The following is a 72089-nucleotide window of genomic DNA, read 5'->3' on the forward strand; positions in this document are numbered from 1 at the left end:
TACCGATGATTTTTCTTAGTATGGTTACGTGCACCTAATGAGACATAAGTCTGAATCCTCTGAAAAGTTCAAGGAGTTTAGATAAGAAGTCGAGAAATAGTTAGGGACAGAAATTAAAGCCCTTCGATCAGATCGAGGTGGTGAGTATCTCTCTAACGAATTCAGGGACAACTTAAAGGACAATGAGATAGTATCATAATTAGCCCCTCCCGCTACACCACGATTAAATGATGTGTCAGAGAGGAGGAACCGGACCCTATTGGATATGGTCTGATCACTTCTCATCCACTCAGAATTACCTACATCCTTTTGGGGATACGCATTGGAGACTACAACTTACGTACTGGACCGGGTTCCAACCAAATCCGTTCCGAAAACTCCCTATGAGCTTTGGACTGGTAAGAAACCAAGTGTGAGACACTTGATGATTTGGGATTGTTCTACACACGTTAAAAGAACAAGTGCAGACAAAATGGAATCTAAGACCAACATTTGTCTGTTTGTAGATTACCCAAAAGGCACTATAGGATACCTATTCTATGATCCGAAAGAACAAAAGGTGTTTTGCAGTCGAAATTCTTGTTTCTTTGAAGAATATTACATCCTAGAGAATCTTCAACAAGAAGTTGTTCTTGACGAGAAAAACTCAGGAGTAGTGGGAGATGTCCCACAAGCTCCAGATGCTCAACCTAGAAGGTCTACTCGGGTATCCAAGCCCTCATTTCGTTATGGCTATAACCAAGAAAGTTATTTGGTGGAAGCCATGACAAGTGAGGAGGATCCCATGACTTATGCAGAAGTTATGCTGAACATATATTCCCTAAAGTGGGTAGATGCAACAAAAGCTGGCATGGACTCAATGGAGACCAAGAAGGTTTGGACTCTTGTAAACCCACCCTCTGGGGTGAAAGCAATTGGTTGCAAGTGGATTTACAAGAGGAAGAAGGGCCCAGATGGTAACATTGAGACCTATAAAGCTTGTCTTGTGGCAAAAGGGTACACTCAAAAAGACTGAATCGATTATGAGGAGACCTTTTCACCAGTGGCTATGCTAAAGTCTATTAGGATCTTGCTAGCTGTAGCAGCATACCATAACTATAAGATTTGGAAAATGGATGTCAAAACCACGTTCCTGAATGAAGATCTTACTAAAGATATCTATATGTAACTACCACAAGGATTCGTTGCTACAAGTCAAGAACATATGGTATGCAAACTTAACCGATCCATATATTACAAGATTGTCCCAGTCTACTTACATTGACAAGATTGTCAAGAGATACAGTATGGAGAACTCCAAGAAAAGAAAATGTTTCTTTCAGGCATGGAGTCACTATCTGCAAGGGTATGTCTCCCAAGACTCCCAAGGAGATTGAGGGCATGAAGGAGATTTCCTGTGCCTCAACCATAGGGAGCATTATGTATGCCACACTTTGCACTCGTCCTGACATTGCTCAGGTAGTGAGTGTGGTAAGAAGACATCAGTCTAACCCAGGACAGGAACACTAGACAATTGTGAAGAACATACTGAAATACGTTCGAAGGAAAAAAGAGTTTTGTCTGGTATTCGATGGTAGTTCACGACAGATCCAAGGGTATACTGATGCTGATTTCCAGTAGGATCCAGATGATAGAAAGTCTACATCTGGGTACATCTTTATGATGGAAGCCTATGCAGTTAGTTGGAAAAGCAGCAAACAAGGTTCCACCACAGATTCCATAACCGAAGTCGAATACATTACCGCAAGTGAAGCTGCTAAAGAATCTTCACAGTTGTTGGATAGATCTAGGGAGATTTATCCTGCCAAGGCTGACACTGATATGCTGCCAAATTGGTTGTGGTGGCTTGTCTCAATTGCTAGGGTGAGACATGAGGTACCTGTAGTGTGTGTTTTCTTGAAACCCTGAATCGGACCAAATTCTAGTATTGCCCTGGACCTTGGAGATAGATGAAGAAAACTAGAATGTTACACCTGACCACTAAACTCGATTATGGTACTACACTAGGTGTCAGATTGAGCTGTCTTTGATACTGTTATGGTCCCGCACGTAGGATCCCGTCACGGGTCGGTCCACGGTGCGAAAGCCCTGCTTCCCCTTGCGCTTTCCCTTGCTTGCAGACCCGATTACGGAAACTGAATGGGTGATTTGTCCAAGAGACCACCCGAACTCTCCCTTGGGGTGATTTGTCCAAGAGACCACCCAAACTCTCCTCACTCTTTTCTTGGCTGGAAAACTGAATGTTTTATTTCAATTCGTAGCTCCTTAAATAGGAGATTACAGAAGGAAATTCCTAATTAAACTTAAACTCCAACTTGAACTCAAACTCCTAATTACCTACTCCTAATGGTAACTCACTCTTACTTAAGATAAGATAAAGATAAGATTAGATAAAGATAAGGGATAAGGGATAAGATAAGGATAAGGTAAGCTGGCGGCGAGTTGGCTTGATGTGTCCAGATAAGGATGGGCCCACCCCTATGAGCTGTCGTATGGGCCCCGCTCTACTGCTGCTGCTGGCTGCTGCGCGATGCATGCGCGCAGAGCGTATGCGCGCCTCAGGGTGCCGCTGCCGTGCGGTGCCGGGCGTGTGCATGGTGCGTGCTGCCATGCTGCTGCTGGCTGCTGCGCGATGCGTGCGCGCAGAGCGTACGCGCGCCTCAGGGTGCCGCTGCCGTGCGGTGCCGGGTGTGTGCATGGTGCGTGCTGCCATGCGGTGCGTGTGGTGCGCGCTGCTGCCTGGCGGTGCGTGCTGCGCACTATCGACGGTGCATGCTGCTGTGCAGTGCTGCCAGGCGGTGCCCACTGCTGTGCGGCCTGCTGTGTGTGCTGCTGCCTATGACGGCGCCGCGGTGCCTTGCCGGATGGTGTGACCATAACAGATACGCCAATCAGTGAGATCCTTAGAGGGGGTCAAAACCTGAGTGGGTGATCATAGTGACAAAATCAACCCCTTTGTCGAACAAAGTGAATGATCAGGGAATGCACTCTCTCTACTGGAAACCTAAACTACCGACAATTGATTTCAAAATGTTTGCAAAAGGTTTTAATTCCCGGGATCCATGTGAGTAGAGAGTGCAGCACTGTACTTTGCAGCCGAGGGAGAAGTCCTCTCTTGTCGGGCAGTGTTTGATCAATATGGGAGGAGAGGTTAAGTGTAAAACAATTGATGATAATACCTGATGGGCTAATCTTAAATCTGCCCACAGTTCTTGGGTTTTCATAAGGTGGCTGGATCCAAGAACCATTTAGTGTAAATGTTGGGCCCATTAAGAGCCCATGATGATGGACTCAGGGGTTCACTGTCTCCTACAATGAATTTGGCCAAACCTTGTAACAAAGGATGGACCGAACCCATGTGCCTGATGTGTAGATCGATGTATGGGTCCCACGCCAACTGGGTAGCAGGTTAAGGAGTTAAGGAGTTAGTAAGCACAAAAGCTTAATGGGCCTGAGGCCCAATTTGAATTGGGCTTAAGATAGTTAATTAAAAGGAGGCAAGATCTGATTTATAATCTGATTAGTATTAGCTGAAAGGATAAGATAAGTCTTATCCATTTAAGTGTCCAAATCCAAATATCAAATTTGGATCAAGAAACTCTCTCCTAATTAGATTAAGAGGCTGATAGACTACGTATAGGGGGCGAATTCCTTAGTTTTATACACAACAATCTGCAGAGATCTCTCATGTTCTTGCCATCCCTACCCAATTCAATCTCCACTTGTGGATCAGATCAAGAAAGGTTCTTGATATTATGTCTTGGCTGAATAAACAATCTGAGGTCATGCTCACTAGCCCTTGTTTCATTCTTGATGAATAATTTCGGTTCTTATTGAAGAGTCATCCTGATGATCCTGCTTCACCACACACTGTGTCATCTTCAGTGGAGGCGGGTTTTGGTCTTCTCCTTGGGCATGAACACCTTCATTGGGAGTTACTATTACTTTGTATTAGGTATATCCCTCTCCTCCCTTTTGGTTTAAGATCTGGTCTGGTTTTGTATTCAAGAATGAATCATGAAAATGCAATTTTCTAAATTAGGGAATGCAATTCCCGAATGGGAGAAAAGAAATTTTTGAAAAATTGCCCAACCTTCCCATAGGGTTCGGCTACGTGTTTGGGACGTGCGGACATCACTCGGATTTATAAACACTGTGGACATCAAAATGTGTGCTTAACCAATTTCAAGCTTGAGAGTAATGCGACCGCTCTCTCGGGAGCTATCGGATCAAGTTGATTTAAGCCATCCATGATCGACTACAGCGGCTATAAATAGGGACCTTGGTGTCCCATTTCTTTTGTTCCATTTTGAATTTTTGCATTCTAGAGGTTGCATTCTATCTTCCAGGTCGGTCGTCTTTCTCCCATCTTCGAGGATGTTATCCTTTATTAGGTAAGTTGTCTTTCCTTGCTTCAGTTCATTCCTTTCTTCCAGCATGTCTAGTAGTGATAGTCCTTTCAATGAGAGTGGTGAGTTCGATCGAACCAAGGAGGGCACCTTGACTCAAGACATAGAGTCTAACTCGGCGAAGATGGTCCCTTCGGCTCAAAGCTCAGATTCTAGTCTTGCCAGGTGGACCCCTTGGTTCAGGAGCAGAAAGCTTCTAGCAAAAAAGTGTTGTCTTCACCTCACGCCCGTAAGCCCAAAGGTCCAAACAACTTTAGACCTTCTATTTTGTCTTTAGCCCTTTCAAGGGGTTCCCCTAGGAGCATAACCACGATGAGATTATGGTCTTCGAGTAGCAATTGATCGCCGAGCTCCATTTCCCTCTTTATCCCTTCATTATTGAAGTCCTTAAGTTTTTTGGCATCACCATTGATCAGCTTCATCCGAACTTGGTTCATACCATAGTCGGTACCATCTCTCTTTTCCATGATTTCGACTTACCTTTAGACTTAGCCACCTTTTGCTCGCTCTACTTCATCAAGAAAAATATTGTTGGCCCAAAGGGTGTAGACAAATATAGCTATTACATATCTTACCGACCTGGGTACAAGCTTCTCAATGAGTATCCTTCCAAAGTCCTGACCTGGAAGAAAATATACTTCATAGTTGTAATTGATGGGGGGTGGCCTTTCCCGACGCACTGGAGGAAGGGCATTAATGATCCTAGGGACCATTGGATAGGAAAATAAAGAAGAAGATGTGCTTCATGCTGGAGCTTAGTCTACTATTAAAGGATTATTTGGCCGAGAAGCTTGTTAAGGTTAAGCTGAGTCCCTCGGGTAGATTGTCTCTTCGGGCACAAGTGCATTGCCTTTTTGTACTTTTACATTACTTCGGTTGACTTTTAGCTCGTCTTCCATAGGTATCATGTTTGAGTTCCCGATGATCGAGTTGTTCAGTGATATGAAGAAGAGAAAGAAGAGGAAGGCATCATGAGGTGACTCTTCCCTGAATTCGGAGACCGGGCCTGTTGCGCCTACCAAGGAGCCTGTTGCACCCTCTAGGGATGAGGAGGTCCTCATCATCAATTTGGTCAAGGAGGACCAAGAGAGGAAGTCTCCACCTCACCAGCCTGAGGTGACCCATACTTCCGAGCTTTAGTTCCAATCTTCCTACGGCTGGCTCTTCAAGTTCTAGCTGTAAGGAGTTCCGAAGTGTCTTGGATCTTCTAGACACTCTTAACAAGAGCAAGGAGGTGATCTTCGCCAAGGAGGTCTCCAAGTATGCCAAGCTGCAGCCTCCCAAGCTGGTCGCAAAAGCCTTGGGTCATATCATGGTGGTATGCCTCTGATCTTGATACTATGCTTTAAATTGAGTTTTCCTTTGTACTTAGTGAGTGTTTGCCTATCTTGTATACAAATTCCATGATTCATCGGCAAAACAATCTAAGCAGCAAGCCGTGAAGTTGTAGGCTACTGATGCCGATCTAAGCTGGTGAAGGCCGTCGATGCAATCTGAAAATTGGAAGGAGAGGTAGTTATGGAGCGTGAACGTGTTAAAGAGTTGACAAAGGATGCCAAAGAGGTAATGAATGCTTTTGCTCAATAGGAGACGATGCTTACTTTGGGGATTAAGGATGCCAAGGTCATTGCTATCAAAGCTTACAAGGACTCACCAAAATTTTATCATCTTAAATAGGACCTTGCTTCAGAAGCTTTCTGGAGGGACTTTAAGCTCGATCGCTGGTTGGCTAGGTGTAGATTCCCCGAGCTCAACCTCGGAGCCATCACCATCGTTGGTCACTACGAAGCAGGTGCTCGAAGCAGACAAGGATCCTGACTCAGAGGAAGAAAGTAATGACAATGTTGACAAGGGGACCATAAAGGACAGCCCAAATGCCACTACCGAGCAAGTCATGGAGACTAAGGAAGCTGCCCCTACTGAGGATGCTACTGTTGAAGAAGCCATGGAGACTGAGCTGGCCAAAGATGCTTTTGAGAATGTTGAAGGTGGGGGCGCCCCATGAAGACTAATTTTCTGCCTCTTTTCTTGGACCCCTTATACAAACAAACATTTGTTGAGCCTCCAAGCTCGGTCGAGTAGATTTTTCTCTCTTTTTCCTGCCTAATGTACAAATTAGAATTCTTCTCTTCTCCACATCGCTTACAATCAACTTTTGTTAAAATATTTTCAAAGTGTAGGTTCTCCGAGGTGCCTAGCTACTAAAACAACTAGGCATTGTAAGGGGTAACCCAAAGTAGCTGTGAGCCGAGGTGAATAGGCATGGTAGGATATATGACCCGAACTACCTATACACTAGTGAGTCATAGGTAAGGTTTGTCCCTGCTGCACATATCCTTAGAAAGCAACTAGGTCTTATTCAACTTTAGCACCAAGGTCATTATCGGCTTGGCACTATGGCCCTTAGGCTTTTAGAGTGACTCATGGTCCACTCTCCACTACATAATTTAGCCAACGTGCGGCCTGATTACTTTGCCTGAGCAGGTGGTCATTTGTACTTCAGAAAATTGGTAGATGCTTGGTTCCCAAGCTCACAAGTAATACCTCCTTAGGTTGTCGATGTTCCAGGCATAGAGCGCTTGCCTCTCTTCCAATGTCTTGAGTTCGTACGTCCCGTCACCAAACACCTATCTTACTCTATTGGGACCCTCCTTGTTCGGCCCAAGCTTTCCGAAGTACAAGGTTGCCAACTTGGAACTGGCATCACTTGACTCAGGCGTTGTAGTACCAAGCTACTCGTTGCTAGTAAGCCATAGTCCGAATGTAGGCCAGGTCGCGTACTTCTTCGATCAGGTCAAGATTGGTCCACAACTCATCATCATTGGCCTCCTCATCCTATTTCTCAAGTCGTAAGGTTGGTACTTCAATCTTAGCTAGATGACGACCTCTGTACTATAGGTCAAATTGAATGGGGTCTCATCTATCACGGTCTTGATGGTAATCCGGTAGGCCCATAGGACACTAGGCATCACGGCAACCCTCAAACCCTTTGCTTGTGCTAGCCGAGCTTTTAGTCTACGGAGAATCACCCTATTTATCACCTTAGCCTGTCTATTTGCTAGTGGATGCACCACCGATGTGAAGTTTTGGTGGATCCCCATCTCGACACACCAATTTTGGAACTTAATGTCCTCGAACTGTTTCCCATTGTTGAAGATCAGCACCTTTGGTATTCCAAATATGTACACTATATTTCTCCAGAAAAAAGCTTTGTACATTCTGGGTTGTGATAGTCACCAATGGCTTTGCCTCCACCCACTTCATAAAGTAATCTACTAGAACAATCAAGAACCTTCTTTGCTCGATTGTAGGTGGGAATGGATCCAGGATGTCTATCCCCCATTGGGTGAAAGACAACTATCTGGTCAGATACTTCAGGTCGACTTTGGGTTGGTGAAGTATTTTAGTGTGCCTTTGGAAATTATCACACTTTCGGACGAGCTCCAGTGCATCTGATTTCATAGTAGGCTAGTAGTATCCTTGGCTTAGTGCTTTTCAGGCAAGAACCCTACCCCCCAAGTGTCTTCCACAAAGACCTTCATGGATCTCATGTAGCACTTGGCTCGCCTCTGAAGGTTGCAAGTAGCGCAAGTAACACAAGTAGGGGATTATGAAGGATCTCCTATATAGTTGCCTATCAATGAGGACATACTGGGCTAACTGACGCTCTATCTGTCGAGCCCAATTATGCTCTGATGGTAGGGTCTAGTGTAGTAGATAGTCAACAAGAGGATTGATCTGGTTTGGTTTTTCTATCAATATGGGAAGGACCTCTTCTACCGCCTTCACGATGCTAGGTCGCGGCATGTCTTCAATGTACATCGTCCTCATGGTGATGTTTCTAATGCTGACCAGCTTTGACAATGCATCAGCCTTAGCATTCTCCGATCTTGGTACTTTCTGGATGAACCAAGAGTGGAAGCCAGGCAGGAGTTTCCTCACTTTGGCTAGGTAGGCCATCATGGCAAGAACTTTTTTGGGTTGATCATTCTGATCCTGCCCTCCTATAGGGGTTCCTTTGATCCAGGTGTTGTTGTTATTGCTTGAGAATGCCATTACTTGAGGCTCAGATAATGAATGAGAACTTAGTTTTTGTGTAGCGTGTTCCCATAGATAACACCAATTAATGGTGCACAATCTAGTGCTCCTTGCTAGCAAACAACTCGGACGCTAGATTGAGTAGGTCATTTAGTCGAGTTGCAAGAAAGTGAGGTTCAAAGTGTATGGGTTACTTTTCTCGGGTGGGCACTCCGATGCTTAAGTCAGCGAAGAGTTTTGAGAGAGTCAAAAGTGAGAGAGCTAGAGAGCTAGTGAACTATGAGAGATAAATCACGTGTATCCTTCTTAGAAAATGGGGCCGCCTTTATATAGGCATCAGTTGGCATGAGCATCACGCATTGTGTCCAAAATCCCTAGGAGGACGTGACTTACCGATCCAAAGTCCACAGAGGTTGTTTTGCACACGGACTAGGCTTTCATGCCTTATTCATTTGCCTCCAAAACGATCGGTGTGGGAGCTAACTTCCAAAGCTAAGGGCATACACTATCTAAAGCAAAAGACGATTTCATTGTGTTCATTGGAAGTAAAGCGAACAATAATTAAGTGGCTATGGACACTTTGTGTCATATATGGGTCCATTTAGGTCCCCATGTCAGCACCCAATTTTTGCACAATCTACCGCATGAACCTCCAAGATACCCCAAACACCAAATCAGACCCTTTCGATCCCTCTAAAACACCCAAAAACCCTAAAAACCCAACTTTCACCCTGAAATCCCTCAGGTCCGCCATTAAACCTACCCAATACCTATTCAATGGCCCCAATTGACCTCCACTTTCACCTCAATCATTGGATTGGACACAACCATCAGACCCAATACCTCCCAAAACAACCACCTGTGAAATCTCAACCCAAAATACTTTCGTCGCACCAAGATTCCATTTCAAGGTCCTAGATTGAGCGGATTACAAATCTACCCGATCTGGGCCCAATTGGCTCAATCTAACCTTACCAATCACCTCAGACTACCCAAAAATATGGATTCAATAACACCCTTCCAATTTTCTAGAAAATACCGATTCCCAATTCTCTAACCTGTTGTATTTCTTTGTTTTAGAAGCAAAATCAAATAAAAATTTTAATTACAAAGAAGGGATTTCAGTATTCACATTGACAGGAGAGAGGGGTGCCTAATCCCTTCCCTCTCTCCTTCTCAACTTACCCAAATGGGCCTTGCCTTAGCAAAGTGGTATGGAGTCACTATTTATTCTGAGATTTTTTTTTTACTAAAAGCAAATCGGGGAGCCCCATCACTCCCTGTTAGCTATTTTCTTATGGGTGGTGACTCCATAGCATCAGCCATGGAGTGAAGAGCTAGTGAAGGTATTTTCCCAATGTTCACACCCCAGCACACACAAAGTCCCAAAAAATGGAGGGAAAGAGACATTAGGCCAACTACATGCCACCCCACTAGGGGTGCAACTTAAGTAGGACCAACCCAAGCCTGGACTGATCCAATCCACAATTTTACATAGTTTGGGATTGGATTTTTTTGTCCTTAGGCTAGGCCTGACCCCAAAGTTCAACCTTTTTTATTTTTTGGGTAGCCCAAACCTAGCTTGAGCTTGATCCTATCTTATTCTAACCAAAGCATGACCACCTATGTACATACATATATGCATATACAAACACATATATGCATTTGATTTTTGATAAGTCATACACATATGCATACGTTCACATTAAATTTTAGTATGGGATGATTGACCAACCCGAGCCCAGCCTAGGCTCGAACCCAACCCAAGGACATAAAATTTTAGTTTGAGTCAGGCCCAGGTTGAACAGTTTGGGATTGACCTCAAGCTCGGGCCTTAGGCCCAATTCTTAGGATTAGGCCTGGGTTAAGCATAAAACCAGCCCAACTTGCCTGACTTGCACCCCTACACCCCACCTCAGCATGAATTTAGGGGATTTCACCTAGTAAGGCTCAATTGGTTCCATGAGGGAGCATTGGCCACTGAAGCAATGGGTGTGCCAAATGCATATTCAGTAATCAGCTGAATGGTTAGTTTCTAGGAGACATTTGATAATAGTTGACCTGGGGGAACTAAAAAACTTATTAATGTGTCCTTTACTGAATATGTTTTGAAGGAGGTGCTTATGAGTTTCTTAGGGGGCATTCTTTTTTCGGATTTTGAGAGGGGGGAAAGTTGGTCAATGGGATTTTGGTTCCCATTGATCAAGAATCCCATGTTCTTTTCTCAAATTTATGTGGGGACCAGGGAAAGTTTATTTTCTTAGGTATCACTTCTTAGGTGGGTAAATTAACTTTCCCACCTATGGGGAAAGTTGTCAATACTTGAATTGGACAAAAATGCCCTTTTAATAATGGATTTTTATGGCTAAAATGGTCATTGCCTTATTTACATGAGAAATAAAAGAACATGGGTAAGTACACTTACCCGAGTAAGTGTTTCCTAGGAAAAATTTACCCAGATAACTGCATTTACTCGGATAAATAACTTACCGACAAGCGAACGGAACCTTAATGGCTGAACTTGAAATTGGACAAATAACCACACCCTTGAATATTTTCTTGTTTAATCATTTACTTATACCTTAAATAAGTTCAATAGATAATTCTATTCAATAAACTTGTTCATGATTTTCCAAACAAAATGAAAGGAATCAAATCCGAGTGTCTTTGAAACAATCACATTCTTATTATTCACCATGATAATCGCGGTTCCTCTTCCCAACAAAGTTTTAGACATAAACGTTAAACATTAGCACATGATCAATTGAAAGATTATTCATTGATATAAACAACTACTTTGATAATAAACCTTTCTGCTTTAACAAGTTTTTCTAGTGGAAGTGTAGTAACGAGTTTTACCCCATTTAACAAGTTAGTTCAACAGTTGTCTTTATTGAAAGGAATTAACTATTCGAAAAAAAGTTTATCTTATACTCATGAGCTCACTGAACCCAATAGTAAAATGGCCTTATCAGCTGACTTGATAAGAGTTCGAATCCAATTTCACGTGCCCCTTATGCGTGGGGAAAAAAAGAAAAAGCAACCATTTGGGGTAAAATAATTTTTTTTATATACAAAATAACAACAATAAAGAATAATAAATATAAAAAAAATATTCAATTGTATGTATAATTGATTGCGTGCGTATAGGGACTACCCACCATTACTGTATGGGGTTCTTAATTACATGGATGGGTTGTCAAGGCTCACGAGAACCTATGTCCACTTATTCTGGTGGGGTGGACTCCGAGTATGGTAGAAGCCGAGGATAGGTGGCCGAAGTGCTGCAAGGCAAAAACTTGTCAGAGGCCCCGGGTGAGAATCCGAGGTAGAGTCTTACGGTCAAGTTAGTACCGGGTACGAAGGAAGAGTACCAGGAAAGGATCTTGGTAGGTAGTTCCAGAATAAAGTCACCGCAACAGCTATTGCAATAGCCCTTTTATGACAATAGCTGTTGGTCTTGAGTTTTTTTGTCACCCCTTACCTGGAGGGGGGTACCCCTATTTATACTTGAGCTGCCAGGAGGTAGTTGGAGATGAACGCTTGAGATGGGAGTCGTACGAGGGCCCACAGTGGCTTAGGTAGGGTCATGTGAACCCACCGCAGTTGGCTCCGTACAATGAGGGTAGGATAACCCCTGCAGTAGCGGATCACGTTCTTTGATTTGGCGGTCGTGGGCTGGACCTCCTAACCTCAAATGGGCTGGGTTTGGTCACCCAACATCACTTGCCCCCCACTCCCGAAGCCGAAGAGGAAAATTCAGCTTTGGCTAAGGGAAGTAATAATGGTGAACGCCAGTGGGCCTGGCAGCCGAGGTGTACCCTATGGTGGTGTCCTCTTTCATGTCTATACCTGGTTTGTCCTTATGAGTTGAGCCGAGGTTACGAGTGGTTTACAACACTACTGCTTCGGATAAGTGATTCGGGAGGCATGCTCAGTGTAGATGTTCTAGCACCGACATTTGGGCTGAGAACATAATGAGCCAAAGGCTGTTTAGGCCGAAAACCTATGGAGCCGAAGGCTGTTTAGGCCAAAGACTTGTGAATCCGAAGGCTATTTTAGGCCGAAGACCTATGAAGTACAAGGACCCGTGCATGGGGCGGCTTTCCGGTCTAACCGGTGCACGCCTTCGTGCGGTCGGGTTGCGTAGGCCGGTGGTCCACAATGGGTGGACACGTCAGTTCACCCGGAGCATCGTTTTGCCTTCCAAGGGTGAGCGTCATTTCGCCTTCCGAGGGTGAGCATCGTTTCACCTTCCGAGAGTGAGGTTAGGGATGTCGCGTAGCTGGATTGCAGGTGCGGAGGCATTCCACGTCCGTTGGATCAGGGACAATCCGAGCCATTGCTAGAGCATCGTTTCACCTTTTGAGGTTGAGCGTCACGCATCACGCCATAATTGGGTAGTGGAGGTGATGGCTTCTTAGCCGTTGGATCTTGAGAAATTTGGGCCGTTCGTTCCTCTTCAAATAGGGCCCTTAGGAGTAGCATTCCAGTCGTTTACCTCTAACTGCCTTTGCCTTTGAGTGAACTCAACTTCCTGACTCTCCAACCTTCAACACTCTACACTCACTCTTTCTTCCTCCACATTTCTTAAGTAACTTTAAACAATGTCTTTCTCAGATTCTGGACCTGAGTGCTATGAACTTCCACATGAGTCGGAAGGGAGCTCTTGTTGTACCCCTTCTCCCCTTTCCCCCTTGAGTTCTTCTACTCTTGCCCCCCTCTGGCAGGAGGTCATGGTGCTCCGGGGAAGGGTAGACCCTGAGGGTGCCGAAAGCAGCCATTGAGGCGAGGACCCTCCCTGTGAGAGTGCCGCTTCTGTAACACCGAGGGAGGCCGAAGGGGCCTGCCCAACTGAGGGGGAGGGAACCCTTGACCATTTTCCCGGGACGAGGGCTGCCCAAGTAATAGCTGAGACTGATGTCCTCCACTTGGGTTTTGAGAACTCTCTGGATGGGGACCAGGTCAGAGCTTTAGCAAGGTAGTACTTCATTCCCTCATCCTATGGTACGAGGGTGCCCGAAGTAGGCGAACGGACGTGGACTCCAAAGGAGGGGGAGATCTGTGTCTACCAACACTCCTCTAGTTCAATCTCCATTTTCCCCTTCATCTGTTGATTCCCAAACAATTGAGGGCGTATGGGATTACTCTCAGACAACTGGTGCCCAACGCCGTTAGGACCATAGTGGCCATGCTGGTGGTGGCTCAATTCCAGGGGGTGGAGCTGACGCTAAGGCTCTTCCGAGCGTTGTTTGAGCCAAGGAGGCATTCCTCCAAGGACAACATGTACTACCTCCAACCCCGTAAGACCAAGCCGATAGACAACCCTTTTTCCGTGCATAACTAGAAGGAAAAATTCTTCTTTCTATCATGCCCCGAGGGTTGGTCCTTCAAGTCAAGGTGGGGAGAAGCTAGCCAGGCTGTGGAGAAGAGTGTCCCCGCGCTCACGAGTGAGGAGAATGATAACCTTGCGCAGTTGCTCGACCTGGGGATAGTCCGAGCCCAACCCTTGGTGGAGGAGGAGGTCCCACTAGATTTTGTAGGGCTTAGCCCTACTCCCCTCGGTAGGAAAGACCCTGCAGTGTTTTAACACGTCCTTTTTCCCCCTTCCTTTTTCTTCTCTCTTCTCCTCTTCTCTCTCTCTCTCTTTTTTTTTTGCTGCCTTACTAATGGCTTTACTTTTTTGTAGAGGTGCCTATGGATGCCCGCAAGGCTGTTTTGGAACGTGCTCATGCCATGCAGAAGGGATGGGACAAGACGCCTCAGAGGCCTTCTGATGGGCAGAAGGAGAAGGCCGAGATGGTCTCTACCCCTGCAAAGGGGGGGTCTTCCCACCAGGTCCCTGCCAAGGAGATGAAGGCACAGGTCCCTGCCAAATGGACCTCTTCGACAGCTCCCCCGAAGGGAGCCACTCTAAACATCCCCGCAAAGGGAAAGGAGCCTGTCGAGGAGGGCTAGTCGGGGTGCGACGAGAAGGCATTGCAGCAACTAGCCGAGGTGTCGAGAGGACCTGCCGACGAGGTCGAGGCAGGTAGGAAGAGATCGGCCGAGGGGGCCGTGGGGGGTCAACCGTAGTAGAAGGTGGCCCACACCAGGAGCTATGCTAGTGATGCCTCGAGGGGGTCCCACATGGAGCGGATGGGGTCGTTCTCTGCTACCACGTCATTGGAGGAGCTCGCCCAACGGTCTGACCAGATCTTCTACCCCCAGTGGGAGGTCCAGTGCTGGTAAGCGGGTCCCTGAGATGGGACCGAATGCTTTGAGGATTTGGAGAGGTCGCTGTTGAGGCCAAGGTGTATAGGTCGAGGCGGGGTGGACTCTGAGTACGATAGAAGCTGAGGGTAGGTGGCTGAAGTGCTGCAAGGCAGAAACTCAACAAAGGCCCCGGGTGAGAACCCGATGCAGATTCTCCGATGGTCAAATTAGTACTGGGTACAAAGGAAGAGTACCGGGAAAGGATCCTGGTAGGTAGTTCTAGAATAAAGTCACCGCAGCAGCTATTGCAATAGCCCCTTTATGACAATAACTATTGGTCTTGAGTTTTTTTGTCACCCCTTACCTGGAGAGGGGTACCCCTATTTATACTTGAGTTGTAGGTGGTGATGAACGCCTGAGATGAAAGTCGTACAAGGGTTTACAACAGCTTAGGTAGGGTCATGTATACCCATTACAGTTGGCTCCGTACGATGAGAGCAAGATAACCCTTGCTGTAGCGGATCTCATTCCCTAATCTGGTGCTCATGGGGTAGGCCTCCTAACGTTAAATTGGCTGTGTTGAATCACCCCGCATCACTAATTCACTATTTATCAATGTTAATTATGGACTCTCCTTGCAATGTGTCAAAGTGACCTTCTGACCAATAGAGAACAAGGTTTTAATAAATCATATCTTATCCATAATTTAAAATAGAAAACAAGGCTTACGTCCCTCAGTCGAGGTACTTTAATTATTATAAAAGAAAATCCATAAGCCGAGGTCAATAGATAGGAAAAGACCCTCGAAAAATGCAAAATTTTAATATTTTGCATTAAAGTTACATTTTGTCTATATCTCAAAGTGGTATTGGACAAGCAATACACAGGATAAATGACAAGCAAAACAAGCTATTTATATGCAGTACAACCATGTGGACTTCTACAAGTGGCGTGGCGATGCTGTGAAGAAGCTGCAACGGGTTGGATTGGGATTTTATTAAATGGGAACAAATCCTAATGGGTCGTAGTTGAAAAGTAATCTCAGCCTTAATGACATTTAGGTTCCCATCGTTTTTTAGTAAGTTATTTATCTGGGTAAATGCATTTATTCGGGTAAGCGTATTTATCAATCTTCTTTTATTTTTTATATAAATAAAGCAATGTTCATTTTAGTCAGAAATTTCAATTATTAAAAGGGGTATTTTTGTTTCATTCAAGTGTTGGTAACTTTCCCCTAGGTGAAAAAGTTATTTATCCACCTAAGAAATGGGTATATTTTTCCTGGTCCCCACATAAATCTGAAAAAAAGAATGCCCCCTTAAGCATTATAGTGTGTAATCAGCTGTAGGTATTTTGATAGGGTATTGGAGATCCATTATTCAGGCAGTATAGTCTAAAGTAATGTTTTAAAAATTGATCTAGAATTAGAACCACTTTGATCATTAATTTTTGGATCAGTGGTTCAACTGTTTGATTTGAATGAATGATGTTCGTTGCGATTTAAATAAATAATTAAAACAAAAATGGTCTAAACCATTGTTTGGACCAGACAGGTCAATGGTAAATCGCTTGAATCAGTTGGTCATTGACAAATCAACAGCTTTTGGCAAAAGATCAGATAGGAGTAAAACGGAACCAGTTGCCTGGATGGTCTTCCATCACACAGGTCAATGACCGTTTGAAAATCGTGTCTTCAAGTATTCAGGTTCAGTTTTCTATCTTATTTAAATGATTAAATTAGATTTAATTTGTAAATAAATAACTTACTTTATTTGAGAAAATACGTCCTGTATCCGCACCCATATAATGTTTTAATTTGCTAGATTTTTCATTTCCAAAAAATAAAAAAATAAAATGAGATTTGATTTGTTAATAACGTTATGTTCCTTTGTGATGTAAATTCATTTAAACCAGCACAAATATATCAAGACTGAGAATGTGAGAAAAGTGAAGCTAGAAGCTGGAATTTAAGTAAAACTTGAAGTATTACAAAGGAAATGGAAAGATATGATACAGCCCCAACGTGTAAATTTTATAGCAAATACGAGTGGTTTTTCGAGTGTGTTTCCCATCTATTGACCTCGATTTATGGATCTAAACCCCCATTATTTTCTATTGATCATAAGATCACGTGACCCATTTGCAGGGAGAGTCCTTAATTAATTAACATTGACAATTAAAGAGTGAGATTTTGATCGATCGAAAAATTTTGGGTTGCTCAAACCATCAAGTGGATAAGGAAATAGATTAAGTAATTAAGTAATTAAATCTGTGTTACTACTTATTTCAACTGGTTTTTCTTTATTTATAACGCAAATGGAAAGAATTAGATGCACGCGAGCCCTTTATGAATATTTAATTATTAATTTTAATTTTCATAGTTAGTTGTTTAATATTTATTAAATGTTAATTTATTTAATTAGTTTTGCATTTTGATTTAATTATTTAATTAATAATTTTCTCTAATTTTAAGTATTTAATCCATTTTTATCAGACAAATGCATTCATAGGGGTAAAATTGTAAAGTAGCAATCTGTCAATACTTGAAGTACATGTTTTAGAATAAGGAAGTAAAAAGGCAAACTTTTAAACATACTATTCCTAAACTTTTTTGGCTATTCAAAATTTAGGGTTGTATGTAACGGAACGACACTTAAGTCGCATAACCACTAGAAAAATGAGAAATAGCGACAGTTTAAAGAGTAACACATGAAAAGAAAAACCACTTGTAATAAAAAAAATGAAAGTCAATCATCTTACTGGATGGAAGTTTAAAGAGTTGACTGAGTAGATCTCACTGTTAACAAGACTGAATAATGAACAACAGACAAAATATAAACACTGTTAACAAGCATTAGAAAGAGGTGTGTGTATAAGATATAAATGCTGAAAAGCTAAAAGGTACAAATTAATTAGAGAGATAAATACTTCTCGGGAAAGGGAGCCTGCTATACTTTGGAAAGGCATCAGAAGCAATGGTTTATTTCTCGTCCATAGGATGCTCCTCACTTGTAGCCATGAACACGGCAGAATTTTTGCTAGATCTTGCCAATGGAAACATAATTGATGTTTCTGTACCATCAGAACTAGAGAGATAAAGTGCAGATGCGAAATTTGGAAACTGAAACAAGGAATGGGAAGCCATCTCCAGTAGTTGTGCATGAGGTAAAAAGTTGTCTTTGAATCTCTCTCCAAAGGACATGATCTCTCTAAAAATAACAGAATTTAATTCACTTGGAATATTAGAAGCTGAAATCTTACTTTAAGTCTATACGAACATTTGGAAAATCAAGTTCTCATCAATTTTGATGCTAAATTGTCATTAAGTCGGACATAATAAGTCATTCTTGCAGTAACTAGAAAAAACTAGGATCTTTCTGACTGTCATTTATGCTGGATGAAAAGAGTACCTTGTGGAAGCCTATGAGACACGAGTTGCAGAGGAGAAAAAGAAGCTTATGGTGTCATTCTCCATTGATGAAGAACTTAAATAAAAGGTATCTTCTCCAAGACGAGAATGGGGGGGGCAAGCTGGTGGCAACAGTACTCCATCCTATTCTGGAGAGGCCTGAAAGAAAGGCACCATGATTATTTGAGTTGGTTGAGAATTACTCAAGTTCTTGCTACTGCAACTATCTTGGGTTTTCTGTGGTGGCGATCAGATTCTAACACCATGAAAGGGATGCAAGATCAGGTAATGACAGTATAAGTTCTCAAACTTGAAACTTGTTGAAGTTATCACCAATTGACAACTTGCCTTAGGCAAAATGATGGAGTCTCAGCTGGCGACTTGGTGACCTAACGACTTGACGACCTACCTCTGTCGTCGACCTGGTGACGTGGCAACCTACCTTTGGCGCCGACCTGACGACCTGGCAAGTATATAAATATACTTTACTTTAAGTCTATACCAACATTTAGAAAATCAAGTTCTCATCAATTTTTATGCTAAATTGTCATTAAGTCGGACATAATAAGTCATTCTTGCAGTAACTAGAAAAAACTAGGTTCTTTCTGACTGTCGTTTATGCTGGATGAAAACAGTACCTTGTGGAAGCCTACGAGACACGAGTTGCAGAGGAGAAAAAGAAGCTTATGGTGTCATTCTCCATTGATGAAGAACTTAAATCAAAGGTATCTTCTCCAAGACGAGAATGGGGGGGAGGGGGGAAAGCTGGTGGCAACAGTACTCCATCCTATTCTGGAGAGGCCTGAAAAAAAGGCACCATGATTATTTGAGTTGGTTGAGAATTACTCAAGTTCTTGCTACTGCAACTATCTTGGGTTTGCTGTGGTGGCGATCAGATTCTAACACCATGAAAGGGATGCAAGATCAGGTAATGACAGTATAAGTTCTCAAACTTGAAACTTGTTGAAGTTATCATCAATTGACAACTTTTCTTAGGCAAAATGATGGAGTCTCAGCTGGCGACATGGTGACTTAGCGACTTGATGACCTACCTCTGTTGCCGACCTGGCGACCTGGTGACCTGGCAACCTACCTTTGGCGCCGACCTGACGACCTAGCAACCTGTCTCCGCCACCAACAAGGCGACCTGACGACGTGCTTCTACCGTTGACCTGGTGGAAACCTAACTGGCGACCTCATCCATAACTCAGGGCGACTAGCAACACTTAAGTGGGCTTTTAATAGTTTTAACCTTTTAAAACTGGGCCTTTACAGGTTGGGCCGAATTAACCATTTAATTAAACATCAATCCTCAGGCCCATTAGTGGGAAAAATTAGGGCTGACTTTCAGCCTTGATTAAACCCTAGATTCGGTCCAAATAGTTTGAACCAATCTTGGTTCGAATGGGTCTAGGGTTTGATCTTTAATTAAATCTTTAATTCAAAAAAATAATCTGAAATTAAATACTGATAAAAGAAAATCAAGAATTAGTCAACTAGGGCTGTTCGCAAAATCCACCCTGCAAAACAGAGGTTAGATAACAGTTTGCAGTTTCACAAACTACAAATAGCAGATTGCAGTTCTCCCATCTGCGAAATCTCCTTTTCTACGAAATCTTCTTTTCCGCGCCGCCATCTTCGATCCAAAATAAAATAAATAGAAATCCTATTTCTATTAATAATTACATCAGATCGAATACCTATACATTGAGTCTAGAAAATAAAAAAAAAAATTATTTACAGACCAAATGTAATAATATAATTCAAAAACTGCAAAATCGCAGGTTCCCTGCGCAAACCAAGAATTCGATCTCCTCTTGTACGAACAGCCCATCAATCAAAAAATCATAAAAAACAATTCTAAATAATAATCAGATTTATGTAAAATTAATTTCTAATTATTCGCCCATTAATTTTGGGAACAAATTTCCCAAAACCCATATCTGCGCAAATCGGGTAGAACACCTTCTGCCCATTTGCGCAAGTTCAGATCTAAAAAAAATTGGTTCAAGATTTGAACCATGGCTCTGATACCACTGAAGGGATAAGAGATCCATCATATGGACGCCCAAAGATTGCGAAATAAGGGGGCGAATTTCAAAAATTTTTCCCTTCCTTCAACTAGGAATCGCATTCCCTATTTAGAAAATCATATTTTCAAATATCATTCTTGAACCATAAACTGAACCAGATCTGAACCAAAAGGAGTAGGAGAGGATTATACTTGATATGGAGAAACGGTATCCCCCAACGAAGGTGTTCACGCCCAAGGAAGGATCCAAAAACTGCTCCCACTGAAGATGGCGTAGTGCAGGATGGAGCAGAATCAGTAGTGTTCTTCTCCAAGAACTCTGTCATTCGCAAGAAACAACAGGATGGCACGTGAGCACAGCTTCCTATCAATTCTTCCTCCAAGAACTGATGTCAAGATCAAATCTTGACTTCTCCCACAAGTGGAGATCGAACTGGCAAAACAGGGCGGCAAGAACAGGGAAGCGGCAAGAAAGAATTTTGCAGGGATGCTTAATTCTTCCTTCTTGATTTCAGCACTGAAGAGGATATGAATATCTCATTCATCTAAGGGCTGTCGCCCCCTCCTTCTTTTGTTAACCTAAAGGATCAGCTCCTAATCACATTAGAAACTGCTTATCCAAATCATATTTGGATCAGCCCTCTCCTTAGGTGATAAGGATAAACCCTTATCCTATCTCCAGATTTAGATTACCTTTCTCCTAATCTCATTAGGAGGTTTCTAGATCTGAATCACATTCAGATCTGGACTCTCTGAGTGGATAGGGTCAAGACCCTATCCTATCTGCTAATCCATCTCAGAATTCGCCCCATTATTAACTAAATAAATAGCCCAGTTCGAAATGGGCTTTAGGCCCATTAAGCTTATGTACTCACTTAACCTTCCTAACTGCTGCCCAGTTGGACTTCCTTGTATGGCATGGGACCCAAGCATTGATCTACACATCAGCCACATGGGTTCGGCCCAGCCTTTATTACAAGGCCTGGCCGAATACACTGTTAAGGACAGTGCACCCCCTAAAACCCATCAAATGGGCTCTATGGGCCCAACACTTACCCTAAGTGGTCCTTGGGCCAAGCCACCTTGTAACACCCAGGGACTGTGGGCAGATGCAAGATTAGCCCATCAGGTATTATCCTCAATGGTCTTACACTTAACCTCTCAGCCCATAATGATCATACACTGCCCGACAAGAGAGGACCTCTCCCTTGGCTGCAAGGAACAGTGTTGCACTCTCTACTTATATGGATCCCAGGAATTAAAACCTTCTTGCAAACATTTTAGAAACCATAATATATATACTTTTATATCTCATATAAAATATACTTTGCAAAACAAATCTCAACGGTTGAAATCGGCTGCCGACAGTCTTGGTTTCCATCAATGAGAGTGCATCCCCGATCATTACCTTTGTCCGACAAAGGGGCTGATCCTGTCACTATAATCACCCACTCAGATGAATTTTCGGACTGTCCCAACATACCCAGGTTTTGACCCCCGCTAAGGATCTCATTGATTGGTACATCAAAGACAGCCCAATCCGATACCTAATGCAGTATCATAATCGAGTCAAGGGGTCAGGTGTAACTTTCCAGTTTTGCCCATCAATCTCCAAGGTGCAGGGCAATATTGGAAATCTGGTCCAGTTCATAGATTCAATTAATCCTACATTGTATGTGCCTAGGGTCTCACCCTGGTAGCTGAGACAGGCCACCCCAACCGACTTGGTGGCACCACAGTGTCAGCCTTGTCAGGATAGGTCTCCCCAGACCGATTCACTGGCTGTAAACATTCTAAACTAACACGAGTCTCATTAAGTGTCCAGTTTAAGGGTATTACATAGAAACATACCAAGGGAACATGAATCAAATATGCACTTTTGTTCATTTACAATAAACTCATAAAGTACATCATTCTGATTGAAGCTAAGGGCATACAAAACTGTCTAACAGCCCCCACTTACACTTAGGTCCAATCAGGTACTAGCTGAAGTCCCATGCTTTCCACGTGTTTCTCAAACACTTTCTGTGATAGTGGCTTTGTCAATGAGTCTGCTACATTTTCCGCTGACGCTACCTTCTGAATCAGAATGTCCCCTCTACCAACAATCTCCCGCAGTACGTGGTACTTCCTCTCGATGTGCTTCGACTTCGAGTGGGCTCGTGGCTCTTTAGCCTGAGCAATGGCTCCATTGTTGTCACACAACAATGGGATGGGTGATGTGCTGGATGGAACTACTCCCAACTCGTGAATGAACTTCTTCATCCTCACGGCTTCTTTGGCAGCCTCACTTGCGGCAATGTACTCGGGCTCGGTCGTGGAGTCTGTAGTGGACCCCTGTTTGCTGCTTTTCCAGCAAACAGCACACGATCCTATTGTGAAAACATATCCAGATGTAGATTTTCTATCATCTGGGTCCGACTGGAAATCGGCATCTGTATACCCTTGGATCTATAGTGAGCTACTGTCGAATACTAGACAAAACTCTTTTGTCCTTCGAAGGTACTTAAGTATGTTTTTCACAGCAGTCCAATGCTCCTGCCCTGGGTTGGCCTGAAATCTGCTTACTACACTCACTGCTTGAGCTATGTCAGGACGAGTGCACAGCATAGCATACATGATGCTCCCTACGGCAGAGGCATAGAGAACGTCTTTCATGCCATCAATCTCCTCAGAAGTCTTGGGAGACAACTTCTTGGAGAGAGTGACTCCGTGCCTGAAAGGAACATTTCCTTTCTTGGAGTTTTCCATGCTGTATCTTTTGACTATTTTGTCAATTTAAGCAGATTGGGATAATCCTATTATTCGCTTCGATCTATCCCTATAGAGTCAAAGACCTAGTATATAGGAGGCTTCTCCAAGATCTTTCATGGAGAATTGCTGTGATAGCCATACTTTGACCGTAGTTAACATTCCTACATCATTCACAATGAGTAGAATGTCATCTACATACAGAACCAAGAAGGTAACCTTATCTCCACTGTACTTCCTGTAGACACATGGTTCATCCGGATTCTACTCGAAGTCAAACGATTTGACAGCAGAGTCAAAACGGATGTTCCAACTTCTAGAAGCTTGCTTAAGTCCATAAAAGGATCTGTTAAGTTAAATACCATGTTTTCCTGACCTGCAGCAATGAAGCCTTGCGGCTGCTGGATATAGATATCTTTAGTAAGATCTCCATTCAGGAATGCAGTTTTGAAAATCATTTGCCAAATCTCATAATCATGGTATGCTGCTACAGCTAGCAGGATCTTAATGGATTTAAGCATGGCCACAGGTGAAAAGGTTTCCTCATAATCGATGCCCTCTTTCTGAGTGTACCCTTTCGCCACCAGACGAGCTTTGAAGGTCTCAACCTCACCATCGGAGCCCTTCTTCCTCTTGTAAATCCATTTGCAACCGATTGCTTTTACCCCGGAGGGCAGATATACTAGAGTCCATCTTTGCTCTCATGGCCTTCACCCACTTCTAGGATTCTATGTCCAACATAGCTTCCGCGTAAGTCACGGGATCCTCCTCACTAGTCAAGGTTTCCACCAGGTAACTATCTTGGTCATAACCATAATGGACTGGTGGCCTGGATACCCGAGTGGATCTTCTAGGTTGGTCACTACCTGGAACTTGTGGGACATCTCCCACTGCTCCTGAGCTCTCCTCATCAAGAACAACTACCTGACGATGGGTGTCTAGGATATAATCGGTTTCCAAGAATTGTGCATTTCGACTATAGAACACTTTCGGCTCACTTGGGTGATAGAATAGGTAACCTACAAAGCCTTTTGGGTAACCTACAAATAGGTAACGACTGGTTTTGGATTCCAACTTGTCTGCACTCGTTCTTTTGACGTGTGCTGGACAACCCCAAATCTTCAAGTGTCTGACACTTGGTTTCTTTCCGGTCCAAAGTTCATATGGAGTACTCGGAACCGATTTGGTTGGAACCCGATTCAGCACGTAGATCGTAGTCTCTAATGTGTAACCCTAAAAGGATGTGGGTAACTCTGAGTGTATGAGAAGCGACCAGACCATATCCAACAAGGTCCTATTCCTACTCTCTGAAACACCGTTAAGTGTGGTGTAGTAGGAGGAGTTAATTATGATACTATCCCATTGTCCTTTAAGTTGTCCCTGAATTCGTTAGAGAGATACTCGCCACCTCGATCTGATCGAAGGGCTTTAATTTCTCTCCCTAACTGTTTCTCGACCTCTTGTCTAAACTCTTTGAACTTTTCAAAGGATTCAGACTTGTGTCTCATTAGGTACACGTAACCATATCGTGAAAAATCATCTGTGAAGGTGATGAAATACACGTGTTGGTTCCATGTCCTAACACTCAGGGGACCACATACATCAGTATGTATTAGGTCAAGTGTGCTTGTACATCTTTCAGGCTTACCGTTAAATGGTTGTTTCATCATCTTGCCTTGTAGGCAAGGCTCACAGGTGGGAAGATCTTCTACAGTTAGAAAATCCAAAGGACCATCATTTACCAACCTTGTGACTCGGTCAACACCGATGTGGCCAAGTCGGTAATGCCACAGACACGTGGGACTGACTGTATCACGAGCTCTCTTCTTGGGGATTTCAGCCGACGTAGTTTCGGTTATGTTAGTTTCTAGAGAAGAATGTAGAACATAGAGACCATTCTCCAATTCCCCATATGCGATGAATATGTTATTTCTTTTAATAGTAATCGTATTACTAAAGAAGATAGAATAACCATCTGCACACAGTTTTGAAACAGAAATCAAATTTCTCCTTAAATTTTGCACATAAAGACAATCTTTCAGTACAATTGTTCATTCTCTAAAAAATAACTCCACGGTTCCTATGGCCGCGGCTGCAACAGTTGCATTAATCCCCAAGTAGAGTGTGACTTCTCCTTCACTCAACCTTCTGCTTACCTTGAATCCCTGCAGTGAGTTATATGCATGAGTTGAAGCCCTAGAGTCAATACACCAGGATGCAGAAGCTATCAATAAATTGGTTTCTATAACACAAGTTTCGAAATTACCTTTCTTGGATTCCAGGTAGGCAGGACAGTTCCTTTTCCAGTGGCCGGTCTTCTTGCAAAAGTGACAGGCATCCATTGCTTTGTCTTTCTTCTACTTCTTGCCCTTAGTGGCTTTCTTTCGAGGCTTCTTTGCCTTCCTCTTTCTCTTGCTTGTCTTGCTAGATTCAACAAGCATAGCTACAGGCTCATCCTTTCTAATCAGTTCTTCAACTCTTTGCAACATATTGCTGAGCTCTTGCAAGCTAACATTCAGCTTGTTCATGTTATAGTTCATAATGAACGGATTAAAGGAAGGAGGCAAAGAATTAAGGATAGCATCTATCTAGGTTGCAAGGTCCAGCCCGGATCCAAGAGCCTCCAGTTCATTGATGTAACCCATCATTCGAAGACAATGATTGTGAACTTGTTGGCCCTTGGACATTTGTGCGGTCATGAACTATTTCAAGACCTTTTGTCGAGTAGAACGACTCTGCTCTTCATACATTGTCCTGAGACTGTCCAATATGTCCTTGGCAAGTTTGATCTGATCGAACTGCCTCTGTATTGGGTTGTCCAAGGAGGAAATGATGTAACACCGGGAAAGGGAGTTTTTCTCCTCCCATTCCTGATAGTCTCTCCTTCGGGCCTCAGAAGCTCTATCACCCGGACGCTCCAGGGCAGGATTCTTTGCCACTTTGTCTAGCTTTTCAGAAGCTAGGACCAGCATAAGGTTCTTGTACCAGTCGGCATAGTTTGAGCCCTTCAACTTGTTGTCATCAAGCAATTTCGCAAATGATCCGTTTGCCATTTTCTGATAAAAGAGCAAACGTCAGTCCACAACCTAATTTAATTCATGTTCATTTCATAGATATTGATTTTAATCTACGTTCCATTTCCATTTACACATCTCTGAGATTTCCCTCCTTTCTCAGTGACGGAGACTACGAGTCGTCTATGGAAATGTGGGAAATCACATAGGGTGCGTGGAGCCAACTGTTTCTACTGCAAAACCCCACCACCTTTCTGTGAAGGATCATATCCACTCATCATATGAGTTTTCCCTTTGGCCTCTGTCAGACAAGGTTCAGAGCTGTTTTTAGGTAAACCTTTTTGTCCAATGAGTGTTTACCCATCATATTCGTGAACGCCAAGGTACCGTGAGAGAGTTCCCATTTTCTGGTGAAGCCCCTCCCACATCGGTCTATGATGCCCCTATCATCTTATGAAACATTTAGACAAGCCCAACAGCAAATGGATAGCCCATTTTCTGGTGCGTTTCCTCATTACTGAAGGACCCAACCTCATGCTAATGATGGAAGGCCTTTAGAGAGTTCATCATATGAATCTCCCTATCACATGCACTCATATTAGCTGGAGGGAACAGTTAATTACGCCCTAGTTCTAATTTTAGGTCAAACCAAAGTGGCTCCCACTGACTTTCATAAAGCCAGATTTCGGTGGGCCTAAAACGGCTAGGGTTCCGCACGTAACCTCTTGATGAGGTGTGGGGCCCACCACTGAGGGAGGTCATCCAATGACCAAAAAGGACACCATGGCAATGATGTGCATTCAGCCATGGTGTGCGCAAGAGCCACTGTAGATTAAGCATGGGCCAAGTGCTTATGGCCCATGTACGTAACACATCACACATTCATACATCACATGCAGGGATAAATTGATCCAATCAATTAATCATCTGTAAGGCACATTTGAAGCCCATTTTAAATCCATAATATTAACCATTAATATTATCTAGGTATATGGGTCGAATGGTTTAGCCCATATAGCTTTAAATGTTAAGTGGGCTTTTAGCAGTTTTAACCTTTTAAAACTGGGCCTTTGCAGGTTGGGCCGAATTAATCATTTAATTAAACATCAATCCTCAGGCCCATTAGTGGGAAAAATTAGGGCTGACTTTCAGCCTTGATTAAACCCTAGATTCGGTCCAAATAGTTTGAATCAATCTTGGTTCGAATGGGTCTAGGGTTTGATCTTTAATTAAATCTTTAATTCAAGAAAATAATCTGAAATTAAATACTGATAAAAGAAAATCAAGAATTAGTCAATCAGGGCTGTTCGCACAATCCACCCTGCAAAACAGAGGTTAGATCAGAGTTTGCAGTTTCACAAACTCCAAATCGCAGATTGCAGTTCTCCCATCTGCGAAATCTCCTTTTCTGCGCCTTCATCTTCGCTCCAAAATAAAATAAATAGAAATCCTATTTCTATTAATAATTACATCAGATCGAATACCTATACATTGAGTCTAGAAAATAAAAAAAATTATTTACAGACCAAATGTAACAAAATAATTCAAAAACTACAAAATCGCAGGTTCCCTGCGCAAACTAAGAATTCGATCTCCTCTTGTACGAACAGCCCATAAATCAAGAAAATCATACAGAACAATTCTAAATAATAATCAGATTTATGTAAAATTAATTTCTAATTATTCGCCCATTAATTTTGGGAACAAATTTCCCAAAACCCTTATCTGCGCAAATCGGGTAGAACACCTTCTGCCCATTTGTGCAGGTTCAGATCTGAAACAAATTGGTTCAAAATTTGAACCATGGCTCTGATACCACTGAAGGGATAAGAGATCCATTGTATGGACGCCCAAAGATTGCGGAATAAGGGGGCGAATTTCAAAAATTTTTCTCTCCCTTCAACTAGGAATCGCATTCCCTATTTAGAAAATCATATTTTCAATGATCATTCTTGAACCATAAACTGAACCAGATCTGAACCAAAAGGAGTAGGAGAGGATTATACTTGATATGGAGAAACGGTATCCCCCAACGAAGGTGTTCACGCCCAAGGAAGGATCCAAAGACTGCTCCCACTGAAAATGGCGTAGTGCAGGATGGAGCAGAATCAGTAGCGTTCTTCTCCAAGAACTCTATCCTTCACAAGAAACAACAGGATGGCACGTGAGCACAACTTCCTATCAATTCTTCCTCCAAGAACTGATGTCAAGATCAAATCTTGACTTCTCCCACAAGTGGAGATCGAACTGGCAAAACAGGGCGGCAAGAACAGGGAAGCGGCAATAAAGAATTTTGTAGGGATGCTTAATTCTTCCTTCTTGATTTCAGCACTGAAGAGGATATGAATATCTCATTCATCTAAAGGCTGCCGCCCCCTCCTTCTTTTGTTAACCTAAAGGATCAGCTCCTAATCACATTAGAAACTGCTTATCCAAATAATATTTGGATCAACCCTCTCTTTAGGTGATAAAGATAAACCCTTATCCTATCTCCAGATTTAGATTACCTTTCTCCTAATCTCATTAGGAGGTTTCTAGATCTGAATCACATTTAGATCTGGACTCTCTGAGTGGATAGGGTCAAGACCCTATCCTATCTGCTAATCCATCTCAGAATTCGCCCCATTATTAACTAAATAAATAGCCCAGTTCGAAATGGGCTTTAGGCCCATTAAGCTTATGTACTCACTTAACCTTCCTAACTGCTGCCCAGTTGGGCTTCCTTGTATGGCGTGGGACCCAAGCATTGATCTACACATCAGCCACATGGGTTCGGCCCAGCCTTTGTTACAAGGCCTGGCCGAATACACTGTTAAGGACAGTGCACCCCCTAAAACCCATCAAATGGGCTTTATTGGCCCAACATTTACCCTAAGTGGTCCTTGGGGCAAGCCACCTTGTAACACCCAGGGACTGTGGGCAGATGCAAGATTAGCCCATCAGGTATTATCCTCAATGGTCTTACACTTAACCTCTCAGCCCATAATGATCATACACTGCCCGACAAGAGAGGACCTCTCCCTTGGCTGCAAGGAACAGTGTTGCACTCTCTACTTATAGGGATCCTAGGAATTAAAACCTTCTTGCAAACATTTTAGAAACCATAATATATATACTTTTATATCTCATATAAAATATACTTTGCAAAACAAATCTCAACTGTTGAAATCGGCTGCCGACAGTCTTGGTTTCCATCAGTGAGAGTGCATCCCCGATCATTACCTTTGTCCGACATAGGGGCTGATCCTGTCACTATGATCACCCACTCAGATGAATTTTCGGACTGTCCCAACATACCCAGGTTTTGACCCCCGCTAAGGATCTCACTGATTGGTACATCAAAGACAGCCCAATCCAACACCTAGTGCAGTATCATAATCGAGTCAAGGGGTCGAGTGTAACTTTCCAGTTTTGCCCATCAATCTCCAAGGTGTAGGGCAATACTGGAAATCTGGTCTAGTTCATAGATTCAATTAATCCTACACTGTATGTGCCTAGGGTCTCACCCTGGTAGCTGAGACAGGCCACCCCAACCGACTTGGTGGCACCACAGTGTCAGCCTTGTCAGGATAGGTCTCCCCAGACCGATCCACTGGCTGTGAACATTCTAAACTAACACGAGTCTCATTAAGTGTCCTGTTTAAGGGTATTACACAGAAACATACCAAGGGAACATGAATCAAATATGCACTTTTATTCCTTTACAATAAACTCATAAAGTACATCATTCTGATTGAAGCTAAGGGCATACAAAACTGTCTAACAGAAATAATAGAGTCCCTCTCGCTGCTCACCCACTCCAATCAGCATCCTCATAGTGCGGTCCTGTATCACACAAAATTTGTTAGTGAACTGGACGATACAATTCGATTCCTCAATTAATTGAGATACAAAAAGTAAATTGTAATTCAAACTAGGCACATATAAAACACTAGTCAGTTTCAGGTGATCGTTTAGTGCAATTGTGCTTTCTTTTTCTACTATTGCCGCTTTCTCGTCTGGTAGCCCGATAGAGCACGGAATGATATTCTTTATGTCTCTCATCAACTCGAGGCTTCCTGTCATATGATGAGAGGCCTTTGTGTCTATTATCCATTCTGACAATTTTTACTTATCACTTAGTCGTTGACTCCCTTCTTTCTATGTGTTCAAAAGGTTGAGCAACATGTTCCACTACTCACTACTCAGTCCATTTAACCCAATCTTGGCTGCATCGATTGATTCTCTTTGAGACGTATTGCCTTGCACAGAGGCTTTGGCTGTATTGGCCTTAACTTGGCTGTCATGACCTTTTCCTCCTGCCCCTGTTCGTTGTTTCTGTCCACCACGCCCTCGGCCTGTTCCATGGGCATTATTTTTTGGCCGATCATCTCACCATTCAGGGTAGCCGATCAGTTGGAAACAAGACTCTGCATCATGGCCTGTCTTGTTGCAGTGAGTACATACTGTGTTCTTGTCTCTGCTTTCGCTTTGCCTCTTTCCTGCGTGGGCTGCGAAGGCCACAACTTCAGCTTTCTCTTCCTTTGTGCGCGTCATAGTCTGAACTTGCTCCTTTTGAATCACTATGGCATAGGCTCGATTCAAACTTGGCAAGGGTTCCATACTCAGTATATGCGAACGCACACCTCCATAGACCGTGTCATCTTGCCCCATCAAAAATTGATGAAGTTTCTCTTCATCTCGCTTCTTATCCCACGCCCTGCTTATGTCGCAGCTGCACTTGCCACATTGACAGCTAGGATATTGCTCATAATTTTCCAATTCCTCCCATATCATCTTGATTTTGCCATAGTAATTCAAAATCGTCATACCTCTTTGTTTGCAATTCGCCAGTTCGGATTTGAATTGTTGAACTCGTGGTCCATTACTAACAGAAAATCGCTCCTTTATGTCATCCCAGAGTGTCTTCGCAATCTCAGTGTACATTACGGTTGAACGTAAATTTGGTTTGATCGTATTCCAAATCCATGACACAAGCATGGAATTCACCATCCACCAATCTTCCAATTCCACTGAATCCTCCGAAGGTTGTTTCACCGATCCATCGATGAAGCCAAATTTCTTCTTGGCTCGCAGCGCCGTTCTTATCGCTTGAGCCCATTCATCATAGTTGTCACCTCTAAGCTGGATCTGTGTGATAATGCTCCCTAGATTGTCATTGGTCGATAGAAGGTAGGGTGAGATCATGTTCCTTGGACATTGACTGCCGCCCTGCTCCTTGTCTCTGTTTTCAGCCATGCCGACTATTGTATTGGTGCCACAGAAGACAAAGAGCCAATCTCTGGATGGCTCAAAAAAACTGCCGCAGAACGTTGAATCGCCGGAAGAGCTCTGCGAAAAAAAAAAACCACAGTGCCGAACTGATCTGGTCTGTGAAAAGCACAGTGCCGCCGCTGTTCAACGAAGGAGACTTCAGAAACCACGGGTGCAGGTGACCTCGGACTGTCGCTGTTGATCACTTGGTCCTTTGCCGCCGCTGATCACTGGTCCGTTTTACAAGTGCTGCCGCTGTTCAACGCAGGAGATGAACAGTGATACTTCAGAAACCGTGAAAAACACAGTGCCGCCGCTATTTAACGAAGGAGACTTCAGAAACCTTGGGTGCAGGCGACCTCGACGAAACGAGAAGGACTGTCGCTGCTGATCACTTGATCCTTTGCCGCCACTGATCACTGGTCCGTTTTACAAGTGTCGCCGCTATTCAACGAAGGAGACGATGAACAGTGATACTTCAGAAATCGTGAAAAGCACAGTGCCGCCGCTGTTCAACGAAGGAGACTTCAGAAACCTCGGGTGCAGGCGACCTTGATGAAACGAGAAGGACTGTCGCTGCTGATCACTTGGTCCTTTGCCGCCGCTGATCATTGGTTCGTTTTACAAGTGTCGCCGCTGTTCAACGAAGGAGACGATGAACAGTGATACTTCAGAAACCGTGAAAAGCACAGTGCCGCCGCTGTTCAACGAACGAGACTTCAGAAACCACAGGTGCAGGCGACCTCGACGAAACGAGACAGAGAGTCGCCGCTGATCACTGGTCCTTTGCCGGCGCCGAACAATTGTTGCTGCCGCCGCTGATCTCCAGAGGTCTTGGAATACAAACCTCTTGCTCCTGTTTCAAGGCTCTGATACCATGTAAAACCAGAGCTTTTCTGGTTTCTCCTTTCTTGTTCTGTATATCATTGAGAATGCCGAATGCTGATATATATACAGTCGAGTCGAGTCTCCTACGTTTACAAGGATAAGAAGATACTACAAAGAAGATAAACAGATAAACAGAGACTCCTAATTCAAATAAACAGATAACAGTATTGATGAGAAATAAATTTCTTCCACTACCTCCGAACGTGCTCGACGGTAGCTCAACCTCTAAAATTTTCAGAGGTATTTCTAGAATTTAGATGTCTATTCAGTGCTATTGAATGCCACCTTAGTCAAATTTTAAATTAAGGTGAAAATTAGGGAGAACCATGAAACTATTTATGTGGTCTGTATTCAATTAGAAAACTTATACTCATTTATTCCCTCAATTTTCTATCTCTCTTATTTTCTATGAAACCAAACATAACCTATGGAGAATAATGGAATAGACAAAAAAATAGGAATCAATATAAGTAAGAGATTACAAGGATCTTGTGGGTTGTCACTAACTCATTCTACTAATTCTCCCTCTCTCTCATCTCAATTACGCCATTAAATTGAATAAATTTAGTGACTCTTTGTCAGCACCCAAAATTGAGCACATCACCCCCCTAAGTTGTAAATTACCCATATGGACACTTCATTTAGCCAATCGAGCATTATTAGAAGACTCTAGGTACCCTAAAACCCTTGTCTATCAAAATTTGCCTTAAAATACCTTCTTTTTCCTCTCGATCAAAGCAAGATTCTTTGTCCACTCCTCTTACTAATTAAGAGCCTATGATCCTTGAATCCCCAAAATATAAGCCTCTACCCAATGGACCCCAGTATCACCCCATTCATTGGACCTCAGTCTGAAGAGGAGAGAGCTTAAGCAGATCTAAGCTTCAACCTCTCTTTCTCATCTCAAGTAGGAGTTGGTTCCAAGAGAGGTGTGAGGGGTGAAACCCCAGTATCACCGACTTTGATGGATTCCAACCTGAAGCATTTCTATGATTTACGATTTCTTTTCTTTTTCGAATGTAAGTTCTCATGGAGATTTGGCTTCACTCCATTCTCATATCTTTTTGTGCAAGAGGTAAGTCATGTTGTTAAGGGTTCATCAAGTACGAGAGAGGGGTGCCTCACCACTTCCCTCTTTCAGGCCAAGAATCCTAGAGTCTGGCTTTGAGTAGATCAGATATTTGGAGTCACAATGAAATCTCAAAAGGAAATTATACAATTTTTAGGGATTCACCAACTTGAGTTCATGGTGAGTGGAGACTCCAAAAGGCTTCTAGCCTAATTTCGGTCCTCAGACTCTTTGTTCTTTTTTTTCTTTAAAAAATGAATAATATAGACCAAAACACACTTTACTTAGGGGTCATGATTTTAGCCCAACCTAGGCCTGGGCATAATACATCAAGCCCACAAATTTTAGGGCTAAGCTTGGGCCTAATACTTCAAGCCCAACCTAGCCCATAAACAAACAAAAGTTTAAAGTTTAGTTAATAAATAATATTATAAATAGTTAAATCATCCAAACATATTGCTTGAATTGGACACAAGGGGTGATTTTTTCTTCAATTTCACATTTTCATGAACAAAGCCCACTAAAACAACAGACACACTAAAACAACAGTGTTTTTTCTCCTTTTTTTTTTAAATGTTTGAATTTTTAATCCACGTCATATTATAGAAATAGGCAATCATGAGACCCACCAATTGTTGACATTCCAACGGTTTGGATGCCAAGAGTTGTCATCGTCATGGAGTTTTGCTAGGGGAGAGAGAGAGAGAGCATTACTTTCCTTTATATTCCTATTTTTTTTTTGATATTCAAATTCCATTTAATTGGTTGTTTGTCATAAAATTATAATTTAAATCTAATAACTAAAACTAGTAAAAATTATTAAAGTTAATGAAAATAATGTTAAACTTTAGCAAGATCATCTAACATTTATTAAAAATGAAGATGTTAATAAAAAATAGTAGTTCTTAAATTAAAAATTAAAATACATTTGATTTCCATTTTAAAGTAACTAATATTAATAGGAATATTAAAATGCATAATGAAAAGCAAAAAGCTATTGCCAGTAATAAAAAACCATTTGCGTTCAATATAAAAATAATGGTGACTCAATTGAAAATGTCATAAGACTCCTTCTCCTTAGGGATGATCATTATGACTTAGACCAACCAGGCTGTCTTACAAATTTCTAGGCTCATGTACCTATTTTCTTTTGGGCTAAGCCCAACTTAGATCTACACCAAGCCCACACATAATGTGGGCAGGCCCAGGCTAAGCAACCTCTAAGGTTGACCCAAAAGTTATACATACATGATAAAATATATGCATCAATTATATAATTAAATACAGGGAAGGTTAAAAGACTATTAATCATGCCCCTATTCTTTGCATTTATATTTTTATGTAGCATAGTGGAAAGGTGGAGTTAGACCTATACTCTCTATATGAGCCTATCGATGTTATAATTTTTCTATCAATGGGGGAGATTGTTTATTCTATGTGTTTTGATGATAACAAATTCACGAAAAGTACTGATGCTGTATAGACAAGTGTGCAGCTGCATTTGATGGTTCCTTTAGATGTATATGGAAGACTTAATATAAACAATAATGATCTGCGACATAAAGAATCAACTGTCTTAAATGATGGATTAAACTCTCTCCAAGAAAAAGTTACCATGAACATGAAGAAGACTTCAAGCTCCAGAGTTTCAAATTTGTCTTATTTCTTTAGGAGTTGAACATTAATGATTAAAATTCTAAGTGCAGAAGCTTAAGGAATCACCTACTTAAGTTTTCTAAGTTTGAATAGTTGATTACCTATGACAATTGATCCTGGTATCGCACTAGCTCTAGTTAGTAATTGACTAATGAAATGGTGATATTTGTCTGTCTATCAAACAAGAATAAGTTGCATCAAGTGGTCAATTACTATGAGATATTAATCAACTACCAAAGATAAAAGGTTATTTCATGGAGACTGAATCAGACCCCCACAATATCCTACAGAACATCCCCTCTGTGTATTGAGAACATCTCCCAATGATAATACTAGGAATGATGATGTCGTCATCAGGAGATGTTCCCAATACACGACGGGGATGTGCTGTGGGATGTTGTGGGGGGCAGTTTTATGGGGTGTTGATTTGAACTCTATTTCATGCAAATAGTAGTCTACTACTTACTCTTGATAGGACAAGGATATTTTTAACCATTTGAAGTCTTAACGATTCTTTTTCCTTCTGGCCATCAACATCGTTGGGAACAAGTTCTAAACATTTTCTAGACTGGTTTAATCTCTTTGAACAGCTCTATAATAGCCACAAGGTCTCTAAGTTTGACTCATGCTATATATGTATGAATTTGAGCTGAAAAATTCAAAGAATTGAATTGTGCGAATTTGTAAAATGTGCAAAGAAAACAGTAGCAAGAGACCAAAATAGAATGGATAGATTCTGAGCTAAAAGTGTAATGTTACCATGATACGGAATCATTGATGCTTCATTGATTCTCATTATCTGTAATTCATGACCCACCGAAAGCAAGTCAATGGTTCAATGAATTGTTGAATAAGTCAATGATTTTCAAACAAAAACTGGGTTTTGAATTAAAATTGGACCAGAATCATGATCCGATCTAACGCTTTGATGTAGGCTTGAAACCAGGCCCAGTCCAACCCAGGCTTATATTTTGGCATGGGGTCTGAGTTGGGCTTAGACTTCCGGTGGGGCCCAATATTACTCCACTTTGCCCCCCTTAAACATGGAGATAATGCTCTATAAACGGTGGGTATCAAAGGCACTCTGCCCATGGGATTACAGTTCACGAACATTAAAAAAATAAAAATGTCGGATTGATATTTTCCTCGCTTTAGAAAAAATCTGTGCCATCATACTCTGTCACCACTCACCACGTTATTGTAAAGGAGACTTCTAAGTTTTCAAGGTAGCTGACAAGTTAGCATGCCACCTGTTTGGTTTTAAGAAAAATTAAGGTAGGGAAAGGAAGGGCAAGAGGTAGGGGTGTCAATTGGACTGGATTTGGTCCAATCTGATCCAGTCCAATGTGAGTCCATTATAAATGGATTAGGTCCAATCCAATCCAATGATTGTTTTGGATCAATTTAGATTGGTCCAATTCAATATTCAGATCATTCAATCTGTTCAAATTCATTTTGATTTAGATTGGTTTCAATCCAAACCTGGTTTATTGACACATATATTCTTATCTTATAGTAAATTATTAATAGACCAAATATTGGCTTAATCCAACCCAATCCAATATAAATTTGTTATGAATGGACAAGGTCCAATCCAATCTTTAATAAATATTTTGGATCAGATTAGTCCAATCCAATATATCTTGTTGGTCTGTCCAATCTGTCCAAATTGATCTTGGATGGGGTCAAATCCAAAGGTAAGAAAACGTATAAAAAATTTATAAAGGTTTTCTTGTCACTACTTTTTCCTTCAAACGAAACGCATCTTAGAAAAAATTACCTTCGTGATCGATCTCAGAAGTTACCGCATGGTTTCAGGGACCAAAGTCTGACAGCAACTTTCTTTTGGTTACTTAAATCAAGTTGACAAAAATTTAACTAAACAAAAAGTTTCTGAAACCTTTGACTGAGAAGTTAGTTCCGCTGAAGGTTTTGATACTATTACAAGTACACCCCTTATAATATTAGGTCGCTGTTAATTAGTTGACAAAAATTGCATACATCATCAATTGATGATTGAACATTTTTAAATGTAAAGATTGCCGTTACATTAGAAGGTATGTTTTATATTCACCAAAATAACCCTGAATGAAATCATCCCTATTTTCAATATAAAACTTGTATGTGAAAAAGGTTTATGAGAACATTTTTATTCCTAAAAAAATTTGCACTGGGTTATTTTGAAAAAACTTAGGAAGTATATGTTTGATTTCGTTTATGTTTATTGAATAATTGTTTGTAATTTGTTTTTTGGTAAAACCAGAAATGCAATAACTGCAATTGCTTATGACAAGTAGGTGCCATTAGACGCCACTAGGCACCACATCATCGTAACAGTGATTAAACACCTGACCATTTATGGAAGGTTTAAAAAATAACTTCTACAAATAGCTGGCATACATAAAAACCAAAATTCACTTTTTTATATTTTTTATGCATGCAGAAGAGCAAAAGAGAAAAAATAAACATTTACTGAATAAATTAAGGATGATTGCCTGATTTGCTACCCACAGTTTTATCAAGAATGATGACTGGTTCGACTCAATCTTTCCGTAGGCAAATTATGCACAAATTTTATTGCTGCGGAAGGTGAAAATTTTCAGTCGTCACATGGTTTTCCGGAGGAAATTGAATTAATGGCAGTTTAAATTGAAAGGACTGGTGAAAAATGGCCTTATTAGTTGACTTGATAATATAATTTCATATGACTACACAGAAATCAAAAACAACCACATGGGTTAAAATAAATCTTCTTTCATATGTAGAATAACAATAATAATGAATATAAATAAGATTCAATATGTATGTAGGGACAAACTTCACCGTTGTTGTATGGATTTCTTTATAGCTGATGGACTTGCCAAATTGCCAAATACCACCCACCAAGGTTCACGCGGACTTATGCCAATTTAGTTTTTTATTTTGAAAGGGAGCTATTTGTGTTTGGCTTGTTAATTTCTCAAAGTCAGCTCACAGTAATTCAGTTTGAATTGAGTAGTTGGTCAATTCAAAATACCAGACTCAAGTGGCTTGCGAGAATAATGGAACTCATAATAAAATACTGTTTTATAAATACAAATACACATTAAAATAATATAAATAAATACATTTATAAATGATTTTTATAATATATTTTTATTTATATTTTATTTAATATTAATTTATCTATACTTGTTTAACATATTTTTAATACCATTAATATTGATTTATTTATAATTTTTAAAATTAATTTATTTATAATCATCTCATGCCGAGTTAATCTCAAGTAGTCCGTGAGTGTCAATTCAAATCAAATTCAAGCTAAATACATAAAACTCGAGTCGAGTTTCGAACTGTACTTTTGAGTCCGTCCACCTGTCTCTACCCACATTGCAAGAAATTTAACCTTCCAATAACTCACCAAATCTTAACCTTCTTTAAAGTAAATTCCTTTTACTTAGTTACCCACAAAACATTCATTTCCCCTTTTTCTCTTGCACATGCAAATTTCATACCGAAGTTATATTGATTCACCAAATAATAAACACTTGGTAGCTTCTAAATTCACACCAAGGATCAAGGATGAGCTAAAGTACAGAGTACTGATGGGGAATTTTCCTTGATAAGAGCTGCCTCTTCCGTCAAGCAAAAAGCCAATAACTATTAGCGGCATTGCGGGACATCCCTCTATTGCGAAACCAAAAGTGCAGTCATAGTAACTCATACTTAACAATGGCTCTGCAGGTTGTGCTACTCCTCCTCTTCCTGTTGTCTTCTTTTTGTACAGCAACTGCGACATCTTCATCTTCATCATCAGCCAAGTTGGTGAAGGCAAAGCCTAACTGCCCAGATAAATGTGGGAACATCACCGTTCCCTACCCATTTGGCTTTGGAGACAACCCAAACTGTTACAGAGAAGGCTTCCGACTATCCTGCAACCACACTTGCACCCCTCCCAAATTATTATTTGCCCCAGCTGATATAAACGTTTGGGAAGCAACAAACCAAGACTTGTACAATGAGACTGATAGAGTGGTGGAAGTTAAAGAAATATCATTATTAGAAGGCCAACTGCACGTCTGTTCATTCATCGACTACAATTGCAACAACCATTCCTTATTTGTTAGCCCTAATAAGTCCTCGATCCTTATGGGTTTATGGGATACGCCCTTTACTTATTCCGACACTCGCAACATGTTCACGGTTATCGGTTGCGACTCTCAAGCCTACATTATGTATCTCAACAAAACTGAAAGTATTCGATGGTATGCAATCCTCCAATACGGCTGTCAAGTGATTTGCTTAGGGAAAGAGAAAACGCTGAGTGGGAATTACAGTGGCATGGGTTTCTGCCAAACCACCATCCCCAGGGAACTAAAGAGTGTTAAGAGTGTTCCAAGGAATTTGGAGATTCTAGAAAACTCATCATTGGATTTCAATCCATGCGCATACTCTTTCATCGCTGACAAGGAGTGGTACAACTTCTCCGTAGCTGATCTCTCGGGCTTTGATTTCTATAGAAGAAACGGAGGAATGGTTCCAACCATACTCAACTGGGCAATAGAGAATCACTCCTGCGAAAACATTACCATGAGAAACTCCACTACTTGTGCATGTGGCAACAACACGGACTGTTACAAATCCCCCAACAGTCTCGGGTATCTCTGCGAATGTTTGAAAGGCTACCGAGGCAACCCTTATCTCCAACATGGATGCCAAGGTACATAATTATATCGATAATTTAATTTCATTCTTCACCAAACTTTCCTCTATCCAAATTCTACCTAAAAGACAGTCTTTACAAAATATTGATTCTAGTCCAATAATTTCTAATAAATGGTTCGCAGATATAAATGAGTGCTTGAATTCAACCATGAATGACTGTTTATCATCGGCGATTTGCACAAACATGCCTGGAGGTTATAACTGCTCTTGCCCACTTGGCACAAAGGGTGACGGAAGAAGAAATAGGCGTGGTTGCATCCCTCTTCCACCTTCAAAGACAAAATATTGGGTGATTCAACTCTCCATAGGTAATATAATTTAAATCCACGACAACATATAATTGCTATTTATTCATTCATCAGCATCAGGATTTCTCCGCAAACTCCGTAGTCAGTTCCATTATTTGTCAAAACCCAAGCGATATGGCTTGACAAGAGAATTTGTGAGAGGTATTTTTAGAATACAATGTCGGCCGCATTTTTGGAATTCAAAAGCGTCACATTTTTTGAATGAATTTAAGAGATGTTTGGGAGTATTAAGTGTTTATTTGGGTTGGAATCTTTACATCAAACATTTATCGGTGTTTGGGAAATAAGTTCAAACTAAGTGCTTAATTTAAAAATAAAGGGTCTATGTTTTGAGCCAAAATTTATAGTTTTTTTAGGTGTTTATACAATAACCATTTATTCAATTTTTTTCTTCCAAAATTGTTCCTACTTGAATTTTAAAATACCATTTATAAAATTATCCCTACTTGAATCTTATAAAAGTGCTTTTGTAAAGGTCCCTTTATAAAGGTGTTTTAAAAAATTTGACCTGGGGTTCTAAAAAGTTGGAGTGATGTCTAACTCTCGGGTTTAACAGTCCTAGTGTCTGATCTAGCCTTGGTCTTAAAACATTGTTGCAATGGGAAAATCATTAATTCTCATAAAAAATAACATTATATTCTTCATATAGCCCATATGAACACAATTTGTATAACAAACAAGGGTAAAATACAAAAACCTCCCCTAAAGTTTCTAACAATCATTAAAACCTCCGCTATAGTTTCATTTTAAAAAATACCTCCCTTGAACTTTTGAGTAAAAAATAACCTCCCTCCCATCACCTTCCCAGACACAAAACACTAGACTGATGCACCAGTTTTTCCAAATACCCATTATACACTTTATAAATTATTTTACATACAAAGTTAATTGAAATAACCCTATTTTAACTAGACAAAACCTCCTGTAATGATTATCTTCTAAAGTTTTTGTTGAGTGAAAATAGGGTTATTTTAGTAAATTTGCATGTAAAATAGTTTATGAAAAGGGTAGAATGGGTATTTGGAAAAAAATTGGTGCACTTGTCTAACATTTTCCATCTGGGAAGGAGATGGAAGGGCATGGACATTGGCACACCATGGTCGAGCATCACAGTGGCCACAACACCAAAGCTAGGCCTCCCATCGACAATAGAAAGCACTTGGCTGAGCTAAGCCCCCGACTTCGGAGTTCGGCACACCATGGTCGAGCATCACAATGGCCTCAGCACCGAAGCTCGGCCTCCCACTAGCATTAGAAAGCCCTTTCCTCGACACCTGGCCGAGCTAAGCTCCTGACTTTGAAGCTCGGCACACCATGGCCAAGCATCACAATGGCCTCAACACCGAAGCTCGGCCTCCTACCGGCATTAGAAAGCCCTTCCTTGGCACCAAGCCAAGCTAAGCCCCCAACTTCGGAGCTCGGCACACCATGGCCTAAACTCACAATGGCCTTAACACCAAACCTCGACCTCCCACTGACATCAAAAAGCCCTTTGTCGACACCTGGCCGAGCTAAGCCCCTAATTTCAGAGCTTGACACACCATGGCCGAACATCATAGTAGCCTCAACACTGAAGCTCGGCATCCACTGGCATCAAAAAGCCCTTCATCGGTACCCAACTGAGCTAAGCCCCTAACATCAAAGCTCAGCACACCATGGCCGAGCATCATAGTGGCCTTCACACTGAAGCTCAGCCTCCACCAGGAATCAGAAAGCCCTTCCCCAACACCCGGCCGAGCTAAGCGACCACGCAACATTTTAGCGGAGAAACGAAGAGCCCTTCCTCGGTTCCACCAAGAAGATGGACCTTGAAGCTCATCTCGACACCTCGGTACCCTACTGAGCTACACAACTGCACAACACTTCGGCTGAGCACTCCCCCTCGGCTCCAGAATTGGGGGAGTGGTGTTCGGATTCCAAAGTTAGAATTCTTGGAGTTTTGCAACCGACAATTGACGGACTCCCCGGCCACAACCCACATTGCACAGACCCCACATTCTGGCCAACACCGAGGAACATCAAGTGGACCAGACGCTCAACCAGACTTCAACTAGACTTCGACTTTGAGTTCCTCAGTTGAGGAACAAGGAGTCCTACCATGCTACACCTCAGCAGAACACCTCATGCCTCAAATTTAGAAATGGGGGAGTGGTGTTTGGGTCATAGCTTATCTAGTCCAGAGAGACACGTGGCCGCCTAGTCATCACCCAGTCAACCCAGCCACATTAGCACAACTCGGCCAGCTCTGTAGTACGCACTCGTTCCACAACCTAGGCTGGGCTACGCTATTACTGTGGTCCCCCATCTTATCTCCTTAGCCATGTCATTTACCCGTGGCATGGATAAGCGTAACTACAAATAAGATGAGTAAGGAAGACAACTCACCAGGGATTAAGACTCTATCCTGAATACCTTGGTAGCTTACCTCATCCCGATAACACCAAGAGCCCAATCTGACCAGGACATGGGTCTGCAGCTATAAGAAGGTAGTCCGTGCTCAATGTAAGGGGCCCAACTTCTAACACCCGTACTACTACTTAGCTTGGACCAGCACCCTTATTACTTGGCCCGACCATCAACCACCTCCAACTGACTTGGGCATCAGAGTATTTACCCAGGAATAGCTCCTCGGCCCTCTAACTTCTCCTTTCTTGATCACATGTCTTGAAGCGTGGCTTCGTCCTTGTAGCTCAGTACCGCCCTTTTGGCAAGAACAATGTGGTTTCTCTCCTCAATTCGTGCATCACCTCGGATTGAGCAGCATCACTAGTTGAATGAAAGAGCCCAATTAAAGGTTGATGCTTTGTACCACCATTAGTTTAACAAATTTTCAACTTGATTTTTTAAATTGAATAAAAGATTAGGTGTTTAAGATTTACTTTTCATTGGGAAAAATCCAAATGAACGTACGCTTGATTTGGAAAGAGTAAAAATGCAAATATGTACCATGCAAATACATATAAAATAATATAAAATATGAGGTTTTTCACCTACACATTTGCATTTTCTAACCATAGTGGAAGCAAGATTCAATGGCCTATAGTTGATACAAACCTCCGTAACGGGGACCTAATTCTCTCTATCATATTGTAACTATAGGGTGTGAAGTAAATGACCATCTAATAAGTGAATGTGAATGACATAGGGATATTCCATGCTAATAAATAAATTCGTAGGCCCCATTATGAGAGGTGCAGGACTCATGTATTTCATTATTGGCGTGGAAAATTATCACCAGTAGGTCATTGAACAACCATCACATTTTGCTAATCCTTCCTCATTCCAAACACCCTGCTAAATAAAGTCATTTTGAGTTTCTTTCATCTCATTCAACAAAAAGGTGGGAAACAAATTTAGTCATAGAACTAAAAAAGCCCTAGGTAGATAACACTATACTTTTTTGTTATTATTTTAAATGTGGAGTGTTAGGAAGTAGAGAATATAATTAATTGTTTTCACATGCCTTTCTTATAAAACATGAAGTAAATATAAACTACCCACATGCATTAGAAATATAAGCAACAAATATTCTATGATTGATCTAGTGAATAATATCCCTATTTAAATAGTTGATGTGTAGTGAGGGTGTTGCACTTGTCAAATTGCTTTTTGTTGGAGGTAGATGCCTTCCTTTTGGAATCTTATGACTTTCATACCATTTACATAGGAATCTTAAGTTGTTTTCTTCCGGTGCACTTGATTACCTCTTTTTCTTAGCAGGACTACTCTAATCTATGATGTTGTATCAACACTTTTCTTACTATTTCTTTTTAATGATCTAATTGTAATATGAGCATTTATGAATGAAGTTTGCTTTTTTAGGCTTTATGTAGCAAGGGTCTTCAAGAAAAAGTTGCCTCTTGATATTACCTTTATACATTATAGAACCACTTAAGCTTTAATAAACAAGATTCTTAGCTCACCATTCTATATCTACACGAATACATGACGTGTGTGTGATCAAAGATTTATAAACAAATTTAGCACATGGGATTTTCTACATTAAAATCTTCTATTTGTTGGTTTCCTCTTATTTATTATGTTATTCTTAACCAATTATCTTCCATGGATCATGCAGGTGTATGTTTAGGTATGGTGTTACTTCTATCCAGTTATTGGTTGTACCATGTTTTGAAAAAAAGACAAATAAAGAAACAAAAAGAAAATTTCTATAAAAGAAATGGTGGTTTGCTATTGGAACAACAAATTTCATCAAAAGAAGGCAATGTCGAGAAAATAAAAGTTTTTACAGCGGATGAATTAGCAAAGGCAACTGATCAATATAATGAAAATCGAATTCTTGGTCAAGGGGGACAAGGTACAATTTATAAAGGTATGCTATCAGATGGAAGAATTGTGGCAATCAAGAAATCCAAGATAGAGGATGAAAGTCAACTTGAACAATTCATCAATGAGGTTGTCATACTTTCCCAAATCAACCATAGGAATGTGGTTAAATTGTTGGGTTGTTGTTTAGAGACAGAAATTCCTCTATTAGTTTATGAATTCATCTCTGGTGGAACTCTTTTCTACAATATTCATTATCAAAATGAGGATTTCTTATTAACATGGGACAATCGCTTAAGAATTGCCACAAAAGTTGCAGGAGCAATTGCTTACTTACATTCGACAGCTTCAATACCAATTTACCATAGAGACATAAAATCTTCAAACATCCTCTTAGATGACAAAGGTAGGGCTAAGGTGTTTGATTTTGGAACTCCAAGATCAATTGCAATTGATAAGACTCACTTAACCACTATGGTACAAGGGACCTTTGGATATTTAGATCCTGAATATTTTTAGTCAAGTCAATTCACGTACAAAAGTGATCTTTATAGCTTTGGGGTTGTTCTTGTGGAGCTCCTAATAGGGGAGAAGCCAATTTCTTTTACAAGACCATTAGAAGGGAGAAACATTGTGACTTATTTTATTTCTGCAATAATGGAGAACCATCTTTTTGAAATTCTTGATGCACAAGTCTTAAAAGATGGTAGAGAGTATGAACTCCAAAAGGTTGCCAACATTGCAAAGAGATGCTTGAGTTTAAATGGAAAGGAAAGGCCAACAATGAAAGAAGTTGCATTGGAGCTCGAGGGATTGAGGAGGTCTGAAGGATATTCTCATGTTGAACGAAGCATTCAAGAGGTTGAATGCATCATAGATAAACTTGTGGGCCTTTGGGATATAGGTTCAACTTCAACAGGATGCAAAAGTATGGAGAACAATTTCAAAACACAAGTTGATGAGCAACCACTACTGCATAATCCATCCCTGTAGTCATCTTTACTAAGATATAGATATTAAAGATATTCAACTTCAACAGGATGCAAAAGTATGGAGAACAGTTTCAAAACACAAGTTGATGAGCAACCACTACTGCATAATCCATCCCTGTAGTCATCTTTACTAAGATATAGATATTAAAGATATTCAACTTCAGTTGTTGTAATCTAAAGTGTATTGTATTTGTGTTGTATGTTCTCTCTCTACTTATCTATACCCATATGTCCTTATTGCTTCACCATAGGTGTGTTTTATACCATTTAGCTGTATGACCCATATTTTACTCTTGATATATTTGAGATATGAATAGTTTCTTACAAGAATAATCTTTTAGCATTCTTTTTCTAATATATTATTCACATGGTATGTGTAATTTGACAAATAAACATTAGGGGGGTCATAGAAGGAATAAAATGAATTAGGGGGTTATATGTGAAAAGAAAAAGGAGGAAGTAGATCTCTCTCTGATCATTTTGCACCACTCCAAAAACAGAGACTTTGGATCCAAACCATGGAACTGCAACCTATTTGTAGTAGGGCCAACAAACCACATGTAAACCCTTGATTCCCCATTCATGTGTACAGTCTATATATATAAATTGGTCCTGCCATGTCAACAGCCTTCTCATTGCTTCAAACCCCCCTTTCTAGTTTTATGTTTTTTTTAATTTTTTATTTTTTTAGTTCCACATAATTATCCATTAAACCAATAAAGAAATCACATATGCTTGACTATTTCTATTGTTTAGCTAAGTGGCACCACTTCCCCCTAAATTGTCACTAATTCCTATTTATCTCCTAAATTATCTCTAACTCTTATTTATCTCACAAATTATCACTAATTTAGTAGAGACATTCTCTCATAAACTATCCCTTATTCCGATTTATCCTCTCCCCCACTGTTTATCTATATCTATCTAAAGAAAGTTTCAATTAAAAAATTCAGAACATTTAAATGTTATAACAAAATTATATACTAAATTTAAAATATTTATTCAAAATACAAAAGATTCATAGATTTAATAATATTCATATTATTGATAACTCTATATTTTTACAAAATTCATCACGAAATTATATAGTAACAATATAAATTATAATTTTATGAATTGTTGAATTTAAATGTTATTCAAATAATAACAATTTAACATTAAAAGATAAAACATTATTTCAATATTTCAATACCTAAAAATCTAAAATAAAAAATATTAAAAATATCTAAATAATATAACAAAATGGCCTTTTAATAAAAAATATTAAAACATATGGTTAGATCGGAAGGGGTCAAAACCTAGGTTTGTTGGGACAGTGAGAGAATTCACCTGAGTGGGTGATCATAGAGACAAGATCAACCCCTTTATTGGACAAAGTGAATGATTGGGGAATGCACTCTCTTTGATGGAAACCTAAACTACCGTAGTTGATTTCAAACGTTGAAATTTGTTTTTGCAAAATATATTTATATAGAGATATGCATATATATATATATATATATATATATATATATATTTATATTATGGTTTCAAAATGTTTGCAAAAAGTTTTAACTCTCAAGATCCATGTGAGTAGAGAGTGCAGCACTGTATCTTACAGCCGAGGGAGAGATCCTCTCTTGTCGGGTAGTGTTTGATCATTATTAGCTGAGAGGTTAAGTGTAAAACAATTGAGGGTAATACCTGATGGACTAATCTTGCATTTGCCCATAGTTCTTGGGTTTTCATAAGGTGACTAGATTCAAGAACCGTTTAGTGTAAATGTTGGGCTCATTAAGAGCCCATGATCAGGGGTTCATTGTCTCCTACAGTGAATTCGGCCAGGCCTTATAACAAAGGCTAGGCTAAACCCATGTGGCTGATGTGTAGATTGATGTAAGGGTCCCATGCCATACAAAGAGAGCCAACTGGGCAGCAAGTTAAGGAGTAAGTGTGCACATAAGCTTAATGGGCTTGAGGCCCAATTCGAATTGGGTTTAAGTTAGTTAATTAAAAGGAGGCAAGATCTGATTTATAATCTGATTAGGATTAGCTGAAAGGATAAGATAATTCTTATCCTTTTAAGAGTCTAGATCCAAATATCAGATTTAGATCAAGAAACTCTCTCCTAATTAGATTAGGAGGCTGATCCAAAGAAGACTATAAAAAGGGGGCGAATTCCTCAGTTTTATACATAGCAATCTACAGAGTTCTCTCTTGTTCTTGTCATCCCTACCCAGTTCGATCTCCACTTGTGGATCAGATCAAGAAAGGTTCTTGATATTGCTTCTTGGATGAAGAAACAATTTAAAGTTGTGCTCACCAGCCCATGTTTCATTCTTTTTTGAAGAGTCGTCTTGCTGATCCTGCTTCACCACACATTGTGTCATCTTCAGTGGAGGCGGGTTTTGGTCTTCTCCTTGGGCGTGAACACCTTCATTGGGCGTTGTTGTTACTTCATATCAGGTATATCCCTCTCCTCCCTTTTGGTTTAAGATTTGGTTCAGTTTTGGATTCAAGAACGAACTATGAAAATGTAGTTTTCTAAATTAGAGAATGCAGTTCCTAGATGGGAGCGAAAGAAATTTTTGAAATTTCGCCCAACCTTCCTGGAGGGTTTGGTCATCCACATGATGGATCTCCCATCCCTTCAGTGGTATCAAAACCAGGTTCAATTCTTGAACAAAAAAATAAACCAGATCTGATCTGCGCAAATCGGCAAAAATTGTTCTACCCAATTTGTGCAGTTTGCAGTTTTGCTGGGAAAAAGGTTCCCAATTTTGGACGAATGATCTGAAAATTAAATCTTTATTAATCTATAATATATTTAGAGTTATTCTATTTATATTTCTTAGATTTTGGCTATTCGTATGGTGGAGGATGATTTGACCCAAGCCCTTGAGACGGTGACCTATGGATATGACTCAACACAAGTAACAGCTCAGCAACACAACCTAACCGCGACTAAGTAACGAGCCCGCAGGACAGCTCGCTACGTCACAACTCGCCTTAGGGTGAGCTCGCTACAACGCGAGGTCCAAGGAAAGTCTATCCCAGCTCGCTCCAATACTTAGGCAGAAAAATTGCCTCAAGGGCCACCTCAAGAGGAATCACCCCGAAGTACCCTCAGGAGCTCGCTACAAGGTAGCTCGCAACAGGGTAGCTCGCTACAAGACAGCTCGCTACTAAGCGACGCGATGTTTTCTGGAAGCTTCTATTTGACAAGACCGTACCCGTCAGACTGCACCATGTCTCCTCGCTGACGGTGCAATCCCTGCCAACCCGACAGACTGCACCCACATCTCTCGATAGATGGTGGCATGGTTGTCAATGATTGATCCATGGTGTAACAGGGGAATAAAAGGTGGATAAATTTAGATTAAAATAAGCTAGCGGATGGATAAGCTAGTAGAGAGGGGGAGGTGTTTGAGGGTATCAATAAAAATGAAGTTAAGTGATGGTTGTGGATTGTAGGTTGTAATCAAAAGAGAAGCAAAAGGAGGGAAAAGGAAAAAGGAGAAGAGAAGGGGAGAAAAATAGCGGGAGAAAGAGAGATAGAGAGAGAAAAGAAGAAATCTTCAAGAATCCAATACCTGGCCACAGTGCCACACTAGAATACCTTCAGTTTCATTTGTTAATCTCCTATTATTAATTGTGCAGTGGTACAATTCATAAACTCTACAGTTTCCTTCACCTAGCTAGTCTTATAAACTCTATGTATGAGAAATGAGAGACAATGCGATAAATAATATGTGGGTTTGTTTTGGTTTTTTTTTTGTTGAAAATTTAAGGTATGATGAAGAGTAAAAATGCCCTTTTTATAGCCACAAGTATATTTATTTAAGTCTATTTAAAAAACACAGGGTTATGTTTAAGTTAATTTAGGAAAACTTAGGGTATGTTTAAATCTTTTACCCAAATTAAAACCATCTCAGGTTTTAATTATCCCTTAATAAAATCCATCATTACCCAAATAAAGCCCTCTCAAGCATTAATTGTTTCTAATAAAATTCATTATTACTTTTCATGTCATAGTTGTTTCTAATAAAATCCATTATTACTCTCTCTCTATATATATTTACATATATATTCGTCCCCCCCAATAGTCATTGCTTGTAACATTTTCCCTTCACTATTATCCTAATTTTCTATTAAATTTCTTTGACTCTCTTATCCTTTATTTTCAGTTTGGAAGGAGTACAAATACAAATTTGTAGAGTGTAAAACCTTATATTTTTTTTTTTTATTTTGTATGTATTTACACTCTAAAAATTTACATTTATACTCCTTCCAAACTGAGCCTTAGGCTTTCTCTAATAAAGTAGGGATTTGAAATTGATTGATTGAATAGTTAAAGGCCAAAACAAAACCAAACCTAAAATAGACCTTAGCCAAGATTCAACGCGATGTCAAAGTACAAAACCCAAATAGGGGTGCAACTTGGGTTGGGAATTTGATAAATTTTCAATGGTCCCTGAATACCACATTCTTGAAATCAGAGCCTAATCCTGATTGGAGTAAAAAGTGATCACCCCTGTCCTAAAATCAGAACCTAACCAAATTTTTACAAAATCCCAGGCATTGCTTGGATTTAATTAGTTGATAGTTTAGTAAAATCAAACACGAACCCCTAAAACAAATATACCTCGCTGAACCTATTTAGCTGATGTGATTTTTAAAGTGAAACCTAATTTGGAAAAGAGAATAGTAGACAAAACATAAAAAAAAAATGTGTCCAATTTCTACAAGTCTATTCAAATTATCTGCATCAGAAAAGAAATGTATCTGTCGTTATAGATAAATTGAAAAATAAAATAAAAACCATTTTTAGATGGAGCCCATTCACAGAAAAAGGGAGAAGGATCAAACACCACATTAATACCACTAATATCCTAAGAAAAATAGAGAAAACAAGAATAATATAAGATTAGGTGGTGGTGTTTCAAAAAGATTGGATTTGGTTGGGTTTACTTGAGCAAGAGAGGAACTTATACTAGTAAGGGAGGTAAGAAAGAGAGAGGAAAACATTGTGCTGTAATGGGTTGGGAGTGGATGGTGAGACTAGGGCTGACAATCTTGACCCTAACCCATTTGACCCACCCACCTTGGAACCCACCCAATCTATTGGTGGGTCAATATGGTCGAGTGACCCATTAGGGCCAGTAGAAAAAGGTTAGGGTTAGTTGGGTCGAGTGTACCCATTAGGGTCAAGATGGGTTGGGTCAAAGTCAACTATACTCGCCAAATCTCAAAAACAAGAAGTTGTAGTGATTCAAACTCATGCCTCCTACAGTAGCAACATCTCATTAAACTTCCAAACCATTATGCCACATTTCATTTTGAGATTAAAGATAAAATAAAAGAGATTTTATTAACTTTTGAGTTTACATGCAATTTTATACAAAAGCAATTTCACAAAAGCAATTTTATGAAAAAGACTTATGAAAGCATTTTTATAAAAGTACTTTTACGAAAATAGTTTTACACGAAAGCACTTTTATAAAAGTACTTTTTTGAAAAACTTTTATGAAAGCATAAAAGCATTTTTATGAAAGCACTTTTACAAAAATTATTTTACACAAAGTACTTTTACAAAAATAATTTATAAAAGTACTTTTACAAATATAAAAGTACTTTTATAAAAAGTACAGGAAGCCACCATTTTTTAATGGTGGAGATTACAGGAAGCCACCGTTTTTTAATATGTAGCTGCATTTTACCTATAAAAATGAAAACCCACCATTTTTTGCATTGTTTGGGCATCTATTCTATTGTACAGGAAGTAGTCGGGAAGGAAAAGAAATTCTATCTTGAGGTTTGGTACTTCACTTGAATGATTGAATCATTCTATTGATGTTGGTTTATGTTTGTGGCCTTGTGGGTTATTGGGACTTCTTTACCCCTCTGTATTGCTCATATATTTTTTCTTTCTTTTTAAATGCATCTAGGCACAGTAATATTTGAGCTATTCTCTCATCCACTTGAAATTTCCAATTTCAAGGTTGATCCATATAACTTTAACACTACAAAAGATGGTCAATTTTATATTTTATTTAGCATTGCGGTTTGCTTGATTCCTTGGAAATGGCTTTTCAAGTAATAAAACTATATGAACACATTTTGTAGAACAAAAAATACTCAAGATGAGAGTGATTCAGGGTCATAAGTGCAGATAACATGCACAACCAAACCCACAAAGAAAAGAATAGTCTACTGGTGACTCAAAAGTTGTTGCCATGAAGGTTTCATGTTGAGATAGGCAAGCAATTGAGGGTAAAAACAACAGACTCAAAGGCATCATACAAGCAGTTTTGCAGAATAGATGCTCTATCCATCATTGCCAAACCTATCTCAACAATGTTTCAATTCATTCAGCAAAGTCATTTTGTTGGTTAGTATGAAGATAGGATTTACAATGAGTAATATACTAGTTGAATGAAAGGACCCAAGTAAAGGTTGACGCTTTGTACTACCATTAGTTTAACAAATTTTCAACTTGATTTTTTAAATTGAATAAATAGATTAAGCATTTAAGATTTGCTTTTCATTGGGAAAAATCCAAATGAACTTGGGCTCGATTTGGAAAGAGTACAAATGCAAATATGTAGAGCGCAAAATCTTATATTTTGTATTATTTTGTATAGATTTGTACTATATACATTTGTACAATGCAAATACATAAAAAATAATAAAAATATAAGGTTTTGCACTCTATACATTTGCATTTGTACTCCTAGGCTCAGTTTGGAAGGAGTACAAATACAAATATGTGCAGTGCAAAACCTTGTATTTTGAATTATTTTGTATATATTTGTACTGTACATATTTGTATTTGTACTCCTTCCAAACTGAACCTTAGTAAAAAAAAAATCCACAAAAAGAATGTAATATCTCTAACCTTCAATGTTGACATAAAGAAGAGGGTCCCTAAACATTGAAGTACAATATCCCAAGTGGACAAGTAAAAGAGAATGGAAAGCTATGACTCATGCCAAGAGGGCTTGAACTACAAATAGAGAAATTATTTGAAACTAGTAGCTATTTCTTAGAAAGCACAAAAGATGCCATATGATGGCTAGGATGGCCTAACCATTTCTGCCAAATAGTAATGCCAACGCATTTTCTAACCATAGTGGAAGCAAGATTCAATGGCTTATAGTTGATATAAACCTCATTTACGAGGACCTAATTCTCTCTATCACATTGTAACTATGGGGGGTGAAGTAAATGACCTTCTCAATAAGTGAATGTGAATAACATAGGCACCCTTCCAAAGTAACTCAGGTTAGTTGAATTGCGATGGCTGTTTTGTTGGTTGTGGAACCAATGATAATATTCCATGCTAATAAATAAATTCATAGGCCCCACTGTGAGAGGTGCAGGACTCATGCATTTTATTATTGGCGTGGAAAATTATCATCAATAGCTCATTGAACAACCATCACATTCAGTTAATCCTTCATCCTTCCAAAAACTGCTAAATAAAGTCATTTTGAGTTTATTTCATCTCATTCAACAAAAAGGTAGGAAACAAATTTAGTCAGTAAAACCAAAAATGCCCTAGGTAGATATCACTATACTTTTCTGTTATTATTTTAAATGTGAAGGAGTGTTAGGATGTAGAGAATATAATTAATTGTTTTCACATGCCTTTCTTATGAAACAAGAAGCAAGTATAAACTACCCACATGCAATAGAAATATAAACAACAAATATTCTATGATTGATCTAGTGAATAATATCCCTATTTAAATAGTTGATGTGTAATGAGGGTGTTGCACTTATTAAAATGCTTTTTGTTGAAGGTAGATGCCTTCCTTTTGGAATCTTATGACTTTTGCACCATTTACAAAGGATTCTTAAGTTGTTTTCTACCAATTCTCTTGATTACCTCTTTTTCTTAGCAGAACTACTCTAATCTATGATGTTGTATCAGCACTTTTCTTACTATTTCTTTTTAATGATCTAATTGTAATATAAGCATTTATGATTGAAATTTGCTTTTTAGGCTTTATGTAGCAAGGGTCTTCAAGAAAAAGTTGCCTCTTGATATTACCTTTATAAATTATAGAACCACTTAAACATTAATAAACAAGATTCTTAGCTCACCACTCTATATCTGCACACATACATGATGCGTGCCTGATCAAAGACTTTTAAACAAAATTAACACATGGGATTTGTTGCATTAAAATCTTCTATTTGTTGGTTTCCTCTTATTTATTATGTTATTCTTAACCAATTATCTTCCATGGATCATGCAGGTGTATGTTTAGGTATGGTGTTACTTCTATCCAGTTATTGGTTGTACCATGTTTTGAAGAAAAAACAAATAAAGAAATGAAAAGAAATTTTTTATAAAAGAAATGGTGGTTTGCTATTGGAACAACAAATTTCATCAAAAGAAGGCAATGTCGAGAAAATAAAAGTTTTTACAGCGGATGAATTAGCAAAGGCAACTGATCAATATAATGAAAATCGAATTCTTGGTCAAGGGGGACAAGGTACAGTTTATAAAGGTATGCTATCAGATGGAGGAATTTTGGCAATCAAGAAATCCAAGATGGAGGATGAAAGTCAACTTGAACAATTCATCAATGAGGTTGTCATACTTTCTCAAATCAACCATAGGAATGTGGTTAAATTGTTGGGTTGTTGTTTAGAGACAGAAATTCCTCTATTAGTTTATGAATTCATCATTGGTGGAACTCTTTTCTACAATATTCATTATCAAAATGAGGATTTCTTATTAACAAGGGACAATCGCTTAAAAATTGCCACAGAAGTTTTAGGAGCAATTGCTTACTTACATTCAGCAGTTTCAATACCAATTTACCACAGAGACATAAAATCTTCAAACATCCTCTTAGATGTCAAAGGTAGGGCTAAGGTGTCTGATTTTGGGACTTCAAGATCAATTGCAATTGATAAGACACACTTAACCACTATGGTACAAGGGACCTTTGGATATTTGGATCCTGAATATTTTCAGTAAAGTCAACTCACGGACAAAAGTGATGTTTATAGCTTTGGGGTTGTTCTTGTGGAGCTCCTAACAGGGGAGAAGCCAATTTCTTTTACTAGACCATTAGTAGGGAGAAACATTGTGACTTATTTTATTTCTGCAATAATGGAGAACCATCATTTTGAAATTCTCGATGCTCAAGTCTTAAAAGATGGTAGAGTGTACGAACTCCAAAAGGTTGCCAACATTGCAAAAAGATGCTTGAGCTTAAATGGAAAGGAAAGGCCAACAATGAAAGAAGTTGCATTGGAGCTCGAGGGATTGAGGAGGTTCGAAGGATATTCTCATGTTGAACGAAAAATTCATGAGGTGGAATGCATCATAGATAAACCAATAGGCCTTTGGGATACAGGTTCAACTTCAACAAGATGCAAAAGTATGGAGAACAGTTTCAAAACACAAGTTGATGAGCAACCACTACTGCATAATCCATCCCTGTAGTCATCTTTACTAAGATATAGATATTAAAGATATTTAACTTCAGTTGTTGTATTCTAAAGAGTATTGCATTTGTGTTGTATGTCCTCTCTCTACTTATCTATACCCATATGTCCTTATTGTTTCACCATAGATGTGTTTTATACCACTTAGTTGTATGATTCATATTTTACTCTTGATATATTTGAGATAAGAATAGTTTCTTAAAAGAATAATCTTTTAGCAATTAATTCGCACATCCAAGCCAATGGATTTCTAGTTGGTTAAAATTGACTATTAGCATTCTTTTCCTAATATATTATTCACTTGGTATGTGTAATTTGCAAATAAACTTTAGAGGGGCATAGAAGGAATAAGATGAATTAGGGGGTTATATGTGAAAAGAAAACGGAGGAAGTAGATCTCTCTCTGATCATTTTACACCACTCCAAATACAGAGACTTTGGATCCAAACCATGGAACTGCAACCTATTTGTGGTATGGCCAGGCAGACCACATGTAAACCCCTGATTCCTCGTTCATATGTACAATCTATATATATAAATTGGTCCTGCCATGTCAAGAGCCCTCTCATTGCTTCAAACCCCCCTTACTAGTTTTATGTTTTTTTGAATTTTTTATTTTTTTAGTTCCACATAATTATCCATTAAACCAATAAGGAAATCAAATATGCTTAACTATTTCTAATAACCATAAAGAAAGAGGGATTTGTTTTTCTAATGTTTAGCTAACTGGCACCACTTCCCCCTAAATTGTCTCTAATTCCTATTTATCTCCTAAATTATCTCTAACTCCTATTTATCTCATAAATTATCTCTAATTTAGTAGAGAGATTCTCTCCTAAACTATCTCTAATTTCGATTTATCCTCTCCCCCACTCTTTATCTATATCTATCTAAAGAAAGTTTCACTTAAAAAAATTCAGAACTATTTAAATAATATTCATATTATTGATAATTCTATATTTTTACAAAATTCACCATGAAATTATGTAGTAACAATATAAATTATAATTTTATAAACTATTCAATTTAAATATTATTCAAATAATAACAATTTAACATTAAAAAATAAAACATTATTTAAATATTTCAATACCTAAAAATCTCAAATAAAAAATATTAAAAATAGCTAAATAATATAACAAAATATTTAATATTACATATTAACATTAAAATAAATAAAATTCAAATAACAAAAATTTTTAAATATTTTAAATATTATTTAATTATTTAAATAACAAAATATTTAACTTGACAAAATTAACTAATTTAGATATTTGACATGACAAAATTTTAGTTATTGTTATTATTATAATTAATAACCAAATACAAATGGGGGAACAAAATATTATAATGTTAGAAAATGAAATTATTCATTAATTTATATTGAAAAATAAAAGATAAATTAGTGTATTTTTGTTAGTAAACTGGCAAATAAAAAATATATTTAATAACAATTTAAAAAATTCGATAAATTCCCATAGTTACACAAATGTAATAAATTTTTCAAAAATTTTCATAAAACTACATTTTCGTAAACTAACATATTTGAAATTAAAAGATATAAAGTATTTGAAAGTTTAATTAAAATGTATTAAATAATTATTGAAATTTATTAAAGTATTTTGGAAATTTTAGGAAAATTTATTACATATGGCAGATTTTGGAAAACCATTAAAAAATTTTGTAATTTGCATTACAAATTATTGAAAATTATTAAAGATAAATGACTATGTGACGTGGAAAACTATAATATGAACAAATAATTACACAAATTATTATGATAAATTAGTTTAATATTGGTAAAAGGAAATTATTGGTTAGTTTATATTAGAAATTATAAGATAAATTAGTATAATTCTATAAGTAAACCATATAAAAAGAAAATACATTATTTAATAAAAAATTAAATAAATTTCAAAATTACACAAGTACAATAAATTTTCCAAAACATTCATAAAGTTAGATTTTTTAATGTTAAAGACAATTTAGTGTAAATTTAGAAATTTACCATGTGGTTAATACTCAATATATCATTTTGATCATTTCTATCATCAAATTGAATATTGGGTTGACGGGGACAATGTTTTCAAAACTGGATCAAACCAAATGGTTAGACTTGAAAAATTGAGAATTGGACACCATTTCACCTCAAAACCGCTTTTTCTTCAAAAACCGTTTATTTGTTTAGCGAACCGCTAACCTGGGTGGTCGAACCATCAACCCGGACAACAATTTTTAGCCTTTTTTTGTTTTTCTAATTTTTTATTTTTTTGTCAGAGTGGGTCATCCATTTAAACTGAACAGATAGACCGTTTGACCCCAGAACGGTTCCCTATCCGGTCCAATATTAAAAACCTTGGATAGGGAGTGGGTGCCTTTCCTTAAGCTTGGCTTGGTGAGTGGCATGGCTTGGCCCAAGGTTCGACCCATGGAGTAGCCCGACCCTTGGCACGGCATGGCCCGTGCTGGCTTGAGTCATGGGCCGTGCCTAGCTGACCCCCCAAATTATCCTAGAGGAGTGAAGCATGGCCCAGGATGCCTCGTGTATCAGCACAGTATGACTCGCACTATGTGCAAGCCACATACGGGTCGTGTTGTGCCGACCCAGCATGACCCAATTTACACGTCTACTTGAACCTGCCCAATACTAGGAACGAGGTCGGGAAGTTCAAGGATTCTCCATCCTTGATGAGGAATCGGGTGCATTGCCCTTGAACTCGCCCGACATTGAAGAGTGGTTACCTGGGGATGGGGTAGAATGTCTTGACTATGGGGCAGGGAAAGGGATGGAGTGCCCTGCCTTGAACCCACCCCATTGTCATTCCTATATAATTGTTAATTATTAGTGGAATTAATAAAAATGTTAGTTTTTGTAATTATTTTTATTTATTTAAAATTAATCAAAATTTTGTTCAAAAATAATAAAAAGAACAAAAATACGTAATGCATATATATATTTATATTTATAGGAAAATCTATGATGTAGGAAAGACATGCTCCAAAGAGTTTTGACCAATCAAAACCCATCTATGAATTTTGATAAATAACACCTAATTGCATGTTTTGGTCAGTTCAGTTACCTTCAATTTTTAGTCTTATGGTTTTTATAAGCACCCCCTACTTTTACTCTATGGTTAGCTAAACAACTCACTTCTTTATTTGTGCAAGCAAATGTTATTTAAGTATTAGTGCAAATGTTATTTGCGTTTAAAAACTTAGTGTTCTTACGAGCATTTTTAACTGCAAAAGGAGTCCACATTTTGTGCTCCGGTGGGTTCATTCGTCTATAAAGACACCAATCTTAATCAACCACATCACTTAGCCCGGTGGGTATAATTAATAACCAAATACAAATGGGGGAACAAAATATTATAATGTTATAAAATAAAATTATTCATTAATTTATATTGAAAAATAAAACATAAATTAGTGTAATTTTGTTAGTAAATTGCCAAATAAAAAATATATTTAATAACAGTTTAAAAAATTTGATAAATCCCCATAGTTACACAAATGTAATAAATTTTTCAAAAATTTTCATAAAACTACATTTTCGTAAACTAACATATTTGAAATTAAAAGATAAAATGTATTTGAAAGTTTAATTAAAATGCATTAAATAATTATTGAAATTTATTAGAGTATTTTGGAAATTTTAGGAAAATTTATTACATATGACAGATTTTGGAAAACCATTAAAAATTATGTAATTTTTATTACAAATTATTGAAAATTATTAAAGATAAATGACTATGTGACGTGGAAAACTATAATATGAACAAATAATTACACAAATTATTATGATAAATTAGTATAATATTGGAAAAAGGAAATTATTGGTTAGATTATATTAGAAATTATAAGATAAATTAGTATAATTCTATAAGTAAACCATATAAAAAGAAAATGCATTATTTAATAAAAAATTAAATAAATTTCAAAATTACATAAGTACAATAAATTTTCCAAAATTTTCATAAAGTTAGATTTTTTAATATTAAAGACAATTTAGTGTACACTTAGAAATTTACCATGTGGTTAATACTCAATATATCCTTTTGATCATTTCTATCATCAAATTGAATATTGGGTTGACGGGGACAATGTTTTCAAAACTGGATCAAACCAGATGGTTAGACTTGAAAAATTGGGAATTGGACACCATTTCACCTCAAAACTGCTTTTTCTTCAAAAACCGTTTATTTGTATAGCGAACCGCTAACCTGGGCGGTCGAATCGTCAACCCGGGCAACAATTTTTAGCCTTTTTTTTGTTTTTCTAATTTTTTATTTTTTTGTCAAAGCGCATCCATTTAAACTGAACAGATAGACCGTTCGACCCCAGAACGGTTCCCTATCCGGTCCAATTTTAAAAACCTTGGATAGGGAGTGGGTGCCTTTCCTTAAGCTTGGCTTGTTGTGCGGCATGGCCTGGCCCAAGGTCCGGCCCATGGAGTAGCCCGACCCTTGGCATGGCATGGCCCATGCTGGCTTGAGTCATGGGCCATGCTGAACTGACCCCCAAATTATCCTAGAGGAGTGAGGCATGGCCCTGGACGCCTCGTGGGTCAGCACAGTATGACTCACACTTTGTGCAAGCAACATACGGGTCGTGTTGTGCCAACCCAGCATGACCCAATTTATACCTCTACATAAACCTGCCCAATACTAGGAATGAGGCCGGGAAGTTCAAGGATTCTCCATCCTTGATGAGGAGTGGGGTGCATTGCCCTTGAACTCGCCCGACATTGAAGAGTGGTTACCTGGGGATGGGGTGGGGATGGGGTAGAATGTCTTGACTATGGGGCAGGGAAAGGGATGGAGTGCCCTGCCTTGAACCCACCCGGTTTTCATTCCTATATAATTGTTAATTATTAGTAGAATTAATAAAAATGTTTGTTTTTGTAATTATTTTTATTTATTTAAAATTAATCAAAATTTTATTTAAAAATAATAAAAAGAACAAAAATACGTAATGCATATATATATTTATAAAAAACTCCAAAGAGTTTTGACCAATCAAAACCCATCTATGAATTTTGATAAATAACACCTAATTGCATGTTTTGGTCAGTTCAGTTACCTTCAATTTTTAGTCTTATGGTTTTTATAAGCACCCCCTACTTTTTACTCTATAGTCACCTAAACAACTCACTTCTTTATTTGGGTAATTAAAAGACTCGTTTGAGATGATGCAATTCACATGCTGGTGGGGTACATTGCATTTGTAAAAACAGAATATTGATGATAAAGATGGGAAAGAAATGATGGTATTTGTGCAAGCAAATGTTATTTAAGTATTAGTGCAAATGTTATTTTTGTTTAAAAACATAGTGTTCTTACGAGCATTTTTAACTGCAAAAGGAGTCCACATTTTGTGCACCGGTGGGTTCATTCGTCTGTAAACACACCAATCTTAATCAACCACATCACTTAGCCTGCTGCTTCATAACATTAACGTGTGAATCTATTGTTAGCATGGGCTAGCCGGTTCAGCTGGCCACAAAAAGAGAAAACAAGACTCAAAACACTCAGCCCTTGTTCTTCCTCATTTTCCCTCCATTTTGCAGAGTTTTGCTGCTTTTCCTCCACCAAACCCTACCCTTACACCGGCGATCATACTACAGAAAACGGTGACCCATACCATTGGCCATCGGTGGTGAGAGCTCTGGTGGTACATTTTCTGGCCTCCTCTTCCTCTTCTTCTTCTTCTCCTCCTCCTCTTCTTCTGCACTGCGGTTGTTGGTGGTGGTGGCACTTAATCTCCTTTAATATCTGATGGTGCACAATCCGGTCACTCCTAATTGGCACTCGCGTGGCTTCTCAAGAGGTACCTGAAATGAGGAAGAAGAAGAATCCCCAGGGGGTTTGCCCGGCGGGAACGCTCCGGCGATTAAGTCAGTATTCTGTGCAAGAAGCAAAGAGAGGATAAAGGCTATGAGTGAGATAGCGCAAGAAATTTTTTTAAGATACCCATTTTCTGAGAATAGGCTCCTTATAACAAAGTTCTATTGCCCCAGGCCTACTGGCCTCTGATAGGGCAGGTATAACCGCCACTGTCAGCCTGCCACAGCCGTTACAGACAGGGCTGAGGTGGCACACGCGGGATCGTCACTACAAGGTACGTACCTGTCAAGTACAAGACACCTTCTAGAGGTGGTAGGCACGACACTATCTGACAAGGGACATGGCGGTTGTCCTAGATCTGTCGGGTATGGTGGTCGAGCAGGAAGCCTTCCTATGGTATGCTGAGCTACCCTTCCACAAATTACCTCCTGCCGGGCTATCTCTTGAGCGACGAGTTGCTTGCAACAAGTTATGCCGAGCTGGCTGACCCGAGGTGTCTATGCCTCGAGGTGTCTAGAGATGGATCGGTGCGTTCCTGTCTGGGAGTGGCCCGAGGTCCATTGGGAGGAGCTCGGGCCTCAAGAGAGGTTAGGGCGCCCCGAACTCGGGGCGCTCCGAAGTGCCTTAACCCTGGGGAGGACGGGTAGGTAAGGCGGCTTCCGACGAGTAGTTTATCCGCCCAGTTAACGAGCTGAACTCAATGGGGCCTTCCCTCCGAATTGTGGTTGCATCCGTTTTACTGTCACGCTGAGTCACTGTTTGGGCAAGGTCACGCCCACGTGTACCCGTGCTGCGAGGTCGGGCCAAATCACCCTCCATCAATTGCCCCCCACTCCCTGCGCTGGCGGCGATGACCCAGTGAGGGGAGGTCATGATGCACCAGGTGGATTTGGCACCGGTACTTATGCCGCTTCGTTGCGCCCTCCGTCCAGCTGGACTAGTCTAGTGCCCGTTTGATCAAAAGAGACTCGAGTCACATCCAGTTTACGTGCGGACCTCACGCGATTTGGACTTCGCGGACATCAAAAACGCGCTAAACCATTTTCGCCTCGAGGAGCCCGCAGCCATGGCTATAAATAGGGGGGACCCTTGGCCATTTCTTTGCCACAAAGCTTTTGTCGTTAGCGTTTAAGCTCGCACCAGAGGTCTCTTAGCTCGGGTCTTCCAGTTCATCCCATTCTCTCAGTTCGGTTGCGTTTCTTTGGTGAGTCCTCCCGAGCTTCCTTTTCCCTTCCAGTTTGTTTCTTTCCTTTCTGCCTGTCATGTCGTCTAGCGTAGGTAGCCTAGCCGATGAGCCCAGGGTGGGTACCTCGGCCCAGGGTGGGGCTTCGACCGCTCCGCCACCCGATGCACAGGTGGCTTCGGGTAATCTGGCATCTACCTCCAACCGAGGTTGGGTGCCGGACCAGTTCTGCCCTTCCACCATGACCTCGGAGAGGCTCCAGGACCTCATACAAAGGTTCCAACTTCCCGAAGAATACTCATACGGTCTCCCTACCGGCAACTTCCCATGGGAGCACGGTCCTGATGAGATCATGAACTTCAGGGAGCAGTTAGTAGCCGGGCTCCGCCTCCCTCTTCACCGCTTGATTACCGAGGTGCTGGTGCACTTCAACATTACTTTGGACCAACTTCACCCGAATTCCATACGGAATATAGTTGGGACTATTTCTCTTTGTTTTGACCGATCTCTCCCTATCAACCTGGATGTTCTTAGCACCATTTTGCCCATAAAGAAGAGTGCTTTGGGCACTCTCCCCGGGCATAGACGGTCTTATTACCTGTCTCCCCACCCGGGTTTCAAGCTTATGCACAGACTCCCAAGTAAAGTCCTAGCCTGGAAACGGGAATACTTCGTAGTTCGGAGCAGCACGGGGTGGCCCTTCCCTACTAACTGGAGGGTGGCCGTTCAAGACCCTGGCATCATGCTAGATGGGAAGACCAAGAAGGAGGTCCAGTCGCTAGCCCAGCTCAGGTTAAATTATAAGGAGTTCACATCCGAGGAGAAGCTCATCCAAGCCGGCTTGAGCTCAGGTAGGTTATGCCTTACTTTGGCCCTTTGTTTATATGTTTACTCCAGTATTGCTAACGTTGAGCTCTGCTGTAGGTCCCATGGAGGCAGAGAAGATTGACAACCAAAGACTTCCGCCAGATGAAGAGGAAGAAGTGCGTGGCCAAGAAGGCACGCGTTGAGTCTCCACAAGCCTCAGCCGAGATTCAACCTCCGCAGGCTTTAGCTCTGGAGCCCGAGCTCCCAGGCATTCCACCTGTCATCGACCTGGAAGGAGACGCGGTGCCTCAGGGGCCCGAGGTGGTAGCAGAGTCTTCTACTAAGCCCACCAAACCTACTGCTGAGAGCGCTGCCGAGGCTTGTGCTACAGAGGCTGCTACCGGGGCTCATCCTGCCGAAGCTACCGCTGAGGTTTCTGAGGAGTCCACTCATGATGTAGAGATGACGGCGTCCAGCTCGGAGGGTCAGGGAAGCCAAACTGTCTTGAATCCCCAGTACAGCCTGGAGAAGAGCAAGCTGGCTGCATACCCCATGGAGGTCACCGAGTGGGCTGATCTCACTCCTGGTCAGCTCGGTGCTCGAGCTGCCACCCATACTATGGTGGTGAGTTTTTTTTTTTTTTTTCTTTTTTTAACTGGTTTCCCTTTGACAGGTGAACTCCGCCGTTCGCTCCTTGACACTTCAATCAGATCGGCATCTGAGGCGGGCTCTGGAGGCTGAGAAGTCATCCCGTGCAGCCCATACCAAACTGAGGGCAGTTCGCAGCCAAGTCCACCGCCTGGAGAGTAACGCCTTGGCTCAGAAGAGCTTCATCGAGGTGCTAATGGCAGAGAAGGGCGAGCTGGCCTGAGACAAGGATAGGTTGAGGGCCGAGGTGAATGGGTTCAAGGTCGGCCAAGAGGCCTTGGGGCTCGAGGTGGACAACCTCAAGGCTGAGTGGGACACCCTGAAGCTCGAGATGCAGGGCCTCAAGGAGGCAAATAGGAAGCTGGAGCGCGAGGTGGAGTACCTCCAAGAAGATATTAAAGATAAGATCGCGATCTTTGAGGATGCTCTCAAGGAGGCCAAAGCTCAAGCCGTCGTCGACTATGTCAGCTCTACAAGGTTTGACGATGTGATGACCGAGGCTTATCGCAAGGGCTTCAAGCTCAGTCGGTGGCTAATCAGGCACCTCTACCCCGACCTGGATACAAGCGCCATCACCACTTCGCGGATCACTGATGACATCATGCGTCAGTCAAAGGATGATCCAGATTCTGAGGATGAAGGCGCTAAAGATGAAGCAGGGGATGCTAGCCCAGTTACTTCCCCCAATGAGGTCTCTGGCAAAGACAGCGAGCCTCCAAAATAGCTCGGGCTCTGTACTTACGTAATAACAACTTTACTTTCTTGTAACAGACTTTTGTAACGACATTTACGTAATAACAACTTTACTTTGTTGAGTATCTGAGCAAGTCATTCGTTTATTTGCCGAAGTGATCGCTTTGTTCTGAACCGTTTAGGCTATTAGGCTAATTACGTGAAGCGGGAGTTTCGCAACCGCTGTGTTCCCGAACTGTACTCCATTACTTAGTAGGGGTAGCCTTGTGTACACCGAGGTGAGTGACATAGTAGGGTATATGCCCGACCTGTCTGCACCCGGGGTAGGTTGCCATCAGTTGTCCTTAATAGGTTGAACTCATTGCGTGCTAGGGCGGGCTATTCACTACAAGGTTCATGCCCGAGCCGCCCGCACCTTGGGTGTTGCAAGTACTGGGTTCATGCTGATGGAGCGACTAAGTCTTGTATGCTGCCGAGGTTTCTTTATTAGCTCGGCATTTCAGCCCTTAGGCTGGAGGAGTGTCTCATGGCCCACTCTCGGAGTCTGCCCATGTCATAAAGGCGACTGGGTCCTGTTGTGCTGAGGTCATGTTAGCTCGGTATTCTGGCCCTTAGGCTTTGGGGGTGGCTCGTGGCCTACCCGATTCTTACAGTTAGTATTGTCTTAAGTTGACAATATTCCATGCCCGAGGTACTTGTTTCCCTTCGAGGGTCTCTAGCTCATATGTTCCTTCCCCGAGCACTCGTTTCACTCGGTAAGGACCTTCCTAGTTGGACCCGAGATTGCCAGCGCTGGGCTACGGTACCATAACTTTACCAAGGACTAGGTTGCCCACGCAGAGGTTCTGCTTCTTGACCCTGGCATTATAGTACCGAGCTACTCTCTGCTGGTAGGTTGCGGTCCTAACATACGCAAGGTCCCTTACTTCGTCGAGTAGATCGAGGTTGGTACGTAGCTCATCTTCGTTTGTCTGATCACTGTATGCTTCTAGTCACAGTGTAGGTACTTCGATCTCTGCAGGGATCACTGCTTCGGTGCCGTAGGTGAGATTGAAGGGTGTTTCTCCCATGGCGGTCTTTTTCGTGGTCCATAAGGCCTATAGAACACTGGGTAGTTCATCTGCCCATAATCCTTTAGCTCGGTCCAGCCGTGCCTTTAGTCCTCGGAGGGTGTGCGACTGAAGTAAAATTTTGTCGGATTCCCATGTCTTGGCACCAGTCCTGAAATTTGATGTCCTCGAACTACTTGTCGTTGTCAGAAATCAATACCCGAGGTAATCCGAAGCGGCACACGATGTTCTTCCAAAAGACGTTTTGAACATTTCGGGCTGTGATCGTTACAAGGGGTTCGACCTCTACCCACTTGGTAAAGCAGTCGACTGCTACTACTATGAACTTTCTCCCACCCGTTGCTAGCGGGAATGGCCCAAGTAGATCGATGCCCCACTATGCAAAGGGCCACGGGCTGGTGAGATACTTGAGGTCAGCAGCGGGTTGGTGGTGAATATTGGCATGTCTCTAGCATTTGTCACATTTTCTAACGAGCTCAATAGCGTCTGTCTTCATTGTTGGCTAATAATATCCCTGTCAGAGTGCCTTCTGGGAGAGGGCCCTGCCCCCCAAGTGCCCGCCGCACAATCCCTCACGAGTGTCGCGGAGTACGAGCTCGGCTTCAGTAGGTCACAAGCAACGCAGGTAGGGGAGCATGTAGGATCTCCGGTATAGTCGTTCGTCTATCATGACGTATTTAGCTGCCTAGCGCTGCACCCTTCTGGCTGCATTGCGATCTGTAGGAGGGTCCCGTGTAGCAAGAAGCTCGCGAGTGGGTCAATCCAGCTCGGCTCTGCTTGAACGACAGGAGTGACCTCCTCTGCTCCCCGGAGAATACTAGGCCGAGACAAGTCCTCTATGTACACAGTTCTCATGGTGATGTCCCTGGCGCTGGCTAATCTGGCAGGGCGTCGGCCTCAAGGTTCTCTGACCTTGGGATTTGCCTGATAAAGTGTGACTGGAAGTTGAGCAGGGCCTCTCTGACTTTGGCTAAGTAGGCAATCATGGTTGGCTCGCGAGCTTCGTACTCTCCGGTGACCTGGTTGACCACGAGTTGGGAGTCGCTACAGATAACGATGTGCTTGGCTTTTACTTCTCTGGCTAGAGCTTGTCCAGCTATCAACGCTTTGTACTCCGCTTCATTGTTAGATGTCGCGAACTCGAAGCGTAGCACGTACTCCAGTTTCGTGCCACTTGGGCCGTGCAGGTCTATTCTGGCTCCGCTGCCCTGTTGGTTTGAGGAGCCATCTACGTGAAGGATCCAGGGTTCCTCATCCCATCTCGTGCTTGGCCGAACTAGGAGAGATGCCACACTGGCTACTACCTCATGGGGCTCGGACTCGACTGGCCTGGGAGCTTCGGGCTCAGCCGAGCTGGGAGCCTTGTGCACAATTGGCCTGGCGACTTCGGAGCTGAATGTGCACTTGGCGACGAAATCTGCTAAGGCTTAGGCCTTAATGGCAGTTTGCGGCTTGTACTAGAGGTCGTACTCGCTGAGCTCAATGACCCACTTCGTCAACTGGCCAGAGACCTCGGGCTTAAGTAAGACTTGCCTCAGAGATTTGTCGGTGAGGACGATAACAGTGTGAGCCTGGAAGTACGGGCAGAGCTTCCGAGCTACAATTACTAGGGCATATGCTAGCTTTTCTATCTCCAGATATCTCGTCTCTGCTCCCTACAATATTTTACTAACACAATAGATGGGTTGTTGGACCCGATCTACTTCATTTATTATTACCGAACTGACCACTTCGTCGCTCGCCGAGAGGTACAGTTCCAAAGCATCGCCCTCCTCGGGCCGGGTTAAGATCGGTACACTAGCGAGGTATTTTTTGAGCTTGTCAAACGCGAGCTAGTAGTCTTGGGTCCACTCGAACCCTTTGCTCTTAATTGCCTTAAAGAATGGCAGACATCGGTCCTCCGATTTGGAAATGAAGCGGCTTAGGGCGGCTATGCGGCCATTCAACTTCTGAACCTCCTTCAACTTCCGGGGTGGTCTCATATCTAAGATGGCCTTAATCTTATCCGGGTTGGCCTCGATGCCGTGCCAGTTAACGATGTATTCTAGGAACTTGCCCGAGGTCACACTGAAGGCACACTTGTTGGGATTCAGCCTCATATTAAACTTAAGAAAAATTTCAAAAACAGAATGCAAATCTTGTATTAATTCGTGTGAAAATTGAGTTTTGACGACCATGTCGTCTACATAGCATTCTACTTTTCTGCCGATTAATGGCGCAAACAACTTATTCACAAGTCTTTAGAAGGTTGCCCTTGCATTTTTCTACCTGAAGGGCATAACCTTGTAACAGTATAGACCGAACTTCGTGATGAAGGCAGTCTTTTCTTTGTCCTCCGGGTCCATCTTGATTTGGTTATAGCCCGAATAGGCGTCTAAGAAACTTAGCAACTCGTGCCTCGAGGTCGCGTCCACCAAGCGATCAATTCTGGGGAGCGGGAAGCAGTCTTTTGGGTAAGCCCGGTTCAGGTCGGTGTAGTCGACGCACATGCGCCACTTGCCGTTGACCTTCTTTACCAGGACGGGGTTGACCACCCAACTAGGGTAGTGGACTTCTCTTATGAAGTTAGCTACGAGGAGCTTCTCGACCTCCTCGTCGACCGCTTTCCACCGCTCCGGGGCTAGGTTGAGTTTCTTCTGTCTAATGGGCCTAACTACAGGATCAGTATTCAGCTTGTGAGTTATAAGGTCAGGGTCTATATTGGGCATCTCTACCGTGGACCATGCAAAAATATCTAAATTTTGAACTAAGAAGCTTAACAGTCCGGATTGTTGAGGTTCCTGGACGGAGGCACTGATCTGAAGTGTCCGAGCTGGGTCGGCTGCCGAGGTTGGGACTGCGACTGTTTCTTCAGTGGACGCGACTCGTTCTTCGCCTTGCTCCGTAGACCGCTCCAATTCGAGGTCGTTGGCCACCTTGGTCTTTCCCTTCAGGGCGGCAACATAGCACTTGCGGGACTCGAGTTGGTCACCCTGCGCTACTCCTACAACGAAGCCTGTTGGGAACTTCATAGCCAAATGATAGGTGGAAACCACCACCTATAGGACATGGGTGATCGGCCGGCCTATTATGGCATTATATGGGGAGGGGGTCGCGACCACCAGGAAGTCGTGGTTGAATCTGGCTACGCAAGGCTATGTGCCGACTGCCACAAGTACTTTTATTTTCCCAAGGAGCCGGACTTCTTCTCCGCTGAAGCCCACCAAAGGAGTGTCTACGGGCTTCAAGTCACTTCTCTACAACTAAAGCTGGTCGAACGCAGCTTTGAAGAGGATGTTGGTCGAACTGCCCGAGTCAACGAGTACGCGCCTGACCTCAAAGTCGTGTATTCTCAGCTTTACCACGAGTGCATTATCGTGGGGGTAGTGGACCCCTCACGCATCGTCTTTTGTGAAGAAAATCGGCTCCTCTATCCTCAGCCGCTTTGGAGGGTTCTGTTCTTCCTGGGTGGCCTCATGAACTGACATCCGAGCTGCTACTGAAGTACAACACGCAACGATCGAACCTCCCACTATCATGTGGATGGTCCCCCGAACCGGCCTCTCCTCCGGAGACTGCCTTTGCGGCTATTCGGCTGGCCTGCTACTGGACTCGGGAACATCCTTACCGTGTTCCCCTTGCTGACCTATTTTATTACTATAATATTATTATTTTGTACAAAGTTTCTCAAATATCCGCGACGGATGAGCTCCTCTATCTCGTCGTGGAGGTTTTTACAACTCTCGGTACTATGACCGTGATCTCTATGAAAACTGCAATACAGATTCTTATTTCTCTCATTGGGATTCCCCCTCAGACGGGGTGGCCACTTCACGTATGGGGCGTCCTTGATCGCCATTAGGATTTCGGCCCGCTTCGCGTTTAGTGGGGTGTAATCAGCTCGGTCTACTACAGGAGCTCGGAACGACTGACCCGGCTTTGCCCCCCGAGCTGCATCTTTTTTCTTTCGATTGTCCCCTTGGCTGGAAGGCTCTCCTTCCCTTTTCCTCTTCTCGGATGCGCCCTCGCCCTTCTGGTTGATCTCTTCCTCCATGGCTATAAACCTGTCCGCGAACTTAAGAAACTCAGTTATGGTCGCCGGATGGTTGACGACCATGTGCCATTTGAACTCTTTATGCGTCACGCCTTTCTTGGCTGCTACGAGGCACACGGCGGGTCTAGGTGCGGTATCTGCATGAACGCATCATTGAATCCCTTGATATAGCTCTGGATGGACTCTTCCTCTTTCTGCACTATGTTGAGGAGGCTTTTTCAGTTCGCGGGCACCGCTTGCTGGTGACGAAGTGGGACGTGAAGGCTTGCGCGAACTAGGCCCAACTACTTATTGATGCAGGTGCCAAGTTCCGGTACCATGTACAGGCTGCTCCTTTGAAAGTGGTGGAGAAGGCCACGCACATGCACGACTCACTGGCTCTCACCAGGTGCATATGTGAGTGGAAGGCAACTACGTGATCATTCAGGTCAAATGACCCATCATACTTGTCAAGAGTGGGGAGCTTGAAGTCTTTAGGCATTGGGACTGCCAGGAGTTCGGAAGACAGGGAGGATGGAACTGAGAGGAGGGGAGCTTTGACTTTGGCCGAGCTTACCTCTTCTTTGCTCCCGAGCTCGGGCAAATCGCGGGTGACAAATCGATGAGCTCGGCGGTGGCGTCTCTGCTTCTTGGTGGGCTCGGTATTTGCGCTGCTCACCTCTGTGCTATCCGGGATGGTTTGTGTAGGAAGTAGCTCGGGCCACTGGTGATGGCTGCAGACAGAGGGATCCTACTTGGAGTCTGCAGCCAGGATCTCAAACCGGTTCTCAAGGAGCGGGGTTTCAAACTTTGACTGCCAAGGTGATGTAGACCTGGTGAGCTGGGGTCCTCCCAACCTGACCGCCTGCGGCGAGATCGGGGTAGTCGGTCTCTCTTGTCTGCCATGGGAGGACGCCTAGCTTTTAGGAGGGTTTTGGGGGGCTTCCCCTTGGCAAGAGGGGCATTCGTCTTGGCGGCGAGACCTAGCTCGCTGTGAGGCTGGGTGCCGAGGCGGGAGCTGCGGCTGAAGCTGAGGTTGAGGCAACTGGGGGAACTGCTACTGGTAATGATACTGGGAGACGTTGTGCAACACTTGCTGCTGATATTGCTGGAGCTGCTGCACTTGGGCTTGCATGGCCCGCATTGCATCAGGTCGTCGAGCTGGCTCTGGCCGGTCGCCAGAGGAACGACAGTCGGTTCAGCAAAGGTCGTTTCTACAGAGGAAGGAAGGGGAACACCCACAAGCGCCATGGGAACCTGGGGTTGTTCCCTGGAGTTATCCATCTCTATGCTTCGTCCAACATTACTTGAGGAAGCCATGAGTGTTGAGTTTTTTCAAGGAAGAAGGAACTGTGAAGATTTAGATAAAGGCCTTTTGAAGCGTTTCCCACAGACAGCACCAAATGATGGTGCGCAATCCGGTCACTCCTAGCTAGCACTCACGTGGCTTCCCAAGAGGTACCTGAAATGAGGAAGAAGAAGAATCCCCGGGGGGTTTGCCCGGTGGGACGCTCTTTGCCGGTTGCGTTGGGGCTGATTTCTCTAATCTACCTCTTGCCGAGGTGTTGGTGTGCATAGACCTACTGTTGGATCCCGAGGTATGGTCTGGCCATGAGGAGGAGTTGGGACCCGAGAAGGCCGTTCACCCCGGGGGGAGACTGTCAGAAGTTCTGGTGGTTTTGAGTCTAATTCTGGTTTGGATTGTTTTGATGGAGTGGAGGGAACTCCCGGTAGTAGTGATAGTAGTATTGTTGGTATTGTTGGAACTAGTGGATCTACTACATCTGAAGTTGCATGACCCGGAGCATGAGCTCATGGAACTGTTGTGCTTCGACCCCAAGAGGAACCACAGATGGTTCTGCGACTGGGATGGCAGCGCTCACATGAGGCAAGAGTGCATTAACTGACTAGGTAGAAAATGTCTGGCTCTGAACCGTTGATACCCCTGGCATGGGGAGGGGGATGGTGAACTGGCCAATAGTCACTGAGGGGTCTCCAGGTTAAATGCAGGTGGGTCCTACCCCCTAGTGATGTTCATCTAGATGCTTTTTTTAGTGCTGCTTGAAGAGGCCATTAGTAAAATATGCAAGGAAAGCAAATAAAATGGAGACTTAGCTTTTCGTCGTGTTCCCATAGACGACACCAATTGATGGTGCATGATCTGGTTGCACCTAGCTAGCTGGCAGCTTGAACATTGGTCGTTTAATTAACCGATCGAACTAGAAGACAAGATAGCTCAGAGAACCTAGGGTGGCTCACCAGGCGTGGTCACTTTGTTGCTTAAGTTAGTATCTAGTTGTGTGAGCTAGTAATCTTGAATGCAATAGTGTTAGTTAGCAGTAAATTACGCTTACCTTATGTCAATGGGTTAGATGCCTTTATATAGGCGAGCCGTTGTAGGTCTTACAAAACACCTCCAAGATCTTTGGCCCACTCCGTTAAGAGTCCATTTCACACTAGGAGGTGGACATCATTCTAGCCAATAAGGCTAATCAAGTCCGTCTGATCCGGGAGGTATGTGGATAAGGCCCAAAGATACGCAACATGATCCCGTGAAGTTTGGTGATAGTTAGGTAGCTTCTAGAAGTAGGTTACGTGTCACCTCGGCAAGTCGGGTTACCACAAGCTGCTCGGTCCTCAGTCTAGGCCAAGGTGCCCGAGGTGACCTGGCCTACTGAGGTGGCACAAAGTGCCAAGTAGATATCCAATTAGAAGATAGCATCCACATGTCCGCTTATTGGCAGGTCGAGCCAAATCACCCCTCATTAGTTTAGATGAGTGAGAAATAGAGGATGAGAGGAAGAGGAAAATAGAGAAAAGAAAGAAAGAAAGGAGAAGAGAAATGGATGGAGGAGAGAGTAGATTGCCACTTTAAGAGTTGCACCAGTGATCAGGAAAAATAGAGGAGGTACCGGGAAGGAGAAGAAAGGGAAGAAGGGGAAGAAGAGAAAGAGAGAGTGAGAGAGAGAAAGAAAGAAAGAATGGGAGAAGAGATTGTACTGAGGAGAAACCAAATTTCCACCACTAATTTGCCATGTGAAGAGGTTGAAGGAGATTAATAATGCTGATTCTAAGGGATTCAATTACTTGGAAAAATACCTTTATCTTAGGAAATACATTCATCAGATGAGTTCCAAGGTATCACTTCTCTAAGTAAAAGAAAGAAACAAAAAAACAAATAGTGAAATAAATCATATACCTTAAGGTTAGGGATTAGACGTAGTTAGATCAAATTACAAGAATATCGTTTATATGTGTAGGGGTATTATGACCCGATGGGCTGGTTTACCCAAAATTTAATGCGGTTTGGGTTAAATAATCAAAACCTAACCCACCCTACACTCAGTCTGGGTTAAAAACAAACATTAAGGTTAGGGC

At 41.3% G+C, this 72089-nt stretch overlaps 1 protein-coding gene and 2 pseudogenes across 1 annotated transcript; 2 read left to right on the plus strand and 1 right to left on the minus strand.

Moving 5' to 3' along the window:
* Positions 1-30219: 30219 nt before the first annotated feature.
* On the minus strand, positions 30220-31086 carry LOC148802552 (uncharacterized). Its single transcript, XM_088897926.1, has one exon. The coding sequence runs from the start codon at positions 31084-31086 to the stop codon at positions 30220-30222; it is 867 nt and encodes a 288-aa protein (XP_088754052.1).
* Positions 31087-38425: 7339 nt separating this feature from the next.
* LOC104591006 (wall-associated receptor kinase 2-like) lies at positions 38426-45006 on the plus strand (annotated as a pseudogene).
* An 8256-nt stretch (positions 45007-53262) lies between these two features.
* Positions 53263-54450, plus strand: LOC148802553 (wall-associated receptor kinase-like 1 pseudogene; annotated as a pseudogene).
* The last annotated feature ends 17639 nt before the right edge of the window (positions 54451-72089 follow it).

This window comes from Nelumbo nucifera, chromosome 2 (genome assembly GCF_055504915.1).
Source record: "Nelumbo nucifera cultivar China Antique chromosome 2, China Antique-T2T, whole genome shotgun sequence".
Taxonomy (NCBI): Eukaryota; Viridiplantae; Streptophyta; class Magnoliopsida; order Proteales; family Nelumbonaceae; genus Nelumbo; species Nelumbo nucifera.

Coding starts and splice junctions, on each gene's coding strand:
- LOC148802552 (XM_088897926.1), bottom strand. CDS start 31,086: ATGGCTGAAAACAGAGACAAGGAGCAGGGCGGCAGTCAATGTCCAAGG.